At 35.6% G+C, this 62,830-nt stretch overlaps 2 protein-coding genes across 17 annotated transcripts; both read right to left on the reverse strand.

Moving 5' to 3' along the window:
* Positions 1–39,065: 39,065 nt before the first annotated feature.
* On the reverse strand, positions 39,066–52,004 carry LOC146937014 (kinetochore protein NUF2 homolog). 16 transcript variants are annotated; one of them, XR_015030825.1, is made up of 12 exons: positions 51,676–52,004; positions 50,789–50,956; positions 49,797–49,857; positions 49,143–49,535; positions 48,924–49,018; positions 48,208–48,483; positions 47,813–47,902; positions 46,744–46,930; positions 45,477–45,569; positions 45,165–45,338; positions 39,941–39,989; positions 39,160–39,549 (listed from the first exon to the last, which is right to left on the reverse strand). XR_015030825.1 is itself a non-coding variant. In XM_085751532.1 (8 exons), exons 6-8 carry the CDS (start codon positions 48,340–48,342, stop codon positions 46,904–46,906), a joined length of 252 nt encoding a protein of 83 aa, XP_085607658.1. In that variant the 5' UTR covers positions 48,343–48,483; positions 48,924–49,018; positions 49,143–49,535; positions 49,797–49,857; positions 50,789–50,956; positions 51,680–52,004; the 3' UTR covers positions 46,528–46,903. The 16 variants fall into 16 exon arrangements, 7 of the variants coding, with proteins under 7 accessions (XP_085607658.1, XP_085607659.1, XP_085607654.1 ...); XR_015030826.1 differs by having other exon boundaries at positions 49,128–49,535; XR_015030827.1 differs by lacking the exon at positions 51,676–52,004 and adding an exon at positions 51,183–51,263 and having other exon boundaries at positions 49,128–49,535.
* Positions 52,005–58,686: 6,682 nt separating this feature from the next.
* Positions 58,687–60,394, reverse strand: LOC146937015 (F-box/FBD/LRR-repeat protein At4g26340-like). The gene is made up of 3 exons (XM_085757754.1): positions 59,547–60,394; positions 59,182–59,331; positions 58,687–59,090 (listed from the first exon to the last, which is right to left on the reverse strand). The coding sequence occupies exons 1-3, from the start codon at positions 60,363–60,365 to the stop codon at positions 58,809–58,811; spliced, it is 1,251 nt and encodes a 416-aa protein (XP_085613880.1). The 5' UTR covers positions 60,366–60,394; the 3' UTR covers positions 58,687–58,808.
* Between the last annotated feature and the right edge of the window lie 2,436 nt (positions 60,395–62,830).

Genomic DNA, 62,830 nt, shown 5'->3' on the forward strand with positions numbered 1-62,830 from the left:
CAACAACATTTCACATCGGGTTGGAACCCGTTGTGAAAAGTTCTTTTCCACATCGGGCAGCCAATCACTGATGTGATATTCGATAATTTAAACTAAAGCGTACGATTTCACATCGGTCCTACTATTGTAACTGATGTCAAATAAGATTATTTCACATCAGGCAGAAGATTCACCGATGTGAATTTAAGTCCCATATTTAATCAAATTCATATTTCACATCGGTTGACCTTCCCAGCAATGTGAAAATAAGTGATAATATATTATTAATGTGCAAAAACTTGCTACAAAACCAAATCTGCAACAAATTATAACCCAAAGCAGATAAATATTTTTATGCTTTGTTATTTATAATTCAAACATACAATAAAAATGAAAAAAAAATACAACTCTATCTATAATATGTAAACTTACCAAATTATACCTTAACATTCATAAATGAAAATAGACAATAAAAATACATAACAGAACCATTTAAGCGAACATTTTTATCAAACAATGGAAAGTACACACTGCATTGATTTGTGGTTCTGTATGACAATCACAATTACAGTTAAATTACAATCACCATATATATCCTAAATAAAATAATAAAGAATTTCATAACTTTCTTATACTGAGGTCCCAATAAATACCTGGTAAGTTATTTCTCTTGTATGACACAGAACAATTACAAAAACTCGTCCTTCAAGAAGATTAATCTGCAAACAACAAGACCACGAAGGAGTTTTTAGCGAAGAAACTCTGTCTGAGCAATGGCACAAAGTCTTCATGTTCTCAGGAAACTTGAACCTCTTTTGCACCATAGAGGTCAGCTCACTAAGATATCCTTCTTTCTTCTAACTTGTACATCACAAAAACCCAAAATAAAACACGAATCAAAATCATCTATCCATATAAAACAATTTCTATTATCTTAAGAAAAAACTCAAAATGAAACAAATATAAAAGGGTTAATAGGTTTTTACCTCCCTGTAAATTATTTTTTTTGATTTACCCCCTGTAAAAAAAATTTGTTTTGATTTACCCCCCTAGTAGGCCAAACAAAAACCGATTTTTTTTTTTTACGTTTTTGTTTGGCCTATTAGGGGGGTAAATCAAAACAAATTTTTTTTACAGGGGGTAAATCAAAAAAAAAAATTTACAGGGGGGAAACCCGAAAAGAAATAGCCATTCAATGTCTAAGAAGGAATAACCATTGAAACGCTGGATCTGAGATGAGAAACGGTGGCGATGGGGTTTATGTCAGTGAGATAAGATGAGGGAAGAGATGAGTTAGGGATGGTGTGAGAGGGCAAATAAATCACGTTTGCTTTCATGGAAGAGGGAAAGTGAGATAAGATGAAGGAGAAGGGTTTGATACTAGGGTTTCTCTCTGAAGAGGGAAAGTGAAGAAGGAAAACGCGTACGAGTGTGAAAAGGAAAGGGAAAGTGAAAATTGTAAAAGTGAAATAGTTCATCCAAATTACAAACATGCCACCGCGTTTATTTTTCCCTACAGGTGTTATTTTCCACTGATGTGAAAAAGCTTCCATTACTAATTTTCCCCTCAGACATTTATTCCACCGTTGTGAATACCCCACTGTTTTACCTTCCACATCAGGTATTTTACCACTGATGTGAAAATCCTGTTGTGGAATGTATATTTTCTAGTAGTGTATAATACTTTATTTTTTATTTTTCTAGAATGAAGATGGAGATAAAAATGATTTTTTTTTGTTTTGAGTTTTTTTAAATAAAAAGATAATATGTTGAATAGACCATAATATATTTATTTTTTTACGACCAACATTATACTATTAGATAAAGTAAAGTATTAGTTCATCTAAAAAAAAAAGTAAAGTATCACAATGGTTTGATAGACTCTTAAGGAATTAAGAAATATGTGTTTAGGCGATTTCTTTGGCGATTTTAGTGCGACTTTTTACTGTTCCCTTTATACCTTTCCTTCCCACTAAGTTTCCTTATTCCACCGTCTCTCCTCCACACAAACATGACCACCGCCGTCAAAAACGACCAACCCTTTATCCTTTCATGGCCATGCCTTCAACTAGACTCACCTCCACCATCTCCTCATCCCACAAAAGCTATCCCTAAGCCTTCTCTCCAACAAAAAACCTTTGCGCAAGCTGTCAACAACATTTGCAATATTCCGGCGAGTCAGCTTCCCAAACCTTGTCAAAAGGGTGATCTTTTCTCTATTGAGATTCCTGATGAAGAATATGAAGCAGGATTGGCTGCATGCAAGCACAACCTTCATGGAAGGATCATTCTACCAAAAGGGTCGAAGCCTGTCAACGTAGATGACTTAAGAGTGAAGCTAGCCAGCATCTGGAAATCTATTGGTAGATGGGGAATTACCTCTATTACTAAAGGTTATTTTGAACTCTCTTTCTCATCTCTAGAAGATTTAAGGAGGGTCAGATCTGTTGGATCTTGGAATCTTCAGCCAGGTATTTTAAAATTATTTACCTGGACACCAGACTTTAGCCCTAGAACACAAAATCAGACTTATGTGCAAGTTTGGATGCGTATCTATGGCTTATCTCAAGAGTATTGGAGGAAAAATATCTTATTTGCTATTGCTAGTAGTGTTGGATCCCCCATTTGCACTGATAACATTTCTTGCAAACCCTTGATGGAAAGGTCATTTGGGCATTTTGCTAGGGTTTTGGTTGATTTGGATATCTCTGAAAATTTGAGATATGGTGTGATGGTAGAGAGAAAGGGTTACGCATTTCATGTTGATTTTGAATATGAGAACCTACCTGACTTTTGTTCCTACTGTAAGAACATAGGACACTATGTTGATAATTGCAGAAAGAGGAATGTTCATAACAAGGAAAATGAAGCTGACATACAACCTTCAAATAAGGTGAATGCGGTGCAAGTCAAATCTCGTGTTGATAGGGCGCAGGACAAAATCTACGTAGAGAAGAAAAAGATGCCTGAAGCTGTTATTGCTGAACCTTCACCTGAACAGGCTGCAGCAGAAAGGAACTTGGAAGATGTCAACCTGGAACATGAAATTAATGCAACTTTGCTGGCTAGGCATGAAGAACATGATGATGACAGAAACAGGGCACAAAGATCAGATGCTGAATCTGATGTAAATTCGAGTTCAAATGAATCTGAGTTTGTTGATGCAACTCAGAAACAAGATGAAAACTTGGAGGAAGAAACATTGCATGATGCTGGCAATATTACACCAACAAATATAGAGCAAGATGTTCATTTCTTAAAGCAGGCCTGGGCCAATCTTGCTGACCAAGAGGAGAGTGATAATGAAGAAAGTTCATCCTCTATCCCTGGGGAAAGTGCAGTTTCTAAAACGGGTGCAGCAGCTTCTAGCTTAACAAAGATTCAAAATGTGAACCAAGAGGCTGAAGGAGCAAACCCTAGCACTAATGATCAAGGTTTTCAGCTGGTTATTACAAGAGCAAAGAAGAAAGCTGAAAAAGCCAGGGGATCAAAACAAGGAACCTATACTACCAGATCAAAGGTTTGTACTCCCAAACCTTTCAGATGAAGTGTCTCTTCTGGAACTTGAGAGGTTTGGCCAATTCACCTACAAAATTGGCTCTTAAAAAACTCTTAGTAAAACACAAACCTGATATCTGTTTTCTGGCTGAGCCTTGGATTCATACTTCAAGACTATCTCAAAGATGGCTTAATACTTTAGGGCTTAAAGTTTTTGCTATTAATGATAGGCATAATCTACTTCCCAACCTTTGGTGTCTGTGTAAAACAAACTTATCACCAACTCTTTTAGACATAAATGATCAATCCATATCAATCAAACTTGATGTTGATGGTAAAGAATTTGGTATTTCTGCTGTATATGCCTCTACCTGTTATATCAAAAGAAGAAGTCTATGGTCAGCTATTTCTAACTTGCACTCTCAACATGATATTCCCTGGAGTTGCTTAGGAGATTTTAACACTATCCTAGGGGCTCATGAACAAAGAAGTCATTATTCTCCATCTAGATTGGCCATGGAAGAATTCCAACTGTGGTCTGATACCAACAATTTTATTCATCTAAACACTAGAGGAGCTTCATACACCTGGTCAAATGGTAGAAAGGGCAGATTCAACATACAAAGGAGACTTGATAGAGTAATGGTCAATCAAAACTGGATCCTCGCATCTTCAACTTCAAATGTTACCACTCTCACCAAACTTAGGTCAGATCACTTCCCTCTTCTATTTGAATTTCACAACCAAACCAACCATTTCAACTCATCATTCAAATTTATGAAAGTCTGGACTGAACACCCTGACTGCATCAACATCATCAGACAAACCTGGAACACCAACATTATAGGTTGCCCAATGTACGTGCTCACTCAGAAACTGAAAATGCTCAAAGACAAACTGAAAGAGTGGAATACCAATACTTTTGGTAATATTCAGCTTCAGATTAGTAATGCTAATCAACTTGTTGATGATATTCAAGCCAATATTGAAGCATCAGGCTACACTGATTCATTGTTGGAGCATGAAAAGCAGGCACAACTGAACCTTGAAAATGCCCTCAACATTGAAGAAATTTTCTGGAGAGAAAAATCAAAAGTTAAATGGCATTCTGAAGGTGACAGAAATACAACATACTTCCATAGAATAGCCAAAATCAAACAAGCCTCTAGTCTTATCACAACCATGAGAAATGGTGATGTCTTGCTAAATGAGCCAGATGAAGTCTCTGAACACATTGTTAATCATTTCACAAATCTTTTCACTCAAAACTCAAGCATTATCAATGATGGTATGGTAGAGGAAGTTATCCCTAGTTTGATCACTGATAGAATCAATAACATGCTTACTTTATTACCAAATCCTGATGAAATTCACTCAGCAATTTTTTCCCTAAACAATGATAGTGCCCCAGGCCCTGATGGCTTTGGAGCTCTATTTTTTCAAAAATATTGGGAAATAATCAAACATGATGTAATAAAGGCTGTTTTACAGTTTTTTAACACTGGTTGGTTAATGCCCAATTATAATTCAAATACTCTTGTGCTTATTCCTAAGACTAACAATGCAGATTCAGTGGATCAATACAGACCTATTGCAGTGGCAAATTTCAAATTCAAGATAATTTCAAAGATTCTTGCAGATAGGCTTGCTTCTATTATGCCAGCCATTACATCAGTTCAACAAAGAGGCTTCATTAAAGGGAGAAACATCAAAGATTGTATTTGCCTTGCCTCTGAAGCAACAAATGTTCTCCATAAGAAAAGTTTTGGTGGTAACATGGCTCTTAAAGTAGACATTGCAAAGGCTTTTGATACTTTGGATTGACATTTTCTTCTCAGAGTTCTTAAAGCTTATGGATTCAATGACACCTTCTGCAAATGGATTCATTCAATCTTAGCATCTGCCAAAATCTCCATATCAATCAATGGCAAGCTGCATGGTTTTTTATCTTGTTCAAGAGGAGTCAGACAAGGTGACCCCCTATCACCTCTTCTTTTTTGTCTTGCTGAGGAAGTATTGAGTAGAAGCATCACTAAGTTAGTTAGAGAAGGTAAGCTCAGTCTTCTGTTTGGTTCTAGAAATAACCCTGTTCCATCCCATATTCTCTATGCTGATGACATCATGTTATTCTGCAAAGCAACATCCTCTAACATCCAAACCCTAACTGACCTGTTCTATCAATATGCCCAAAATTCTGGCCAATTTGTCAACCCTCACAAATCTTTCATTTATGCTGGCTCCATCAATCATCATAGGCTTGTTAATATTGCAGCCTCCACTGGTTTCAATATAGGTACTCTTCCATTTACATATCTAGGTGTGCCTCTATTCAAAGGAAAGCCCAAAACAGTTTATCTCCAACCATATGCAGATAAAGTGAAAGTTAAACTATCATCTTGGAAAGCCTCTTTGCTCTCCATTGCTGGTAGAGTTCAGTTGGTTAAGAGTGTTGCTCAATCCATGCTGCTTCATTGCATTTCCATCTATTCCTGGCCAGTCAAATTAATTAAAGATGTGGAGAGATGGATGAGAAATTTCATCTGGAGTGGGGATGTTAATCAGAGAAAGCTTGTAACCGTTCCTTGGAAAAAAATGTGTTCCCCTTTGAAAGAGGGGGGCCTTGGTATTAGATCTCTCTCTAGTATAAATGAAGGTGCAAATCTCAAACTGTGTTGGGAGCTGCTCAACTCTCATCATCACTGGGCCATTTTCCTGAGAAGTAGAGTCTTAAAAAAACAAAAACCAATCTGCTATCATGTTTTCTCTTCAATATGGAGCAGCATCAAACACAAATTTCCTGATATATATGGGAACTCTTTTTGGAATCTTGGAAATGGGAAAGAGATCAACTTTTGGTTGGACAATTGGTGTGGAGAACCATTAGTGGATATGCTTCAGATTCCTCCTCACATACATAAATCCCTAACTTCCACAGTGGATATGTTTATCAATAATCATGAATGGTCCATCCCAGATTGTGATTCTCAGATTTTCCCTTCTCTGCACAGTATTTTAAACAAGGTAACCATTCCTTTGACTGAGAAGGAAGACAGTTTGATTTGGAAACTCACTCAAAATGGTGAACTCTCTTTCAAAGATGCATACCTTTTTCACTCTCCAACAACTCATAACATTTCCTGGGCAAAGCTTATCTGGAACCAGAACATTCCTCCCTCCAAAACCCTAATGCTATGGAGATGCTTGCAAAACAGGTTACCTACTGATGACAATCTATCAGCTAGAGGTTGTCAGTTTCCCTCTATGTGTAGTATGTGTAATAAGTCAGTGGAAACCTTGCATCATCTTTTTATTGAATGTTCTTTTGCTACAAACATCTGGAGCTGGCTGAGCTCAATCCTTAAGATCAACTGCAGTTTCTCTTCTATTCCAGAATTCATATATATGTGCAATAGAGGTTGGTCTCCTCTTTGCAAGCTAATCATCCTTGCAGCCACAACTTACTGTTTCAATCTTATTTGGTACTCCAGGAATCAAAGAAGATTTAATGATAAAACTCTGGATGTTAGAACTGTTATAAACTTGATTATTGCAGGCACCTCTTTATCTGGAAATTGCTCTTCTCTAAAGGCTAACTCTTCAATGACAGATTTTGTTATTCTTAGAGCCTTTTCAGTCAAAATGAATGTTGGCAATGCTCCAAAGATTAAGGAAGTCTTGTGGCAACCTCCTATAATGAACTGGCTAAAATGCAACATTGATGGGGCATCCAATGGAAATCCTGGGCCCTCTGCTTGTGGGGGAATCTTCAGAAACTCTTCTGCTGAATTTGTAGGGGCTTTTGCTTTTAACTTAGGTATATCAAACTCTCTCACTGCTGAACTTCAGGGAGCCATGTTAGCTATTGAAATTGCTTCTCAAAAAGGTTGGAATCACATTTGGTTAGAGACAGATTCCATGCTTGTTACTTTAGCTTTCAAATCTTCAAAGATTGTTCCATGGCATCTTAGAAATAGATGGGAAAATTGTCTAATCAAAGTTGCTTCCATGAACTTTTTTGTTACTCATGTTTACAGAGAAGGCAACCACTGTGCTGATATCTTGGCAAACATTGGTCTTGCTTTGCAAACTCATGCTTGGTGGGATCATGTTCCTAGCCAAATTGGTTCTGAGTACAATAGAAATAGACTAGGTCTATCTAATTATCGTTTTTGTTGATGTATTGAGGGTTTTGGTTTTGTCCCCCCTCTTCTTTTTGTTGTTAATATACTTCTATGGGGCTTGCTTCTTTGGCAAGTCTCCTTTATCTTAAAAAAAAAAAAAAAAAGTATCGCAATGGTTTAAATTAGCTTTTGATAAATATGCTTAAAATTTTATAAACTTTGAATGTACTTTATATTTTCATTTAAACCGTTGGATCAACTAATTTCATATTCTATAAAAGTAAATATTCAATGCCATTTAAATAATATTATTTAAGTGGTTAATGAGTTTCACTAAATGACGATCGTTTGAGAAATCAAACTTGATTTCTAAATGAAACAATTTTTAGTTAAAATATACCTATCTCACATTCGAATTTTTAATTATCAGTTCGCTTAATAAACATCTAAATGTTAACACAAAAAAAAAATGCTATAAATATAAAAGTTGACATGTGTCAATATCGATCATTCGTCTATTGTCATAGACATACAATTACATTTTATTTATCGATTTTCATAACTTTTTATATGTGATACACACACTTATTTTTATTTCAGTTACCCTTTTGTTTTATATGTCATACAAATACATTGACCATCATAAGTTATATATATATATATATATATATATATATATATATATATATATATATATATATATATATATATATATATATTATCTTTCAAAGAATCTTTTTTTCATTCAAAAAATAATAATTTTTATATATTAATTACTTAATATCAACAAAATCTTTTTGGTTAAAGAAGTTAGTTTTTTTTTTTTGGCTAATAGGAAGGTACCTTTTTGTTTAAAGAAATTATTAAACTTTGAGAATCCGATATTTTTTCCTTATAACTAGTTACAAACCCGTGCTTCGCACGGGTTGAATAACGTATCTTGTAAAAAATTGTTCCAAAGAAAAAATGAACAAATTAATGAATATTGCACAAACTCGGATATTCTAAATAAATCACTTTTGCGGTATTTTTAAAAAACTTTGTTATAAGGAGAAATGAGCAAATTAAGGGAAATAGTTGCATCTTTCTAAGAAATTGCTGTCGTTCATAAATGTGAAAATCAAACAAGCATATTACACAAATCTCAGCTATATGTACATTTCTAAAACATTTACCAGAGCATTATAAAAATTTGCTGTAGGAAAAGAGCATGTTCTATTTTGTTCAAGAGATTAGGAAAACAACATTATAATTAACATGATACTAATTGGAACCAATGAAGGAACCAACAATGTGCAGATTAACGTTACATGATAGTTAGGTTTATAAAAGAGACTGCAAAAGTCATAGACTAACCAAAAAGGGATTTTTGCCAATATTTACATCAGACAAAATGAAAAGAACAAATGACATCCCAAAGTCAAGATAGTTTACGATTACAGTCCAAAGCGATACGCCAAAATAGTAGAAGTTCAAATAGTTCAGCAGCAAAGATCTACTTTGGAACAACTCGAACGTGGAAGTTCTTCGATGACTTTTCGAGATCAAAGATGAGCTTACCACCTTCTTTCATCACATGTTCTCAGCAGAAATTGAACCACTGCCCACCCAAGTATTTTTCATAGCTTGCTTTTTCGGCGGTAATGAGGCGACACTTATACTTTCTCTTTGTCTGGTCATCAATAAGAGTGATTGTTTTGTACTTTTCTTTCAGAATTGTTCTTTAGTCTAATACATATTAACATGGATAAGATGTATGCGAATATAGTTACATATAATTTATAAAATGAAGGTAGCGTAACTGATTTTAAGCTAAAGAAAATGTACCATGACTTCTAATTTATCTTCCTATAAAGTTTAGATAAATGCATGCATGTGGATTATACGTACCCCGTTGGCCAATTAACATTGTTGAAACAAATGGAAATTAAGCATCACTCCCGCATGTGCATCTATAGCTAGCACCATTTGACAATGATGTCTTCGAACATATGGTGCAACTCTCATAATACCATCCAAACTGGTTATGATTGAATTTAGTTGTTTTCCAAATAGTGATGCAATATGTCTACTAACACAAATTATGCACATGAAATAAAGAATAATTCAATATGTATTTTTAATTTGTGCGTAAAAAAACTCAAAGCATGTTTGTGCATAAAAAAAAAGCAGACCTTGACTAAGTTTATAAATTTAGCAATTGGCCTAACTTAAGACAGATTGGAAAAATCGCTGTACGAAGTACATTGAGAAGAAGCCGAACTCTGACTTAAGTTCTGACTGAAGCTTTGACTCTGAGCTTGAGAAGTGTTAAGGTCACGACAACAATTCAAGAAACATGGTCAAAAAACAATCAAATCAGATTGTGAAATAATAAGTTACTCTAACACTGTATTGTGAAATCATAATGCAAACTTACTAAGTCTTAAACTTCTCAACAACCGGATGATGTAAGTTGATAAGCAGTCTCTGAAGGTGAGAAAAACACAAGAAGGGAGGTTGAATTGTGTTTTTAAAAATTCTTCGTTTCTCCTAAACAACTGAATACACTGATCAGAAGCTAAGTGAGACAGCTTCTGAAGTGATGATCAGAATCTAGATGCAGCGGAATAAAACAGAGAGAGAGAAGAAGAACGACACAAAGCAATTATACTGGTTCCTTCCACAATCCGGAAGTAGTCCAGTCCCCCTTGCACTTCCAAGGAGATTTCACTAAAAGTAATATCTGATTACAATTGCTCAAGCACACAAGCAAGAGACTTCCTTTGCTCAAGCACACAAGCTAGAGACTTCCTTTGCTCAAGAACACAATCAAGAGACTTCCTGCTCAAGCACAATTGCAAGAGACTTCCTAACTAAACAAAATTACACAGAAAATTGTTTAAGGTTGAACACTTGATATACAATCAGAGGTGCTCACAATACAAATCAGATACAGACTCAATGGACTTAAGAATTTCTAAGATATGACTTGAGACACAGAAATTCTAAGTGAATGCAGAACAATTTCAGCAGAGGTTTGGTACTTGTATAAATGTTGTGAGTCTTTCGTTCAGCGTTCTTGCATTACCAAAACTCTAAGTCTTCACTTCTTTATATAGAGGTGTGAAAGAGACGTTGTGAAATTGCCAGCGCCCAAAGAGTCGTTGCTGAAGCTTGATCTTTCACCTTTGATCTTTTGCCTGATTTGGTTGTTGTCCTATGAAGAACTAATTTGAAATCCATTCCTTATCCAAAGGAACATCTATGCAGGCGAAGCCGTATTCTGGAGCTGTTTTCTTGTCTTGTAGTGTGGACACAAAACAGAGTAGTGGAGAACGTGGTTGTACAACCCGTACAAATGTCAACGCTTTCGTCCAAATTGCAAGCACATGCCTTCAAACACCTTTGAAATTACCGTTGCAAAGTTCCACTAATCTTTTGTAGCATTTTCGAATCCAATAGACAGCTTTTGCAGTGATAATTCTTCAATTCTTGAATCTTTTGCAAATCCAGTTGATATTCAGCTTCTGGTGAAATAGCTTCTGATGAGGCAGCTTCTGATGATATGACTTCTGCAGCTTCTGATGATGCAGCTTCTGATGATATGACTTCTGGACTTCTTGTCTTCAGGAGCATTATTCTTACTTCAGAAGCGACTTAACTTCAGGAGCACGTTGCCTTCAGGAGCGTCCAAGCTTCAATTATGTTGTTTCCTTTGCTCTTTATTTGCTCATTCAGAACCAATGATGATGTAACTTTCTAATTAAGGTCCTGTACACTTGAACAAATATTAGCTAGTCCAATTTACAATTTTTAATACCTTGTTATCATCAAAACTCTTTAAGGTTCATTGTTAAACACATTTTGTTCCAACAATCTCCCCCTTTTTGATGATGACAAACAAAAGTATTTAAAATTGATCAATTGTTGTTAATCTAATTAACAAGTTGACTTTGGGGTTCTGAGGTTTGTAAGCTCAGAGTCTGAGGTTTGTAAGCTCAAACTCCCCCTGAGTCTGATAGTCTTTAAGGTGAGGTTTGTAAGCTCCCCCTAAGTTCTATCCAGGTTAATTAAATTCATTTTTCGCACAATAAAATTATCAGAGCTTTTAAGAAATTGAATCATTGAAAGAAATAATTAGGAGATAAGAAGAATGGTTCAATTAATTTTACTTGAATTTTGATATACCTTCTTTCGTTCATAGCTTATACCAATGAGGTAAAAAAAATGATAGAAGTTTTTCAAAAAATTCAAATGCACTTAATGGGGCTCAGAGCCTTTAAATACTTGTCACAAATACTCCCCCTTTTGTCATTATCAAAAGAAATAAGCATAAAAGACAAAAAGATTTTGAGAAAAAGAAACCTCAAACAAGAAGAGAGTATAAAAGGAAAATAACTAAGTCAATCAGAGCAATGTAAATGAACAAGAATATCCAGGCATAATACATAAATCAGAAGTAGCTAAGCATTCAGAACCATTAAGCATTCAGAAGCATAGAGAAATAAAACAAGATGGTTTCAGAAGCAGAGAGTAAGAATTTTAAAACAAATAACAAACAAAAGATAACACTAAGGTGTGCAACTAAGGGTTCAATTTTCTTCTGCAACTGTTCTTCAAGAAATTGTTGCCTTTGGAGAAGAACCTGTTCCCTTTCTCTAGCCTCTTGCTGCTGCTGTGCCATCTGTTTCTTCAGAAGCTTACACAACCTTGCTTCTCTGGTCAAGTAATCCATTTCTAAGAAGAAAGGCTGGTTTGCCAGGAGCAGTGTAGGATTTCTAACTCTGAGACTCTGATTTAGATTTTCCATAAGCCTTCTGACTGAAGCTTGCTTGACTCTGATGCACTTAGCCTTTATGTTTTCAATTAGCTCAGTTGCCCGGTTCTGAAGAGATGCCCAGGAGTCTTCATATGCGTTGGTGAGATCAATTGTCATCCTTTGATCCACCAGATTATGCATTTGAGAGAGAATAGAGAGTAGTTCAGCATTAATATACCCAGATTCCAGAGTGTTTGTGGGTGGTTGTTCAAGAATCTCAGGATCAGAAACACTAAGTTCAAGGTCTTGAACAGGGCTAGAAATTGGAATGGTGATGTGTTGAGTTGGGGTTGAGGTTGATGGTTGGTCAGAAACAATGTTTGCGGTAGAGGTTAGGTTTTGGTCATTGACTTGAGAGTTGTCAATATCCATGGGAGTTGGTTGGGGTTCAATTTCAGTTGGTGGTTGTTGTGGTGAAGTTGATGTTTGAGTGTTGAGTTGGGGGTCAATGGTAGCTGTTGGTGATTGTGGGGGTGTTGTGGGTTTATGTGGTTCAGGTGTGTGTTGATGGGGGTTTTCTGAAACAACATTTTCAGAAGCAGCTGCTTCTGGAGTTGTTTCAGAGGCCTTTTCTGAGGTAGACTCAACATTTTCTGGAGGAATCATGTTGAGAGGTTGAATGTTAAGGGGTTGAGGGTTAAGGCGAAAGATAGTATCAATGACTCTTTCTCTCTGCTCAGCCAGTTCAGCCAACTTCTCATTAATTATGTGACCAACTGGTTCATAAGTAGTTGACTGAGAGGGCTTTTTGTTGGTTTTGGTTGATGTTGACTGGCTTTTTACTGGTTTTTGAAAAAGTTGAGCTAAGGGTATATCATCATCAGAATCATCAGAATCTGATAATGATGTGGATGCGGAATCTGATGATATATTAATTACCTTCTCTGGTTCAGGATCAGAATCCTCTTTAGCAGACTCACTGGTCATCAGCATCAGTTGCTTGGCTTCTGAAACTACAGACTCTTGTAGCTCAGCAGCAATTTCCAAGATTTTTTCAGCTGCTGCCTTCTTCCCTTGTAACTCCTTTAACTCCAAATCAGAAGCAGCTTGAGCTGTCAAGGTGATATGAGGAAAATCCTTGGTCCTCCTCAAAGCTGGCTTCCTCTTCCTCTTTGGTATAGCTGGTTGTACAGGGGCAATACCAGAACTTAGGACTGCACAAGAGTTGTTGTCTTCAGCTACCTCTTCAATTGATGGCATTGCAGAACCACCAATCTTAAGCTTGACAGAAGCTGGTCTTGCCTTCTTAGCAGATTCTTCAACCTTCAGATACTCTTCTTTGGTCATTTTCCTCTTAACACTTCTGCTTTTTGCCAGAGGCACAGTACCACCATACATTTCCTCAGGTACCTCATCCAACCTGATGACCTCTTTAGTTGCCACATAGTGTTCCTTGATGTACCTCATCTGTACTTCAATAGGATCCTGTTTGCAGATGGGTGGAAAATCCCTCATAAGATCAGACACGACATGTGATTCACTTAGATCAGTCTTAAGTTTGGTGACCTTGCTGATCAGCTTCATATTCTTGAGAGTTTGAGCATTTATGAATGCTCCAATTTTTTTATCCAGCATCTGATCTCTGTAGCCTTGAGCTCTGCTTAAACTGTCCAAGACACCTCCTTGATAGAATATCTCTGATAAGAGTCTTCCATAAGGAACCCAGGGCCTTGGTTTATCCTGCAGCTGACTCTGTTTCAGACACTCTACCAAGTACTTGAACATGTATTTGGGCACATTCACCTTTTCCTTCTTGATGAGGTGCTGGAGAAAGACCTTCTGAGCCAAATTTGGTTTCTCATTATCACCACATGGAAACAAATCTTCATTCTGAATCTTCAGAAGCATCTTGGTTTCCATGTTTAATTCAGCATATTTCTTCTCCTTTTCAGAATTGTATATAACCAAGTTAGCTCTTTCCTTCCAAATGCGTTGTTCAGCAGCACTTGAAAGATAAATTCCAGAGTAATATCCAGACGCTTCAACCTTAAGAACAACTTCTATCTGCCATTGAGTAATTCTTACTGGAATACCGCAGATACTTGATCTGATTTCATCCTCAACAAACGGCGCAAGACCCATTTCTTCTCTTGTTTTCCCTTCTAATTCAGGATACATTAACACCATCTGACTTTCCTCAGCTAGGGATGCCGCTCTGTTGTAAAATTTTGCTCTTACCCAGAAGTGTCTAACCAGAGCTTCGTATGTTGGTCCATTCAACATTTTGAAGTAATGCATGAGTCCTTGCTCTTCAAAGTAGCTTCTGATTCAACACTTATGAAAACCCAGAGAATCAAAATCCACTGGATTCTCTATCTGAACTTGTAAATCCCATTCTTCCAATTTCATGCTTCTTCCTCTGTAGTCATATTCAGGGACCATTCGTGAAGTAGATACTGAATCTTCTCGTTGCGAACTTGATGATGCCATTTGATGATTGATGAAGATTTGAAGAAGATGAAGATTTTAGGATTCTAAGGTTGAGAGAATGCGCTTACTTTGCAAGAGGTTTGAGAGCAAATGTGTTTGTTGTGAGTGAGTAGTGTGTGAATTGTCAAAGTGTTAAAAGTAAAACGATTGCAATTCAAAAGAGACAAACAAACATAACATTAATGACAAAATTGGGGGCGCGTGAAAAGTACTTTCAAAGCTATTAAATCATCATTGCCCTTTTAGTTATACACCAACACATACATGCCACGTAAGAAGTTCACAGAGTAACTACCAAGTTAGTGGGCCAGAAGTTACTTTTTTAAAAAAATAACTCCCAACGTTTCCACTAATTCAACTATTCGAAAGTAATAAATCCAGCTTCTGGACTTCAGATGCTGACGTCATCATTAGAAGCGAGTTTTCCTCAGAACCTCAATAAAGAGCTTCTGATGGACTACTGCTTCTGAACTAACTTCAGAACCTAAAATCCTATTCAGGAGCAAGCAGACATCTAATCAGACACGTAGTGCATGTTCAAATTTTTCTTTATAAAATCAAATCTTTGAACAGTTAAAGGCTTAGTAAATATATCAGCCCATTGATTTTCAGTATCAATGAATTGTATATCTAAAATTCCTTTTTGAACATAATCTCTGATAAAATGGTGTTTGATTTCAATGTGCTTAGCTCTTGAATGCAAAATTGGATTTTTAGACAAACAAATAGCAGCAGTATTATCACAATAAATGGGAATAATGTTAGCAGTTATCTGATAATCTTCCAACTGATGTTTCATCCAAAGTAGTTGTGTACAACAACTTGCAGCTGAAATGTATTCTGCTTCTGCTGTAGACATAGCAATAGTTGTTTGTCTTTTGCTAGCCCAGGATATAAGATTATCACCCAGAAATTGACAGTTGCCACTGGTTGACTTTCTTTCAATCCTATCACCAGCATAATCAGCATCACAGAATCCAATTAGCTTATAATCTAAGGATTTCCTATAAAGGAGTCCAAGATTAGTTGTTCCCTTCAAATACCTGAAGATTCTCTTGACAACAGTCATATGAGATTCTCTAGGATCTGATTGGAATCTTGCACACAAGCATACACTGAATAAAATATCTGGCCTAGATGCAGTGAGGTATAACAAAGAACCAATCATACCTCTATACAGCTTCTGATCTACTTTAGCTCCTTCATCTTCTTTGCTTAAGGTGCACGTAGGGTGCATTGGAGTGTTCATCACTTTACAATCTTCAAGTTTGAACTTCTTCAGAAGCTCCTTTGTGTACTTTGATTGATGAACATAGACTCCATCTTTGCATTGATTGATTTGAATGCCAAGGAAGAACTTCAGCTCTCCCATCATGCTCATTTCAAATTCATCCTGCATTAACTCAGAAAATTCCTTGCAAAGAGATGCATTAGTAGAACCAAATATTATATCATCAACATATATTTGCACAACAACAATATCTTTCCCAAGGGTCCTTCTGAAGAGTGTAGTGTCAACCTGTCCTCTTTTAAAATCATTCTTGATTAAGAAATTACTTAGTCTATCATACCAAGCTCTGGGAGCTTGTTTCAAGCCATATAGTGATTTCTTCAGTTTAAAAACATGGTCAGGATATTTAATATCCTCAAATCCAGGAGGTTGCTTGACATACACTTCTTCTTCTATGACACCATTGAGAAATGCACTCTTGACATCCATCTGATATAATATTATGCCATGATTAACTGCATAGGAAAGAAGTAACCTGATTGCTTCCAATCTTGCAACTGGAAAAAACGTTTCAGTGTAATCAATGCCTTCTTGTTGACTATACCCTTGTGCAACAAGCCTGGCTTTGTTTCTTGTTACTTCACCTTGCTCATTCAGCTTGTTTCTAAATACCCATTTTGTTCCAATAATGTTCTTGTGCTGAGGTTTGGGTACCAGATCCCACACATCATTTCTTTGAAATTGATTCAACTTTTCTTGCATAGCTAGGATCCATCCATCATCTGACAATGCTTCATCAACTGTTGTAGGTTCAATCATTGAGATTAGTCCAATCATTGACTCTTCTTGTCTGAAATGTGATCTTGTTCTTCTTGGACTATCTTTGTTTCCAATGATTAGCTCCTCAGGATGTGAAGACTTGTGTTTGAATGTGTTTATGGGAGAATCTGCTTGATGTGAGCCATCTTGTGCTTCATCAGAAGCAGCTTCATCTTGCGCTTCTGATGTGGGTTCAGCTTCTGGACTCTCTTCAGACTCAGCTATCTGATCAGGTTCTGGAGTAGCTTCAGGAACCTGTATCTCTGCAAAACTTTCATCTTGCTTTGAAGTTTTATCTTCAAGCTCCTTGTCATCAAATTTAACGTGCATAGATTCTTCAACACAGAGTGTTTCTGAATTATACACTCTGTATGCCTTTGACCTTTCAGAGTAACCTAAAAAGATTCCTCTTTGGGCCTTGGCATCAAATTTCTTTAGGTAGAGCTTGTTGTTCAGAATGTAACATGTACATCCAAATTGATGAAAGTAAGAGATATTGGGTTTTCTTCCTTTAAAGAGTTCATATGATGTTTTCTCCAAAATAGGTCTAATATAGATCCTGTTTTGAACATAGCATGCTGTATTCACTGCTTCTGCCCAAAAATGTTTTGGTAAATTGTTTTCATGAATCATGGTCCTGGCCATTTCTTGTAAAGTTCTATTCTTTCTCTCTACAACCCCATTTTGTTGTGGTGTTCTAGAAGAAGAGAATTCATGGAAAATTCCATGTTTTTCACAAAAGGCTTCAAATGGCTCATTTTCAAATTCTCCACCATGATCACTTCTGACTTTCATAATTTTTGATTCTTTTTCAGATTGAATTTGAGTGCAGAAGCTACTGAATACATCACACGCAACATCTTTACTCTTTATGAATTTCACCCAAGTCCATCTGCTGTAATCATCAACAATGACTAATCCATATTTACTTCCATATAAGGATGCAGTACTCACTGGTCCAAATAAATCAATATGGAGTAATTCTAAAGGTCTTGAGGTTGAAACAATGTCTTTGGTTTTAAAAGATGATTTCACAATTTTCCCTCTCTGACATGCACCACAGAGTGCATCTGAATGATAGTCAATGTCTAGTAGCCCTTTAACAAGTTGTAACTTACTAAGCTTAGAGATTAACCTCCAGTTAGCATGTCCCAACCTTCTGTGCCACATCCATTTCTTATCATTCACTGATAGTAGGCAAATCACCTTCTGATCAGCCAGTTCAGAAAAATTGATTTTATAGACATTGTCAACTCTCTTTCCCTTGAACACAATGGATTTGTCTTCCTTGTTGATTATTGTACAGTTGGGTTTTTCAAAAAGCACATCATAACCATTATCACAAAATTGACTAATGCTCAAAAGGTTATGTTCAAGACCATCTACCAACCATACATTATTAATTGAGGTAGAGGAATTACCAATAGTTCCTGTACCTATGATCTTGCCTGACTGGTTGCCTCCAAATTTCACATTTCCTCCCTCTTTCATTGTTAGGCTGAGGAACATGGACTTGTCTCCTGTCATGTGTCTTGAGCAACCGCTGTCTAGGTACCATGATCTTTGCTTTGGCACTGCTCTTAGACATACCTGCATCATTGACATTTTTAGTTTTAGGTACCCATTGTTCTATGGGTCCTGGAAGGTTAGTACTTAAGGCTTTACTCTTCACTTCTTGTACCTTGTGCTGTGAGTTGGGTTGCTTCTGATTAACCATCACTTTAGGTTTTGGTACTTCAGAAGCAGTAACTGTCTTCTTCTGAAACTTAGACTTCAGAACCCCAGATTTTGGTTTCACCAGACTCTGAGGAATAGGTTCTGATCTTTTCAGGATCCTAACCTTTGAAGTCTTGGAATCAGATTTGATCATAGCCTTTGACTTAGAGTTCTTTGGCTTTGAAGTAATCTTAGCCTTAGAACTAGAAGCTTCAGGTTCTGATTGAACAACAGTTTCCAACTCAGCCCCTTCTGGTACAAAGAATGTTTTCAGACCTTCCTTGATGCATTCACAACAAGACTTTAGATTGGTTTTCTCAAGTTTCACTTCTGGAAAACCAATTCCTCTGCCAATGTTCTTGTAAATGCTATAAGTCATAGAAGCTACTCTGCTTCTGTCAATGCCAGATATAATGAAATCTTCAAGAGCAATTTCATGATTACTTAAAGGTTTTTCATTACACTTTTCCTGTAGCTTCTGACATAAGAACCTGAGCTGATCTTCATATGTTTTACACATGAAGTCAAAGCCCCTAAGTCCTTGTTCAGAAGCTTTCAGATCCAATAGAGTTGATTTTTGCTGTTGTACCAAATCAGCATATTTTTATTTTAAATCCTTCAACTCATTGGTTCTTACTTCAAAATGTGTAAGAAGTTCTTTAAGTGACTCAACAAGTTCATCTCTGGGAATTTTGGAATATACCTCGTTTTCATCTTCTGAGTCTGAATCTGATCCAGCTTCTGAAGTTGCTGTTGCTACCAACCCAACAACTACTTTTGCATCTTCATCAACTTCCTCTTTATCAGATCCAGATTCACTACCCAAATCATCCCAGGTTGCCATTAAACTTTGCTTAATCTGCTTCTTGAATTTGCTTGGTTTGAATGTGGACCTCTTTGTCTTGTCCTTTGACTTTTCTCTTTGAAGATCAGGGCATTCAGCAATGAAGTGTCCCGGCTTCTTACAGTTGAAGCATCCCTTCTGATCTTCTTTCCTTGAGCTTCTGGAGTTACCCCTTTTGGCGAGAAACTTTCTGTTCTTCTTGGCCAGATATTGAAGTCTGTTTGAGAGCATGGCCATTTCAGCAGCATCTGGTTCAGAATCTGAACTTGACTGTTCTTCCTCTTCAGATTCAACCACTTTGAGAGCTTTTGATGACTTGCCTTTGGATGGAAGAGCTATTGATTTACTCTTCTTAGTAGACTCATGTTCATTAAGACTTAACTCATGAACTTTGAGAGAACTAACAAGATCTTCGACACTTAAGGTGTTTAAATCTTTAGCTTCCTCAATGGCAGTCACCTTCGGTCTCCATCTGGCAGGTAAGCTTCTGAGAATCTTGCTTACATGATCAGAAGCAACATAGCTCTTCTTTAGAATCTGTAGCCCAGAAACTAAGGTTTGAAACCTTGAGTACATCTCCTCAATAGTTTCATCATCCTTCATCTTGAATAACTCATACTGATGTACAAGAAGAAGAGCCTTTGCTTCTTTGACCTTCTTGCTCCCTTCATAATTTGAACAGAGAGAAGCAAACATAGCTTTAGCAGTGGATTTGTCACTCATCTTCATGTACTCTGCTTTGGGTATGGCAGTGACAAGAGCTCCTCTGATAATATGATGCTTCTTGTAGAGTTTCCTCAGTTCTGGAGTATGTTTCTTTCTATCCACAGCAGCTCCTTCTTCATCAAGGACTAAATCACCAACACCATCTTCCAGAATATCCCACAATTCTTCATCTAGGCTCATGATGTAACTGTAAAAATTGGTCTTCCACCAAGAGAACTCTTCAACATCTCCATTGAACTTTGGAACTTTTCCAACACTGGTTTTCTTACTATCACTATAATCATGTGAGACATTTCTATAGCTAGTATCACCAGAACCAGTAGGAGGAGGAATAGACATGTTTTTCTCAGATCTTTGACTGTTGCACGGTTAAGTGTTACACAACAGACCAAGGCTCTAGATACCAATTGAAGGTGAGAAAAACACAAGAAGGGGGGTTGAATTGTGTTTTTAAAAATTCTTCGTTTCTCCTAAACAACTGAATACACTGATCAGAAGCTAAGTGAGACAGCTTCTGAAGTGATGATCAGAATCTAGATGCAGCGGAATAAAACAGAGAGAGCGAAGAAGAACGACACAAAGCAATTATACTGGTTCCTTCCACAATCCGGAAGTAGTCCAGTCCCCCTTGCACTTCCAAGGAGATTTCACTAAAAGTAATATCTGATTACAATTGCTCAAGCACACAAGCAAGAGACTTCCTTTGCTCAAGCACACAAGCTAGAGACTTCCTTTGCTCAAGAACACAATCAAGAGACTTCCTGCTCAAGCACAATTGCAAGAGACTTCCTAACTAAACAAAATTACACAGAAAATTGTTTAAGGTTGAACACTTGATATACAATCAGAGGTGCTCACAATACAAATCAGATACAGACTCAATGGACTTAAGAATTTCTAAGATATGACTTGAGACACAGAAATTCTAAGTGAATGGAGAACAATTTCAGCAGAGGTTTGGTACTTGTATAAATTTTGTGAGTCTTTCGTTCAGCGTTCTTGCATTACCAAAACTCTAAGTCTTCACTTCTTTATATAGAGGTGTGAAAGAGACGTTGTGAAATTGCCAGCGCCCAAAGAGTCGTTGTTGAAGCTTGATCTTTCACCTTTGATCTTTTGCCTGATTTGGTTGTTGTCCTATGAAGAACTAATTTGAAATCCATTCCTTATCCAAAGGAACATCTATGCAGGCGAAGCCGTATTCTGGAGCTGTTTTCTTGTCTTGTAGTGTGGACACAAAACAGAGTAGTGGAGAACGTGGTTGTACAACCCGTACAAATGTCAACGCTTTCGTCCAAATTGCAAGCACATGCCTTCAAACACCTTTGAAATGACCGTTGCAAAGTTCCACTAATCTTTTGTAGCATTTTCGAATCCAATAGACAGCTTTTGCAGTGATAATTCTTCAATTCTTGAATCTTTTGCAAATCCAGTTGATATTCAGCTTCTGGTGAAATAGCTTATGATGAGGCAGCTTCTGATGATGCAGCTTCTGATGATATGACTTCTGCAGCTTCTGATGATGCAGCTTCTGATGATATGACTTCTGGACTTCTTGTCTTCAGGAGCATTATTCTTACTTCAGAAGCGACTTAACTTCAGGAGCACGTTGCCTTCACGAGCGTCCAAGCTTCAATTATGTTGTTTCCTTTGCTCTTTATTTGCTCATTCAGAACCAATGATGATGTAACTTTCTAATTAAGGTCTTGTACACTTGAACAAATATTAGCTAGTCCAATTTACAATTTTTAATACCTTGTTATCATCAAAACTCTTTAAGGTTCATTGTTAAACACATTTTGTTCCAACAGTCTCGAACTTGACCAATTGTTGCATATATTTGGGTCGCCGTTGACTACAAAATGGAAGCAAAAAACTCAAGGTAAATAGATGGTTAATGGTAAAGCTACGAAGTATTTTTCTCATAGTGTTACATCAACCATATTCCCACTGCATAAGGAAATACATCTTTCAGGTCATTATCAAACTTATACAAAATCCTATCATCTGATGCTGACAAATTAGAAAATAATACCTTTTATCTTTCAACACAATGTTGTACACTGTTTCTTTCCAATCCCAATTGACATTGTCTTGACAATCTCACAAAGAAGCCCGATGATTTCTTAAAAAAATTACATCTATAAGAACATTATAATCAGAGAAAACACAGGAAAAAATCATGGCACAAAACTATACCATATAAAACGTCAGTTTTGAATTTTCCATCTTGAATTTCCTTAAATGACTTAAAGCGAAATTCATGAGTAAGAACGTTGGTTAACTTGTCATGCTTCTGCACCTTTGTACCAGAACCAAAAACAACCTTAAAGGGATTAAATGCAATGTCATTATCAAACACATGACAATTATACAAAGTATAAATCTTGTTTTCCTCGATCAAAGCCTTCCAATGCTCCAATTCTCTATATCGAGTTATTACATGAACTCGATCACCCTAAATCCGAGAAAGAAACCAAAAAATATAAATATATTAAAATGTACACTAATAAGTAACATTGATAAACCATAAAGGAAATTACAACAAATCTTAACTAACTCATCCAACATTTGCATCATAAATAATGAGCTTCATATGTTGATTCTCATTACTACCAGTCACAATCCAAGAATCCAGCACTCCAAATCTTATTTTCCAAATGTTCAAATCATTTTTGAGATTCTTAATGTAGTCATAATCCCTTGACATTGAAAGTCCTATATAGAAATACAATAATACATCATTTAATTTTATTTCCTTTGTTCATTCTGATATCGAAAGAAGCTAACATATTTCTATGTGATCAATTTTTGTATCATCAAATCAACTTTCATCTTAAATGCACAAATTTCTGTATCATCAACTTTCTGGACCTCAATGATATGACCAAAACAAATTTACACAATCAATTTTTGTACGGCTCAATGATATGGGAAAGAATAAACCAAATATAAAAACTGTTGCAGCTTTAGGATTACTCACAAAAAGTAAAATAACCCAAATGCATCAATTTTTTTCAACTACAGTACCAGAAGCTAAAATAACAATTGTGTCAAAACCTTACCATGAGCTAAAATTCAATCATCATAACCTCTATTATACTCCACATAACAAAGGAATATTTTTCTACAGCCATGCAACATAACAATTTCTGGTACATAATCCACTAACAAATGAAAAAAAAAACAAAAAAAAAACCTTTAAAATGCAGAATCGTGAAGAAAGGAAGAAAACCACCTACGATGAAGCAAAAACTAAAAGAGTGTCGAAAAATGAACCCCTCAAGCCATAAAAATCAATCAACTCAAGTCATGCATGGACTCAGAACATGAAAAAAAGGAAGAAAATGACCTCTTATGAAGAAGAAAGTGAAACAATGTTCCCAGCTGAACTTAGATACCATTTGGCCAAAGTTTTTTACGGTCTAAAACTTACTTCAAAACAAAGTTAAAATAAAGGCCTTTAAGAAAGAATCTAAAGTTGTTTGGTTTCTTTGTTTTTTTAGTTTTAAAGCTATTTTTAAGTTAAATGTTGTTTGGCAAAATATTGTACAAACTTTAATTTTTTTTTTATGGTGTCCGGGGTTCGAACCCCGGACTTGGCATATATTTATGCATTGTTCCTATCAATTGAGCTAAGCTCACGAGGACAAAACTTTGAATTTATTATGAATTAACATAATAAATAAAAAAATGTTTAAAATATTTTCTGAAGGCTAAAAATGTTAAAAAATAAAAGATATTTTTTTTTACAAATACTATATTTACTCAATAAAGTTTATTTTGTGTAACATGAATACAAATTTGTATCATCATATAAATGAATTGTTAAATTTTTGAATAGGAAAAACAATTTAAGGAGTCTGAAATAATAACATAAATAATATCAAAATAGTTGGTTTTTTCTATTTCAATTATACTTTATAACAATTTTTTTTTTGACATTACTCGATAACAAATTTTGTTATAAGAATACCATATTTTTGGTGTTTTTCAAAAATATGAGAATTTATATTATATGATATTATATTTGTTACATTGTTGGTGTCATTGAAACAAATATGTTTAGTTTTTTTAATAAGAAAAAGATATGAATAGTTTGTTACAATATAAAGATGCAATATATATATATATATATATATATATATATATATATATATATATATTATAAGTATAATTTTTTTAGGCATCTATACCTTTTTTTGAAGAAAAGATATCTACAATTTTACTTTTAATTAAAATAAAAAATTTATAAAAATAATCATACGCATTATGCAACGTCAAAAAAATTATACGCATTAGCGTAACAAAAAAACAGACTCACATAATGTATTACTCTAAACGCTAATGTGTGTGTGTATTAGCGAGGTTGAAGAAAGAAAATAAAAATATTTGGTTTCATTAAATGACAGCGTAAATAAAAATATTTGTGTGGTAGTGATGCTTAAACGATATTGAAATTAAATATATAAGTGATAAAAAGATAATGAAATTAAATGGAACCTCCTTAAAAAAAATTAAATGAAACGGTTCAAATAAAAATTAAATGGAAGATAAAAACATATTGAAATATAATATTAAAAAATAAAATAAAAGGTTTCCAATGTGAATTCAAGAGAGATGCTTGTGAAATAAATTGTCGAGAAGTAGTTTTTTGAAGTAGCATTCAACAAATTCTGGCCAAAGCTCCTTCCATTCAATTTTATGAATGAAAAAAAGTACCCTTTTTAGTAAGTACTTAATTGATATTGTATTTGACCTAACCTCTCCTTAAAAATGTAGAGAAGTTGAAAAAAAATGGGTCAAACGATATGTTGGAACAAAATGTGTTTAACAATGAACCTTAAAGAGTTTTGATGATAACAAGGTATTAAAAATTGTAAATTGGACTAGCTAATATTTGTTCAAGTGTACAGGACCATAATTATAAAGTTACATCATCATTGGTTCTGAATGAGCAAATAAAGAGCAAAGGAAACAACAAAAATTTGAAGCTTGGACGCTCCTGAAGGCAACTTGTTACTGAAGAGAAAAAGCGCTCCTGAAGTTAAGTCGCTTCTGAAGAAAGGATAGTGCTCCTGAAGTTAAGACGCTTCTGAAGTAAGAATAGTGCTCCTGAAGACAAGAAGTCTAGAAGTCATATCATCAGAAGCTGTATCATCAGAAGCTGCAGAAGTCATATCATCAGAAGCTGCATCATCAGAAGCTGCCTCATCAGAAGCCATTTCACCAGAAGCTGAATATCAACTGGATTTGCAAAGAATCAAGAATTGAAGAATTATCATTGCAAAAGCTGTCTATTGGATTCGAAAACACAAACAAAGGATTAGTGGAATTTTGCAACGGTCATTTCAAAGGTGTTTGAAGGCGTGTGCTTGCAATTTGGACGAAAGCGTTGACATTGTACTTTGTACGAATTGTACAACCACGTTCTCCACTACTCTGTTTTGTGTCCACGCTACAGGACAAGAAAACAGCTCCAGAATATGGCTTCGCCTGCATAGATGTTCCTTTGGATAAGGAATGGATTTCAAATTGGTTCTTCATAGGACAACAACCAAATCAGGCAAAAGATCATTGGTGAAAGATCAAGCTTCAACAACGACTCTTTGGTGTGATGGCAATTTCACAACGTCTCTTTCACACCTCAATATAAAGGAGTGAAGACCTAGAGAATTGGAAATGCAAGAACGCTGAACGAAAGACTCACAAGATTTTTACAAGTACCAAACCTCTGCTGAAATTGTTCTGCATTCACTTAGAATTTCTGTGTCTCAAAGTCATATCTTAGAAATTCTTAAGTCCATTGAGTCTGTATCTGATTTGAATTGTGAGCACCTCTGATTGTATATTAAGTGTTCAACCTTAAACAATTTTCTGTGTAATTTTGTTTAGTTAGGAAGTCTCTTGCAATTGTGCTTGAGCAGGAAGTCTCTTGATTGTGTTTTTGAGCAAAGGAAGTCTCTTGCTTGTGTGCTTGAGCAAAGGAAGTCTCTTGCTTGTGTGCTTGAGCATTTGTAATCAGATATTACTCATAGTGAAATCTCCTTGGAAGTGCCAGGGGGACTGGACTACTTCCGGTTTGTGGAAGGAACCAGTATAATTGCTTTGTGTCGTTCTTCTTCTCTCTCTCTGTTTTATTCCGCTGCATTTAGATTCTGATCATCACTTCAGAAGCTGTCTCACTTAGCTTCTGATCTGTGTATTCAGTTGTTTAGAGAAACGAAGAATTTTTCAAAACACAATTCAACCCCCCTTCTTGTGTTTTTCTCACCTTCAATTGGTATCTAGAGCCTTGGTCTGTTGTGTAACACTTAACCGTGCAACAGTCAAAGATCTGAGAAAAACATGACTACTCCTCCTCCTAATGGTTCTGGTGATACTAGCTATAAAAATGTCTCACATGATTATAGTGATAGTAAGAAAACCAGTGTTGGAAAAGTTCCAAAGTTCAATGGAGATGCTGAAGAGTTCTCTTGGTGGAAGACCAATTTTTACAGTTACATCATGAGCCTAGATGAAGAATTATGGGATATTCTGGAAGATGGTGTTGGTGATTTAGTCCTTGATGAAGAAGGAGCTGCTGTGGATAGAAAGAAACATACTCCAGAACTGAGGAAACTCTACAAGAAGCATCATATTATCAGAGGAGCTCTTGTCACTGCCATACCCAAAGCAGAGTACATGAAGATGAGTGACAAATCCACTGCTAAAGCTATGTTTGCTTCTCTCTGTTCAAATTATGAAGGGAGCAAGAAGGTCAAAGAAGCAAAGGCTCTTCTGCTTGTACATCAGTATGAGCTATTCAAGATGAAGGATGATGAAACTATTGAGGAGATGTACTCAAGGTTTCAAACCTTAGTTTCTGGGCTACAGATTCTAAAGAAGAGCTATGTTGCTTCTGATCATGTAAGCAAGATTCTCAGAAGCTTACCTGCCAGATGGAGACCCAAGGTGACTGCCATTGAGGAAGCTAAAGATTTAAACACTTTAAGTGTCGAAGATCTTGTTAGTTCTCTCAAAGTTCATGAGTTAAGTCTTAATGAACATGAGTCTACTAAGAAGAGCAAATCAATAGCTCTTCCATCCAAAGGCAAGTCATCAAAAGCTCTCAAAGTGGTTGAATCTGAAGAGGAAGAACAGTCAAGTTCAGATTCTGAACCAGATGCTGCTGAAATGGCCATGCTCTCAAACAGACTTCAATATCTGGCCAAGAAGAACAGAAAGTTTCTCGCCAAAAGGGGTAACTCCAGAAGCTCAAGGAAAGAAGATCAGAAGGGATGCTTCAACTGTAAGAAGCCGGGTCACTTCATTTCTGAATGCCCTGATCTTCAAAGAGAAAAGTCAAAGGACAAGTCAAAGAGGTCTACATTCAAACCAAGCAAATTCAAGAAGCAGATTAAGCAGAGTTTAATGGCAACCTGGGATGATTTGGGTAGTGAATCTGGACCTGATAAAGAGGAAGCTGATGAAGATGCAAAGGTAGCTGTTAGGTTGGTAGCAACAGCAACTTCAGAAGCTGGATCAGATTCAGACTTAGAAGATGAAAACGAGGTATATTCCAAAATTCCCAGAGATGAACTTGTTGAGTCACTTAAAGAACTTTTTACACATTTTGAAGTAAGAACCAATGAGTTGAAGGATTTAAAAGAAAAATATGCTGATTTGGTACAACAGCAAAAATCAACTCTATTGGATCTGAAAGCTTCTGAACAAGGACTTAGGGGCTTTGACTTCATGTGTAAAACATATGAAGATCAGCTCAGGTTCTTATGTCAGAAGCTACAAGAAAAGTGTAATGAAAAACCTTTAAGTAATCATGAAATTGCTCTTGAAGATTTCATTATATCTGGCATTGACAGAAGCAGAGTAGCTTCTATGATTTATAGCATTTACAAGAACAATGGCAGAGGAATTGGTTTTCCAGAGGTAAAACTGGAGAAAACCAATCTAAAGTCTTGTTGTGAATGCATCAAGGAAGGTCAAAAAACATTCTTTGTACCAGAAGGGGCTGAGTTGGAAACTGTTGTTCAATCAGAACCTGAAGCTTCTAGTTCTAAGGCTAAGATTACTTCAAAGCCAAAGAACTCTAAGTCAAAGGCTATGATCAAATCTGATTCCAAGACTTCAAAGGTTAGGATCCTGAAAAGATCAGAACCTATTCCTCAGAGTCTGGTGAAACCAAAATCTGGGGTTCTGAAGTCTAAGTTTCAGAAGAAGACAGTTACTGCTTCTGAAGTACCAAAACCTAAGGTGATGGTTAATCAGAAGCAACCCAACTCACAGCACAAGGTACAAGAAGTGAAGAGTAAAGCCTTAAGTACTAACCTTCCAGGACCCATAGAACAATGGGTACCTAAATCTAAAAATGTCAATGATGCAGGTATGTCTAAGAGCAGTGCCAAAGCAAAGATCATGGTACCTAGACAGCGGTTGCTCAAGACACATGACAGGAGACAAGTCCATGTTCCTCAGCCTAACAATGAAAGAGGGAGGAAATGTGAAATTTGGAGGCAACCAGTCAGGCAAGATCATAGGTACAGGAACTATTGGTAATTCCTCTACCTCAATTAATAATGTATGGTTGGTAGATGGTCTTGAACATAACCTTTTGAGCATTAGTCAATTTTGTGATAATGGTTATGATGTGCTTTTTGAAAAACCCAACTGTACAGTAATCAACAAGGAAGACAAATCCATTGTGTTCAAAGGAAAGAGAGTTGACAATGTCTATAAAATCAATTTTTCTGAACTGGCTGATCAGAAGGTGTTTTGCCTACTATCAGTGAATGATAAGAAATGGATGTGGCACAGAAGGTTGGGACATGCTAACTGGAGGTTAATCTCTAAGCTTAGTAAGTTACAACTTGTGAAAGGGCTACCAGACATTGACTATCATTCAGATGCACTATGTGGTGCATGTCAGAGAGGGAAAATTGTGAAATCATCTTTTAAAACCAAAGACATTGTTTCAACCTCAAGACCTTTAGAATTACTCCATATTGATTTATTTGGACCGGTGAGTACTGCATCCTTATATGGAAGTAGATATGGATTAGTCATTGTTGATGATTACAGCAGATGGACTTGGGTGAAATTCATAAAGAGTAAAGATGTTGCGTGTGATGTATTCAGTAGCTTCTGCACTCAAATTCAATCTGAAAAAGAATAAAAAATCTTGAAAATCAGAAGTGATCATGGTGGAGAATTTGAAAATGAGCCATTTGAAGCTTTTTGTGAAAAACATGGAATTTTCCATGAATTCTCTTCTCCTAGAACACCACAACAAAATGGGGTTGTAGAGAGAAAGAATAGAACTTTACAAGAAATGGCCAGAACCATGATTCATGAAAACAATTTACCAAAACATTTTTGGGCAGAAGCAGTGAATACAGCATGCTATGTTCAAAACAGGATCTATATTAGACCTATTTTGGAGAAAACAGCATATGAACTCTTTAAAGGAAGAAAACCCAATATCTCTTACTTTCATCAATTTGGATGTACATGTTACATTCTGAATAACAAGCTCTACCTAAAGAAATTTGATGCCAAGGCCCAAAGAGGAATCTTTTTAGGTTACTCTGAAAGGTCAAAGGCATACAGAGTGTATAATTCAGAAACACTCTGTGTTGAAGAATCTATGCACGTTAAATTTGATGACAAGGAGCTTGAAGATAAAACTTCAAAGCAAGGTGAAAGTTTTGCAGAGATACAGGTTCCTGAAGCTACTCCAGAACCTGATCAGATAGCTGAGTCTGAAGATAGTCCAAAAGCTGAACCCACATCAGAAGCGCAAGATGAAACTGCTTCTGATGAAGCACAAGATGGCTCACATCAAGAAGATCCTCCCAGAAACACATTCAAACACAAGTCTTCCCATCCTGAGGAGCTAATCATTGGAAACAAAGATAGTCCAAGAAGAACAAGATCACATTTCAGACAAGAAGAGTCAATGATTGGACTAATCTCAATGATTGAACCTACAACAGTTGATGAAGCACTTTTAGATGATGGATGGATCCTCGCTATGCAAGAAGAGTTGAATCAATTTCAAAGAAATGATGTGTGGGATCTGGTACCCAAACCTCAGCACAAGAACATTATTGGAACAAAATGGGTATTCAGAAATAAGCTGAATGAGCAAGGTGAAGTAACAAGAAACAAAGCCAGGCTTGTTGCACAAGGGTATAGTCAACAAGAAGGCATTGATTACACTGAAACGTTTGCTCCAGTTGCAAGATTGGAAGCAATCAGGTTACTTCTTTCCTATGCAGTTAATCATGGCATAATATTATATCAAATGGATGTCAAGAGTGCATTTCTCAATGGTGTCATAGAAGAAGAAGTGTATGTCAAGCAACCTCCTGGATTTGAGGATATTAAATATCCTGACCATGTTTTTAAACTGAAGAAATCAGTATATGGCTTGAAACAAGCTCCCAGAGCTTGGTATGATAGACTAAGTAATTTCTTAATCAAAAATGATTTTAAAAGAGGACAGGTTGATACTACACTCTTCAGAAGGACCCTTGGGAAAGATATTCTTGTTGTGCAAATATATGTTGATGATATAATATTTGGTTCTACTAATGCATCTCTTTGCAAGGAATTTTCTGAGTTAATGCAGGATGAATTTGAAATGAGCATGATGGGAGAGCTGAAGTTCTTCCTTGGTATTCAAATCAATCAATGCAAAGATGGAGTCTATGTTCATCAATCAAAGTACACAAAGGAGCTTCTGAAGAAGTTCAAACTTGAAGATTGTAAAGTGATGAACACTCCAATGCATCCTACGTGCAACTTAAGCAAAGAAGATGAAGGAGCTAAAGTAGATCAGAAGCTGTATAGAGGTATGATTGGTTCTTTGTTATACCTCACTGCATCTAGGCCAGATATTTTATTCAGTGTATGCTTGTGTGCAAGATTCCAATCAGATCCTAGAGAATCTCATATGACTGCTGTCAAGAGAATCTTCAGGTATTTGAAAGGAACAACTAATCTTGGACTCCTTTATAGGAAATCCTTAGATTATAAGCTAATTGGATTCTGTGACGCTGATTATGCTGGTGATAGGATTGAAAGAAAGTCAACCAGTGGCAATTGTCAATTTCTGGGTGATAATCTTATATCCTGGGCTAGCAAAAGACAAACAACTATTGCTATGTCTACAGCAGAAGCAGAATACATTTCAGCTGCAAGTTGTTGTACACAATTACTTTGGATGAAACATCAGTTGGAAGATTATCAGATAACTGCTAACAGTATTCCCATTTTTTGTGATAATACTGCTGCTATTTGTTTGTCTAAAAATCCAATTTTGCATTCAAGAGCTAAGCACATTGAAATCAAACACCATTTTATCAGAGATTATGTTCAAAAAGGAATTTTAGATATACAATTCATTGATACTGAAAATCAATGGGCTGATATATTTACTAAGCCTTTAACTGTTGAAAGATTTGATTTTATAAAGAAATATTTGAACATGCACTCTGTATCTGATTAAATGCTTGCTTGCTCCTGAATAGGGTTTTAGGTTCTGAAGTTAGTCAGAAGGTAGTCCATCAGAAGCTCTTTATTGAGGTTCTGAGGAAAACTCGCTTCTGATGATGACGTCAGCATCTGAAGTCCAGAAGCTGGATTTGTTGCTTCTGAATAGTTGAATTAGTGGAAACGTTGGAAGTTACCTTTTAAAAAGTAACTTCTGGCCCACTAACTTGGTAGTTACTCTGTGAACTTCTTACGTGGCCTGTATGTGTTGGTGTATAACTAAAAAGGGCAATGATGATTTAATAGCTTTGAAAGTACTTTTCACGCGCCCCCAATTTTGTCATTAATGTTATGTTTGTTTGTCTCTTTTGAATTGCAATCGTTTTACTTTTAACACTTTGACAATTCATACACTACTCACTCACAACAAACACATTTGCTCTCAAACCTCTTGCGAAGTAAGCGCATTCTCTCAACCTTAGAACCCTAAAATCTTCATCTTCTTCAAATCTTCGTCAATCTTCAAATGGCATCATCAAGCTCAAAAGTTTCAGAATCTACATCAAACATGCAAAGAGTACCAGAATCTGAGTCCATCTACAAAGAGAAGACTATGGATATTCCATGGGAATCCTTAATAGTTCAAGTTGAATCGCCAGTAGACTTCACTTCACTCAAGAAGTACGAAGTGGACATGGAAGGTTATGTAGAAACTCAGAAACTGTCCGGATACTTCAAAATGCTAAATGGACCAACATATGCGAACTTGGTCAAAGATTTCTGGTTAAGGGCTGAAATCGTCAATGGAAAGCCTGTGAAGGTAGCAGGTAAACAAGCTGGGTCGAAGAAAGGAAAGAAGGAGATTGAGTTGAATCCCACTTCCTTCAGTAGCCTTGAGATAAGGTCTGAAGTGATGGGTATTCCCGTAGTCATCACAGAGGAGATAGTTGCTAAAGCTTGTAGAATGGATGCAGAAGGAAGGTTTCAAGAAATAGTTAAGAAGGATGATGTCCTACTGCAAAACTACTACAACACTCTTCTGGGTGGTAACAAAGATGCTAAGCCGTCTGAAATGGAGATTCACAACAGAATGTTGGTGAAATTCAGCAACGATTGCTTCTTTCAAAGAGCAGGTGGGTCTGATCAACCCAACAACCAACAGAAGCTAGCAATCTATTTCATGACTAATCTGGAAAAGATAAACTTCCCAAGATATGTATTGGATCATCTCTGCTGGGCTATTAATGAAGGCACAGTCAAAGGAAGGAAACAAGTGTCCTATGGAATATTGCTCTCTGAGATCTTTTATCAAGGGAAAGTGCTGGATTTATTGAGAAGAACAAGGGATGCTTCTGATAAATGCTTCGAAGTTTCTACTGCAGAGAAGACTATCAGTAGCAAGACATTGCACTCTATGCACTTATTCAAGACAGCTCCTAAAGATGAGAAGTGGTTGGAGATGACCACAGAAGAATCTGAGATTATCTGGGACTTTCCTTCCATAATTAAGGAAAGTAATCCTGAACACTTAGCTAGATTAATAGCTGAGTACGTCTTGGAGGAAGATGCGAGTTCTTAGGAGGAAGCTGTTCTTGCTAAAGGGAAAGGCAAGAAGGCCAAGGCAGTTGCTGTGTCAGAAGCTGCCGTTTCTGATGCACCTAAAGGGAAGAGAGCTAGAACTAGCTCAGAATCTGATGCAGCTCCTACTAAAGGAAAGAGGGCCAGAACCTGTACTGAGTCAGAAGCTGCTATTGCTAAATCTGATAAGCAAAAATTTGCTGAGCCTGAAGCTAAACCTGTTTCTATCAAGGATAAAGGAAAGATGCAGAAGGTTGGTGCTGCTTCTATTCCTCAGAAAAGAAGAAAAGGTAAGGCAGATTTGGTAATCACCCAAGAGCAGCTGGAGGAAGCTCTTGAAGAAATGGAGAAAGAAGAGGCTGATCCCAAGCTGAAGAAGAAGAAGGCTCCCCTTCAACTTGTGAGTCCTATGGTTGAGATGACTCCAAGAATGAAAAGAATGGCAGATGAACGTGCTTCTGATCTTTTATCAGACAAAAAGGATCAAAAAGCACAATACATTCAACAAAGAGATGAAAAGCTCAAGGCTTTGGGTTTGGAAGATTGTGATAGGTTCTACAAAGAAAAATTGGCCGAAGTAAGGGCCATTGCTGGTAAGCCTACTGAAGACTACGAGGAAGAAGGAATGATGATTTTTGTGGAAGATGCTCCAGAAGATGGAACTTCAGAAGTAGTTCCTCAAGCTGCTGGTCCACAGAAGATCACTTTTGAAGCTGGCCCTGCAGCTCAGGTAATCCAGATTCCAGTCACCACTATCCCCATCTCACCCTCTTCACCATCAGTAACTGAACCAATAGAAGACACTTCTGTCTTAGACAATCTTATTCTACACTATTCAGGTGACTTACCCAATGACAAATCCTCAGAAAAGGCCTCTGAAACAACTCCAGAAGCAGCTGCTACTGAAAATGTTGTTTCAGAAAACCCCCATCAACACACACCTGAACCACATAAAACCACAACACCCCCACAATCACCAACAGCTACCATTGATCCCCAACTCAACAATCAAACAACAACTTCACCACAACAACCACCAACTGAAACTGACCTTCACCATTTACCTGAACACTCCCCAGAACCAACTCCCATGGATGTTGACAACTCTCAAGTCAATATCCAAGCCTCAACCTCTACCACACACATTGTTTCTGACCAGCCTTCATCTTCAAACACACAAACACACGTTACCATTCCAATTCCTAACCCTGTTCAAGACCTGGAAATCAGTGATTCTGATCTTGAAACCCTTGAACAACCACCCACAAACATCCTGGAATCTGGATATATTAATGCTGAACTTCTCTCAATCCTGAGTCAAATGCACAATCTGGTGGATTAAAGAAGGTCAATTGATCTCACAAGTGCATATGAAGACTCCTGGGCATCTCTTCAGAACAGGGCAGCTGAGCTTATTGAAGATATCAAGGCTAAATGCATCAGAGTCAAGCAAGCCTCAGTCAGAAGGCTAATGGAGCATTTGAATCAGTGTCTCAGAGTAAGAAGTTCTACACTGCTTCTGGAAAACGAGTCTTTCTTCTCAGAAAAGGACTACTTGACCAGAGAAGCAAGGTTGTGTAAGCTTCTGAAGAAACAGATGGCACAGCAGCAACAAGAGGCTAAGGAAAGGGAACAGGCTCTTCTCCAGAGGCAACAACAGCTTGAAGAACTGTTGCAGAAGAAAATTGAGGAAATGGAGAAGATGAAGGAACAACAACAAACCAACCCTTAGTTGCACACCCTTGTGTTTTTCTTTTTGTTTGTTTTTAAAATTCTTAGTCCTTGCTTCTGAAAACATCTTGTTTTATATCTCTACGCTTCTGAATGCTTACTGATTCTGACTGTTTAGCTGCTTCTGATAATTTAGATATTCATGTTCATATATTTTGATCTGATTTATTTAGTTAATTTCCTATTATACTCTCTCATGTTTGAGTTTTTCTCATATCTTTTTGTCTTTTATGCTTACTTTTATTTCAATTTTTTTTGATAATGACAAAAGGGGGAGTATATGTGACAAGTATTTAAAGGCTCTGAGCCCCATTAATGGCATTTGAAATTTTTTGAAAAACTTCTATCATTTTTTTTACCTTATTGGTATAAGCTATGAACGAACGAAGGAGTATCAAAATTCAAGTAAAATTAATTGAACCACTCTTCTTATCTATAAGTTAATTCTTTCAATGATTCAATTTTTTTTAAGCTCTGATAATATTATTGTGCGAAAAATGAATTTAATTAACCTGGATAGAACTTAGGGGGAGCTTACAAACCTCACCTTAAAGACTATCAGACTCAGGGGGAGTTTGAGCTTACAAACCTCAGATTCTGAGCTTACAAACCTCAGAACCCCAAAGTCAACTTGTTAATTAGATTAACAACAATTGATCAATTTTAAATACTTTTGTTTGTCATCATCAAAAAGGGGGAGATTGTTGGAACAAAATGTGTTTAACAATGAACCTTAAAGAGTTTTGATGATAACAAGGTATTAAAAATTGTAAATTGGACTAGCTAATATTTGTTCAAGTGTACAGGACCATAATTATAAAGTTACATCATCATTGGTTCTGAATGAGCAAATAAAGAGCAAAGGAAACAACAAAAATTTGAAGCTTGGACGCTCCTGAAGGCAACTTGTTACTGAAGAGAAAAAGCGCTCCTGAAGTTAAGTCGCTTCTGAAGAAAGGATAGTGCTCCTGAAGTTAAGACGCTTCTGAAGTAAGAATAGTGCTCCTGAAGACAAGAAGTCCAGAAGTCATATCATCAGAAGCTGTATCATCAGAAGCTGCAGAAGTCATATCATCAGAAGCTGCATCATCAGAAGCTGCCTCATCAGAAGCCATTTCACCAGAAGCTGAATATCAACTGGATTTGCAAAGAATCAAGAATTGAAGAATTATCATTGCAAAAGCTGTCTATTGGATTCGAAAACACAAACAAAGGATTAGTGGAATTTTGCAACGGTCATTTCAAAGGTGTTTGAAGGCGTGTGCTTGCAATTTGGACGAAAGCGTTGACATTGTACTTTGTACGAATTGTACAACCACGTTCTCCACTACTCTGTTTTGTGTCCACGCTACAGGACAAGAAAACAGCTCCAGAATACGGCTTCGCCTGCATAGATGTTCCTTTGGATAAGGAATGGATTTCAAATTGGTTCTTCATAGGACAACAACCAAATCAGGCAAAAGATCATTGGTGAAAGATCAAGCTTCAACAACGACTCTTTGGTGTGCTGGCAATTTCACAACGTCTCTTTCACACCTCTATATAAAGGAGTGAAGACCTAGAGAATTGGAAATGCAAGAACGCTGAACGAAAGACTCACAAGATTTTTACAAGTACCAAACCTCTGCTGAAATTGTTCTGCATTCACTTAGAATTTCTGTGTCTCAAAGTCATATCTTAGAAATTCTTAAGTCCATTGAGTCTGTATCTGATTTGAATTGTGAGCACCTCTGATTGTATATCAAGTGTTCAACCTTAAACAATTTTCTGTGTAATTTTGTTTAGTTAGGAAGTCTCTTGCAATTGTGCTTGAGCAGGAAGTCTCTTGATTGTGTTCTTGAGCAAAGGAAGTCTCTTGCTTGTGTGCTTGAGCAAAGGAAGTCTCTTGCTTGTGTGCTTGAGCATTTGTAATCAGATATTACTCATAGTGAAATCTCCTTGGAAGTGCAAGGGGGACTGGACTACTTCCGGTTTGTGGAAGGAACCAGTATAATTGCTTTGTGTCGTTCTTCTTCTCTCTCTCTGTTTTATTCCGCTGCATTTAGATTCTGATCATCACTTCAGAAGCTGTCTCACTTAGCTTCTGATCTGTGTATTCAGTTGTTTAGAGAAACGGAGAATTTTTCAAAACACAATTCAACCCCCCTTCTTGTGTTTTTCTCACCTTCACGATATCTTAATCTCCCACAACGGCAGTGTAGAAGCAACTGAATTTGGGAGAAAATTGGAAAATAGTTAAAAATAAAAAAATTGGAAAATAATTAGAAGTTTTTAAAATATAAAAATTGGAAAATAGTTAAAAAAAATCGGTGAGGTAGTACTTAACCAAGCAACACTAAAAAAAATTATATGCATTAGCGCAACAAAAAAAGAGACAGACGGACATAAAATATTACTCTAAACGTTAATGTGTGCGTGTATATATTCAAGAGGTTGAAGAACGGAAATAAAAATATTTGGTATCATTAAATGACTGCGTGAATAAAAATATTTGTGAGGTTGTGATAATTAAACAATATTGAAATTAAATATATAAGTGATAAAAAGATAATAAAATTCCTTTGAAAAAAAGATAATAAAATTAAATGGAACCTCCTTAAAAAATTAAATGGAACGGTTAAAAAAAAAGTTAAATGGGAGAAAAAAAAATATTGAAACATAATAATAAAAAATAAAAGAAAAGGTTCCTAGCGTGAAATAGTGCTTGTGAAATAAATTGTCGAGACGTAGTTTTTTAAAATAACATTCAACAGCTTTTGATCAAAGCTTATTCCATTCAATTTTATGCATTCAAAAAAAGTATTTGTTTTTAGTAAGTACTTAATTGATATTGTGTTTGGCCTAACTTCTCCTTAAAAATGTAGAGAAGTTGGAAAAAAGCCGGGTCAAACGATACATTAATCTTTTTTTTTTTTGGTGGTGGTCGGGATTCAAACTCCGAACCTTTGCATATATTATGCATTGTCCATACCAACTGAGCTAAGCTCATGAGGACAAACGATACATTAATCTCCTACAACGACAATGTAGAAGCAACTGAATTTAGGATTATTTTTATTCTTATAAAATAAATATAAAATATAAAACATAATAATTTAAATTAAAATAATAGAAACTAGTTACAAACCCGTGCTTCGCACGGGTTGAATTACGTATCTTGTAAAAAGTTTGTTCTAAAGGAAAATATTATTATTCCAAAACATGGAAAATGTATTTACTTGGTATCCTTCCTTAGTATGATAGCAATTCCAATCCACATGGTCTTATTATGATAGCAACTCCATAAGGTGTGAGAAGCTAGAAACTATCTACAATCTTCCACGTGACTACCATGTCACATGAATGAGTATGTTCAATAACAACAAATAATTCAATTTGCCAAACACTTTCTAGTGAGCTAATAATGGACAAAGTAAACTCTCTTTTGAAATATTGAATAACCAAAAGCATGGATAAAGAGAACTCATAACTTCCATGAACAATTCATAAGTTCATGTGAACCCCTCTGTGAAAAAGTATCAATCCACAAAGGTTCTTCAACTCCTTCTTCCAAAGAAAATAAGCTTACGAAATCCTTTCACCATTTTTGAAGAGTTCTCCTCATCATTTATCCATTTCTTCCTGTTGTGGATTGATTCTTGCATTGCTTGGTTACTCGGCGGAGGAGTAGAGATTTGAATCTCTAAGGGTGTGTTTGGGAAGAGGGTTTAGGAGGGGAAGGGAGGGGAGGGCTTACATTCCTTTTTTAATTTAAAGACATTATAAAATGATTTTTAAAAAATTGAATTAACAACATGATAAATGATCATATATTAATGGACAATGACAACTATAAATATCCAACTTATAGTTAAATGTGAACTTTATAAAACCTGTCTACGATTATGTTATTTTCATATATTAATAGGCACACATGAAAAATGGTCATATATGGGCTCTCATAGTTGAATGTAACTTGTCTCTAGTAATAAATGATAAATGAAACTTAGAGCTTCCCTTTGACATTCCAACAATGACCTTTTACATTGTTCGTAATTTAAAAAATAAAAATGAGCCCTCCCCTCCCTTCCCCTCCTAAACCCTCTTCCCAAACACACCCTAAGACTTTAGGTGAGGTAACATTACTTTCTTCTATTTCCTGATTAACCTTAGAATTCACAGCAGTATATATTAATGGTTTAGGTAATGCAGCTGTAGAAGTTGTGATCATGTTAGTATTATTTCGAAGCTGGTTATTATCACCACGAAGTGAAGTTGTCATTGAAATATTATACAAAATATACATGCCAGAATACAATTTCCAAAAGATTAGAATATGAGTGAAAATGCAAACTTCATATTCATAAAAAAAAAAAAATATAACATTTACATGAGATTGGAGCATTTTCTTTTGACATTGTTTTCAACCTTCTTGTTTTCTTAACTTGAAGAACATTTTTTCTAAGAAGTCTAGCCTTTGTTGCTTTATTTTTTCTCACCCCATCTTCAAAAATCAAGTGTTCCTTTGACTTCTGATGATCCATCTTAAACCAAACTTTGTCAAGAATTTTGATTCCAAAATCTTTCCAAGCCATTTTAATATCTGCAAAGATACCAAAACCACAACCACTCATTGTTGAGCAACAATTGACTATAATTAATGAAAAAGCAAGCAACAACAATATAGTGACACCTAAATTTTGATTAAAACTACTTATAGTTGAACAAATAGGACTCCAAGGAAAGCAAGAAATCAGATATGATGCACAAAAATCAAACGAAAAAGCAAGTCCCTGTTGCGATAATTGATAACTAATTATTTATGTTAATACTTGCCTTGGTTATTCTTGAACCCGTCACAAATTCCTTGTGTGGGTAGAAGTTACATTCAACTAAACATTATTCATTCTAATTGTGTCATCACAAATCAAAGGCAAAATCACTTCTCATATTGTTCAGTAGGTAGATAGATACCAAAGAAGGTGGGATCATACCTAAGGTATCATATAAAGGAACGCAACAAAGTCCATGAGCATTGCAGGCCTGAAATTATCTTAAAATATGTAAGAACATGTTGAGTTAAAAGGATAATAGAAGCTAGCTTAGCAACACTGAAATTGATCACCACTATTGGTGACAAAGGATGTCCAAGAGAGAACAATCACATTCAAAACAACATTTCATATTCCCTCCAAACAAAGGTTAGTTTCAAGGTGGCTGCCTAGCACTTCGACCTTATTTCATCTTCAATTGATCCACCAAGGTTGAAAACACTCATATTTCAGTATGATTTCTGCAAAATAGTGCAGAAAATTTTTGCATGCTAGAGGAGACAAAATGTGAGAGTTTAGGATCTTAAAATTATAAGTTATCTAGCATCATGGCCTACGGTTTTGTTAACTAATCATCCATATACTTGTATAATGACCTAAACCACTTGTCACTTTTGAAGTGACTCATTTTTTAGACTTATTATCAGAGCATAAACCAATTAAAATTTGAGGTGCTAATCCTTATAATTGCTTCCAAAATCTGAAATCAACTTTACAATCCATCAAGAACCACTTGCCATACTTCTAATTCTCGTATATATTGATCAATTCTCAAATAAGCATTCAAAGCATATTATAACCAAACCTATTGTGTCATACAGCAACCACCAGAGTCATATTTATGCAGGCATATATCAACTGTGTGTACAATTATAGGACATAACAAATTTTAGAGAATAGAGATACATTTGAACTTATACTCTTTGAAAAATGAAAGCATGAATTATATCACAGGTGAACCGTCATAATATTCCTAAGGCATTAGACGCCCCCTAGAAAGGATCAGACGCCCTCCAGAAGGGCTGCCAAGGCCCAGGCGCGTCCTCCTAAGGATGCCGCCCTCCCTAGCTTCCAGAAGCTTCCAGAAACCGCCCAAAATACATAAATACCCCTGTTGCTTGGGAGCCAAGCAACCGAAACCCAAGCCCATAGCAGGCTATAAATATCACTCTTGAGAGCACTCTCGAGGCATCTAATCATCAGTCCAAACCCTAGAATCCTAGTATTCCTTACCGTACTTTTCTGCAAGTACAGTTGGCGCCGTCTGTGGGAAAAGGTAAAACTAACCTTGACCACGTTCCTAAATTACAAATGGTGATTTAGAAACCCTGAACCTAAATCCTTCTCGGCGACCTCGAAAAGAATAGCCGGCGAAGAACAAACCATCATCGGCCTCAAGATTTCTCAAGCATGGCGGTCGTAGAAAGAAACCTTTCATGGTGATATGCTAGGGACCCCATCACATCTCAGAATCGTTTTATAATCAGGTTCTAATGTTTATGGTTCAATCGCCACATAACAATTACTCTATATCAACCGTTTTCTCCTTTGTTAATCTTGTTCATTGTATGTATATCATGACCGCTTCTCTTCTCTGCGATAACATTAGTTTCAAACAACTTTTACTATAATTGCTATGAATAAGTTCCAGCGGTGCAATAAAACAACCACGAGATTTCGATAAAATTGGCGGCGGTGTATATATCATGTACTATTGTTCGATTAATCATGCAAAATTTGCTGAGCACTACTTTTGAAAAGGTACTTCCTCTCACTTTATAATTGTTCTATCTTCATCGGTGATTTGGGCTTTGCAACTCTTATTCGGAAATTTATTAATACAGCACGTTAGTGTCTCATAGTTATTTTATAAAATCATGATTCATGAAGTATACATGTCAATTTCACTCTAATATTTAATCATGACAATGGGATTTAAAGTTTGGTAATATGTTCCCTGGTGTCAAATTTCTATGTAATTGGCTACTAAAGTTTAAAGCGCTGTTAGTTGTATTTTCTCTCTTCCACTTCAAAGAATATATGGGAACTGAATTGATATATACCTTTGTCACATATTGTCAACTTTAATTGGGCGTAATTTCGATTATAAGAAGTGCATAAACCTTGGAATGATGACACCACAACTTGTCACATTAGCGTATAATTCTATATTCTTTCAATATTCGATCAGTCTCCAATTACTTTACGAGGTTTAGAATGAGAAGTCAATTTTTTTTTTATATAGCAAGAGATCAATAACAATCTATTTTTCTTAACATTTGAATGTTCTCTAACAAGCTTTATCAGTGTATAGAAACGTCAATTCCTAAGAACCAGGTACTCGTCGAAACACTCCAAAAGGACGCAACAACGTCCCTCCAGACTCAAGAGAAAATTAACAATCAGGTTTCATCTTCATGATCTTTACGCATAGAACAACTGTATATCTGAGATAGTCTAAAGCAATATTTCATATCTATTATGATGGGCGAGTGAGTTTTCAAAAAAAGAAAAAAAAAAAAAAAAGATAATGAGGGAGTTAGCTCCAATTTAACTAGATGATTAAGTCACAACCTAATATGAGAGAAAAGATAACAACAAATAAAAAAAAAAATAGGTAGAAGAAATATGGCGAATATTTACACTTTTAGATTTGGAGAAAATTTTATGTTCAATATATTTCCACCTTTTGATTCGAAGAAAATTTCTTGCCCAATAAATTTTGAGAGAATATGTTTTACAAACTTAATTTTGAAAGGCTCTTTATCGATTTTGTTTATTTGCAATTATTTGTTGGTGCATATACATCATATGCGGACAATAAGTCTCATAGACAAATTAGCTTGTTTCACTTGGCATTAATTTTCGTTGGGCGACTTAGTTACAATGTAATAAGGAGAAAAAAATGAGCAAGACACAAGACATAGGACCAGGTTATTAAAAGAAAGATTACTCTAGGTACCCTGCGGCAAAGTAAAGTGTAGTATTGTTCAAAGGTCACATGTGAGGGTTTCTGGCGAGGAAAGCCTTGGTATTTAAGAGGTCCAAGTGACCCACCTCTCTTTCCTGGGAACCCCTTCCATGTACCATTTACTTTACGAACTGAACTAAATTGTTTAGTAAAAAAATAGATAAAGACTAATAGCACCAGACCCACGTAGAATAATGAAGATAAGCAGAAGGCTTAGTTCCAACTTTATGTGAGGAAACAAAGACATGAAAAATAAAGTACCAAGTAAATTAGAATTCAAGTTAGAAGAGAAGGAGTATAATAAAAGAACGAAGTAGGCGAGCTAGTAAGGAAGTAGCGGGAAAACTTAATTTCCAATCTAATAGAAGAGAAAGAAGGTTTAAAAACAAAAGATGATCAAATAAGAAGGTTAGCAAGAGAATGAAGAGGAAAAGGAAGAGGAGTACAAAGTATAGGCAAGCTAAATAAAAGAAGACAAAGAACAGTTAGTTCCTGTTGAATACAATTGCATATGATTAAAGACTCCTTTATTCATGATACTAATTACTTTGGAAGCGTGGAAGAATTGTTTTATTTCAGATAAATCAGGGATGGGAGACTAACAAGCCCGCCAAGGGCTAGATGAACGAAAAGAAGAGCTCGCCAATTAACACGCCAAAATGAAATGTAGAATGAAATGATCCCACCATCAAGAGCTTGAAGATGAAACACGGAGTTATTCTAACCTTTCTCGAACTATGAGATTTGTTTTGCAGGTTTCTAACAAGGCACCCTACTTTCTAAAAAATACTTTCCAAATTTCTGTTCGTTATTTTGTTCAGGTGCTACATCCACGGGAATCTACGAATCAGCTAGGCGCCCGAAACGTCAACCCTGAAAGGGCTCTGGCGGGGTTCGACTGAGAATTACATCAACCCTGTAACGGCTCTGATGCTCGCCCAAAACGTCAACCCTGAACTCGCCAGAAGAAAATATTGATCCCAAGGATCTGGTCCCATGGACCTGCGAGCCCCTAAAAGCGCCAACCCTTTCAGGGCTCTGGCGAGGGTCGATAACTCGCCAGAAGAAAATATTGATCCCAAGGATCTGGTCCCATGGACCTGCGAGCCCCTAAAAGCGCCAACCCTTTCAGGGCTCTGGCGAGGGTCGATAACTCGCCAGAAGAAAATATTGATCCCAAGGATCTGGTCCCATGGACCTGCAAGCGCCCTAAAACGTCAACCTTGATAAAGGCTCTGGCGGGGAGGAAAAATCTACAAATCAACTCCATGAGAAAATGGAAAAATAAAGTCTCAAAATCGCCAAACGAATGAAGGTCAACCGATCCGACCAAAGTCGCCGGAATATCAACGCCAAATGTTGAGAAACTGAGCTGACACAGTCACCGGAGCATATAAGAAAATAAGAACGACAATTCAAATCATTGGAGATCGCCAAAGCATCAAAGGTAATAAAATCGTCTATGTAAATCTTCAAAACGAATTCAGCAAATAAAACCGACGCAAATTTAATGAGGAATCACCATAAAAGTCAACTCGTCACGACGATACAAACCACTTCGCCTTGTTCCAAGACTCGTGCTTGGGGGGCTATAGCACATGGACCAAGTATGATCTGCAAACGAACAATACACGCACCCTTAAGGACTACTAAAGCTCCTTAAGGTCGCCCTAAGGGAGCGCTTCAAACACAGATCACATACGTACCCTCGGGGGCTCCAGTCTATTCCAGGGTCGCCCTAGGGAAATTCTCAAAAAAGTACAAATCTAAAATTTTAAAGAAAGCCAATCACTTCGCCTTGTTCCAAGACTCGTGCTTGGGGGTTGTGAACCATCAAAACCCTCCTACAGACTTAATGACGTCAGAGGGTCTGATCTCGTGTTGTCATCACTCCGCCTTGTCCCAAGACTCGTGCTTGGGGGGCTGTGAACCGTCATAATATTCCTAAGGCATTAGACGCCCCCTAGAAAGGATCAGACGCCCTCCAGAAGGGCTGCCAAGGCCCAGGCGCGTCCTCCTAAGGATGCCGCCCTCCCTAGCTTCCAGAAGCTTCCAGAAACCGCCCAAAATACATAAATACCCCTGTTGCTTGGGAGCCAAGCAACCGAAACCCAAGCCCATAGCAGGCTATAAATATCACTCTTGAGAGCACTCTCGAGACATCTAATCATCAGTCCAAACCCTAGAATCCTAGTATTCCTTACCGTACTTTTCTGCAAGTACAACAGGTATGTTACAATCATAATTTGCACTTTTATATTATCTAGTACTAATCATAATTAAGCATGCTCAACTGTTTTGCATACAAACAAAACATCATCAATTTTATCACAATCATAATTAAGCATGCTCAATAATCAAACCCTTTAAGAAAAAACAAATGCCAAATGTGTAAATGTGTAAATAATAGTAAACCTCGTGTGTAAATGTTCTGACAGGTATGCCAAATGCCCTAGCCAATCCAAAATCTGCAAGCCTTACTGAATTAGTACGGCGAACTATCAACAAATTCTGTGGTTTCAAGTCTCAATGAAGAACTCTACGTCAATGACAATAAGCAACTCCACAGAGCATTTGATAAAGGAACATCTGCAAAAGGATTAAAGAATTCAAACTCCAAATTAACTGGCCAAGTTCACAAAAATTAGCAGCTCTATTTTTAGCAGCTCACACAAAAATTCGCATAACTTTTTAAAAAAAATATTACAGCAAGTAAAACTTATCTACCTTGCCAACACCAATACGCATAGTTAAAGGCCTAGCACGTTTATAACTACTATCAAATACTATTCCATCGGCGAATCTAGCTGTATAGTGAATCTGCAACGTATAATAATAACAAAATATAACTCATTAATTAACTAATTAAATTTTTGCATTATAGAAAATGAGTAAAAGAGTAATAAACAACTTACATCAATAAGCTCTCCTAAAGGAAACACCATAAAAAAATAAATAGTATCGACAACAACGAAATTATATTTGGACTGGTAAATAGTATCTAAAAAATAGATATTGTACATGAATTATCTGTCCTAAATAATTAAAAGAAAACGAAAAGTTCCAGTCAAATCAATCGTTGGGTCAAACACCTATTGCTCCACATTAGAGATCTACTCCTAAGAGTTAGCCTAACACTACAACAAAACCAAAATGTAGCAAGAAATAAAAGAGCACAGCCAAAGCAGAAGTTACACTATACTGAGCAAATTAATAAATATTGCACAAACATTATAAATCTTTATCAAAATATTTATGAAAGCTTTACCAAGTCTTGATTCATGAAAAGAGGACATATTTTGTTCATGAGACCAGGAAAACATCATAATAATTAAGATGAAACTAATTGGAACCAATGAAGGAACCAATGATGTCTGGATTATGATTACATATTAGCCAAAATGCACGACTAAATTGGGAATGAATTCTCTCATGTGTTATTTACACATGAGAGGGTAAAGTGTGGTCTATCACCATTCATCAAGAGAGAGAAGCACATGAGAAAAAGGAATTTGAATGGTGATAGATCACACTTTAATCTCTCGGAGGAATGATTCCCCACTCAAATGACATTTTAACTTAACTGTAAATGAACTATTGTGTCAAACATGTACATCCACATGATTATGAACCTCTAATATTGTTAGACGAAGGTTAGGCTTTGTTGAAAACAACAGAATTTGTCAAATTAGAATTGCAAAATTTGCAGCCAAAATGCAGAAACAGGATGATTACCATGATATCAAGTATCAAAATGAGAAAATAAGCAGGATTATAATTTGGGAGAAAAAGTTATGCTTGCTTCCATAAATAAAATGAACTCAATGTCATAATCATAATCTAACTATTGACTATATGTGATCCTCATACATCAATCTGCATATTTGTAAGCATATTCAGTAACCATAGTTCTAAATTGCGATTACGGCCTAGTGACATTGCGGACAATTATATCACGGCAAAATACATCCAATACGGCTAAAATCACAATTACCGTGCAGTTTTAGAGACCTCTAAAATTTTTGTATTATACAGCAATATGAACCTAACTGTTGATAATCTTTTTACTCTAGAATAATCTTTTTACTCTATGAATAAGTTTCCGGCATACAGGACAAACTTTGCTCTTAGGGGTGGCGCTTTGATTCGCCAAATTAGAGTTGCTCTCCTCTTCCATAATCCTGCACAAAGGTACTCTAATTAGAATCTCATATAATTCCAATTTTAACGCATGTTTGAATTGACATCGAGTTTAGTAAAATCACTGGGACACTATCATTTCACTGAAGCTCCAAATTGTGCCAAAATCAGAGTCTCGCGTATGATTTTATCAAACTCACAGTAAATTCAAACATAGATTTAGTGTATACCTTTGTGCACAGTCATAGCAAGTGGCACAAGGAACAAAGAAACAGTTGCATTGTTCATCATAACAAATTATACATAATTTTTCATCATATAACTCCTTTGACACATCTGAATTTGTTTCTTCCTTTTCATGAAAAATCTACTAACTACCCATTAACCAATTAACTAACCTCTTAAATAACTACTTAACTAACAATAACAGACCTATCAAGCAGCCATTATGTTGTGACTTTGGTGTAATGCAACTATGAGCTATTCTTTTATGTTGGGTTGTGTAAACAATTATGCATTTTGAGATGCTACTTGTGCAGCCACAATTTTTTAATACAATAAAATTATGTAATATGAAGGACATAAATTATGTTGGATGATTTTTCTCTGTTACTAATATTGTCAGTAGCTTCTTGTTTTGCTAAGCGCAGGTGTTATGTTACAGCAAGCTTGCTAGGCTAAATATGTTTTAAGTTAATGTTAGCATGTGCACCGGTCACTACCCAAGAGAAGGTTGTGAGTCGCGAGAGTTTTCCACTGTGGTAACCACATAGAGGTAAGGGCAGTCCAATAAAACACATTTACAATATTCACACAGGAAGATGGGTTGGAAAAATGCAATGTGCATTACATTTCGAAGCTAAGAATGTAATAAGTTAGATTTTGTGAACAGAATAGACTAATAGCCAACATGAAAATGATACCTGTACTTTATCAGGCGATTGAGCAATTTTTGAAAGTAGATTTCCATGCTCTTGAACATTTTGTACCAGTTTATATTCAGCACCAGAAATCTGAGGTAACAAAAGGAAAATCGAGTTAGAAGTAAGAATTGTCATCAAGTAAAATAATTTATCACCAAGTACCAACACATGAATTAATATATATTATAAACTGATCAGATTAAGCTGCACTCTGCAATATATGTGCACGTTACATAACTGACAGGGTTAAATGTCCTAATCCACCATTAATTATTCACATAAACATCTATGTCTTTAATGAAATTTCTTCCATATACTACTCAAAAACCCCAACATCAAGAAGTAAAGATTATGCAACTCATTATGTTAAACTTTCACTATCAGTTAAAGCATACCTTATCATCCATTTCCACAGTCCTCTCCTTCAATTTCTTTATAGTACTTCTCAATGACATCTGTTTATTGTTCAGGTTCGCAATAGTTTGACGTAACTCTTTAACTTTTGCATCCACCTCCTGAACAGAAGGCATTTCCCTTTCAAGAATTGTACAATATCAACTCCAGGTTTTTTGTTGATCAATCATTCTAGAAAGTCTTCCTCAGAGTTGTACAGACCAGAATGGTAAAAGCATCGTTTCAAGAATTGATCCATTTTATCTGCACAATTTGCCCTACAATTCAAAAGAAATCATTAGTATAGGGGAAAAGTAAGAAAGAAGGTTTTACATCATGCTGCCACAATAACATGACAAATGTGCATTGATACCGATGAGTCTTACTAACGACTTAAAAAAGGTGAAAGAATTTTGTTAAATATTTGTCAATTACCTATTGATTTTTCGTGAAATGACATTATGACACACAAATTTAATATCAAATTTCAACATCAATTTGGATGGTTAGCCGACTTCAAATATGCAATTAATCATGTTCAGTGGATGGTAAATGAATATTACAATTTGGTGTCAAATTGCGTCAAAATGACAACTCTTATTTTCAAACCTGAAATCTTTTTAACCTCTACTATAATGAATAGTTAGTTACATGACCTTTTTAGCAACTTTTGTACAAATACTTTCATTCCAAAGAGAATTACTACTATAACACTTACCTCTTGTCGATTCTGCATGTTAAAGTCTGGCTAATCATGTTCCTTAACTCTTAATCAGCCATTTTGGTCCGAGCATATCCAAACGGAATAAAATTCTGCATAAACATTACAACTATAGAGCCTTAGATATATTGTTCCAAACATTTAAATCATCTACAGAAACTCATTTAAATGATGTTCAAGCTGATGAATTAAACCGAATACTATCACAATTCAGACATCGGGTAACCAATCTTCATAGAAAAGAGCAAAGAGTGCTGGAAAATTCTTCTTTTGGCAAGGTCTCTAGATGCTCCAACAACAGTTATACTAAGGTTGGATCCTGCGGATTCAGAGTGTGACAACGAAAACAATCCATTGCAGCCACCATTGCAGCCATTTCCTCAATGACTATCATTCTCTTTGTGGTAGCACCTTGCTGAGACAACCTATGTGAACCAATAGCCATCGTAACTGACAAAACTGTTGGCATTGCAATAGGAATCCCTCCAATGAGAAGCACCAATAGATTGTCAATTCCACTCCTATACTTGCGGCGCTGAATAGGATACATGACAACAATCGCGATGATCATTCCCAAAGCAATTGAGCAAATGCAGAAGTTACCGATGGCTGTCAACACATGATCAAAGCCATGGACATAAAATTGCAGTTCAATACTAAAAGTGCAACAAAAATAAGCAAAAGCAAAATCATGTTAAAGAAACATTAGAATCACATTTCGTCGTTGATCCAACTTTTTGATATATTAGGCAAAATACACTTATGTACTAATTTTTTGTCGTTAATTCAACCTTTTTTAGTAGTGATCAGCATATATTAATGAATAAATTTTGCAACATTATTGAAGTCAGAAGAGTAAGAGTTAAGTACCTTTTGGAAATGACCAATTTGGTTAGTGATGTCGACCGAATGAGCGGCCTTACCAAAGAAGCTGTCAAGATTATAAATATAATTTTGGTTTTGGTGTTTAATTCTCCAATTTGTACAGTTTTACTAAAGAACATGTACGGGTACATAAACAGGGCAGAAACTTTTACTCAACTTACAACATGAATTTTTCATACTTTACTCAATGAAATTCAACGATTCTTGAGCCTATTCTGTAGGTATTTTTGTCTACTTTACAAAGGTTCAAGTTTCACTCTCAAATGATCTATTTATAAAAATCTATGATCAATTTACTAACAGGGTAGCCAAGCTGCAAATTGCAGAATTTTCAATCTATTCTTTCTTTAACTTACTCAATTGATTCTACATCTACTTTCTTAATCTAAGACATTATTATTACTATGATACAATGGTATAACAGTGTTATTCGCAAATAATATTAACATTAACATCCTTGCCAAATTCAATCAAATGCATTTTTACACAAATTTCCAGCACTTTCCCACAGATTATACTTTGAGCAATTCTTGTCATTTCAGTCCAACAGAAAACATATAGAAACATAGAAAATCAAGTAATAACAATAAAAAATCAATGCTTTCATTTGGGGGAATTTCTAATCATGCAAAACAACCTAATTTTTTTATGTTATCTCACTCAATTTCACAAAATCAATTAAAAGATCTACCCTGGCAATTGTTTGAATTTGAGAAATAATTATGATGAAACTAAGAATAAAGCTGAATTTTAGGAAAATTGTAATGACAGATATGATAAGCTATAATTGGGAAAATAAGGATCCAGTCCTTGGTCTTAGTAATAAATCATTTCATACCCAAAAGAAAGCAAATAACAACTCCAAACATAAACATATCATTGAGTCTAAAATTTAATTCCAAAAGGGGTATCTGAGATTAAAGCAACAAATGCATATCAAGCATGTTAGTAAAACAAAAGATGATTCTAAGATTTACCCATGTAATGCTCTAATTTTCTGTACACCATCTGATAGAGCAGAAATTGTGGTCTCACTTCCCATAGTGTACCGCAATTTCGACTTGTCTGCAAATATCTCCACAATTTGTCCTCCAAATCATTCTAATCCCTAATCCACACTTGTAAAATTACCCAGGCAAAAATTCCTGCAAACAAACACATGAATCAATATAAATTGAATTCAAATTTCAAAAATATTAATTGGCTAAACCATAAAGAATCTAGATCAAGCATCCGGTTTGTTCTTATTGTCGAGGAAAGGTCCTTGACATCATAAGCAATATCTCAAACCAGAATCAACCAAGAACAAACGAAAATCTCAGGATCAAACCTTCAAATAATAAGAACAAAGCAGAAAACAATAATAGGTACATGTACAATTTTGCAGGTTCTTTAACACCCTTAGTCGAATAACACTCGAGATTGGACGATCCAAATTTCATTGCGAAAAAATTGAGCATGAAATTTAGACCATCTAATTTCGATTCAACGACCACCGATGTGATGACCGTATAAAAAGTGGTATTGCCAACTCTCAAAAACAGCAAAAATGAATAAAACAATCTCAATTAAAAGTATACAAAAGTAATAAATAGTTTCTAAAGTACATGAAATTGGTCATTTTAGTCAACTAAAGCTATTAATTTGCTCTAAAAATCAATTTAAACTCAAATAAAACATAACCTTAATGAAATTCAACAACAATTAAACACCACAAGTGAGATAGATATAAGTATATGAATTCAAAATTTAAAATCCAACAGTGAAACACAAAATTAGGGCACAAAACTTGTGTGTTGCAACACCAAACCAAACAATTAATAAAAACCCAAAATCATAAGCTAAATTTTCCAATTTATTGTACCTACACTTCAGTTCCAACACTCATCCCCTGCTTCAATCTTTCCTACTTCTCCTTGCTGCCATGGATACACATGCTGCCACCATCAAAACCTAACCTTTCAAAAATTTCCCAAAAGAGAGAAGGAGAGGGAGGCTCGGCTATGGCAGAGGGAAAGTGTCAATTAAGCTGGTTGATTGTATGCAATAGGTCCAAGGATCAAGAATAAGCACTTGCATGTTAGTTTAGTTGGGGAAAAGATGAAGAAATGGTGGGTTATTAGAAAGGGAAAAGGGTGGCCGAGAGAGAGAAAGAATGAGGAGAGTGGAAGTTCTGTTCATCTGTTGTGTTCTAGGAGAAGAAATGAAGAAAAAAAAATATATATATACCCATAAACTTACTAATTAGTAAATTACGAAAATACCCCTCCTGAGGGTAAAATTGGAAATTCACCGGACATGTATTTTTATATTAGTTTATAGAATACACAATAATGAGGTGGCACTCAACCACCCTCAATAATTAGAAGATTACCAAAATGCCCTTCATAAGGGCAAAATGGTAAAATTAGTAGGATTAATATTTAATAGATAGTAAATAGAAGTAATTTTTTTTGGTACAATATATTTTTTTTTTGTTGAAAGATTTGGTACAATGTATTTGGACGGCTTATGTGTAAATATGTTGATTTATGCATATTTATATTCATCTATAAATATGTGTATGTTTGTGTACATAGACACTTGTGTATCCAAATTTGAACAATGAATGAGAGAAATACAAGGGCTATTATATGTCTTTTGTGTCGACATATGAGAAGAAGGCATGGCACTGATTGTGAATTCGGTCTATATTTTACGGCCAACAGGTATGCTGACTTTCAGAGTGTCATGCATTCAGATTTTGGGGTTAAGTCGCCTGATGATAATCATTTAATAGAACCATTTCAAAGACAAGTTGTTGCCGATTCCCTTCCCACATAAGGAGAAGCTTGGTGAATTAACCCAGATCGGGGTTTTCTTGTCCACCAATTGGAGCTGGGTGCCCAACTAAACACCTCTTTGAATGAAATAGATATTGCCGGAAGACTTTTAGCATTTTGCATTGATAATGCAAATCCAAATAATGCACCTTCCTCCATGCCCTCTTGCACACAAATTCCAGACTTAAACTTGGATATTTGGGTAAGATATTTCGTTATTATTAATCGCAAAATATTTTGTTTTTGACACTTTTAAGTGATCACTCCTCTCTTTATACCATGAATTTTTACTGTGAATTATTATTTTAGAATATTGAAATTCCAAGATCTATCATTCTTTTCAAATTTTAATTTAAATTCAATCAACCTTAATTAGAGTACTGGAGATATGAGTGACATGGACATCATAGAACAAGACATGCAAGGTATTCCATGTACTCGCGAAAAAGGACAATCGAGGTATATTGTGATTCATTTTTTTAGTCAGTTATTAAAATATATACATGTGTTTGTTACTATATATTTATTTAATGTTCTATTTACTCCTAATACACATTTTATATAAATTTTTTGTACACAGTAATGCATCCAAAGGAATGGTGGCTGATGAAAAGGGAAAAGAAATTCTTAATGAACAAGGGACCACTATTGATGAGGATGAAGAAACTGTGGCCTAATTGTGCTAATTCGGCGTATCAGAGGGGTCTTTCGGATCATGTTCCTTTAATGGTATTTGTGGATGAGGAAAATTAGGGGCAAAAACATCTTCGTATGTTGAAATGTTGGGGTGATTTTCAAGGTTATAGCCAATTTGTGACTGTTAAGTGGAGTTCGTTTCAGATTAATGGATGGGGCGGTTTTCTGCTTAAAGAGAAGTTGTGCTTGATTAAAGGTAGCTTGCAAGAGTGGCATCAACATCACTCTCGAAATGTCGAAGGTGGAATGAAAGCGGTGAAGGATATAATTTCTTCTCTTGGTGTTGTTGGAAGAGGAGGAGGAGGAGAAGCTTCATGAGCTCTCGGTCAATCGATATTCATTGGCGAGAGTTCATTCCAATATCTATTAGCAGAAGGCTCGTATGAGTTGGTTAAAAGAAGGTGATGCGAATACCAAATTTTTTCATGGAATTATGTAGAGTACGAAACACTTTAATTCTATTATTTCGGTGCATGTTGAGGGAGTCCAAGTGGAAGGAGTCCAAAACATTAGAGCTGCAATTTTTTCACATTTTTCTAACCATTTCAAGAGGCCTCTAGTAGATAGGCCAGGCGTCGAGGAGCTGAATTTTATGATGATTTCGCATGCTCAAGCCGGTAATTTAATTCATCCTTTCACTTTAGAGGAGGTAAAATGTGCAGTCTGGAATTGTGACAGTTTCGAGAATCCGGATCTGGATGACATCAGTTTCGGTTTCCTTAAAGATTTTTGGCATAGGGTTAAGGATGATTTTATGCGTTTTATTTCCAAGTTTCATCATAATTCGAAACTTTCTAAAGGAATCAATTCGAATTTTATTTCTCTCATTCCTAAAGTTGAAAGCCCTCAACGGTTGAATGATTGTAAACCTATCTCGTTAGTGGGGTGTACGTATAAGGTGTTGGCTGAAGTATTAGCGAATAGACTTCGAATGGTTATTGGTGATGTGATGTCCGATGCTCAATCAACTTTTATTAAGGGCCGACGGATTTAGATGGCATCCTGATTGCAAATGAGATGGTTGATGAAGCGAAGAAATTGAAAAAGGAACTGCTTCTTTTTAAAGTTGTTTTTGAAAAGGGGTATGCCTCAGTTGATTGGCATTATTTAGAGGTTGTTATGATTAAGATGAATTTTCCTACGTTATGGAGGAAGTGTATTCTAGAGTGTGTTAGTTCAGCAACAACATCGGTGTTGGTTAATGGCTGCCCTACTGATGAGTTTCCTTTGGAGAGGGGATTAAGACAAGGTGACCCTCTCTCTTTGTTCCTCTTTTTGCTCCCGGCTGAGGGGTTGAATGTGATGATGAAGTTGGTGGTTGAGGTTGGTTTGTTCTGTGGGGATAACATGCAGTCGATGAGAGCTGTGTTGATTTTGATTGAAGAAATATCAGGCTTAAAAGTAAATTTTCTCAAAGGCATGGTAACAAAATTTTCACAATTATCCTGAGGAGAAATATTTTTGTAGGTTAAATTTTAATGTCATACGCACTTTTTCTTATTTCAATTATCCTTTTGTGTTATATGTCATACAAATACATTGACCATCATAATTTATATATATTATCTTTCAAAGAATATTTTTTCATTCAAAAAATAATAATTTTTATATATTAATTACTTAATATCAACAAAAGCTTTTTGGGTAAAGAAGGTAGTTTTTTTTTTTTCTTTTTGCTAATAGGAAGGTAACTTTTTAATTTAAAGAAATTATTAAATTTTGAGAATATGATATTTTTTCCCTTCATATAAAGTATTTTTTTTTTGGTACAATGTATTTGGATGGCTTATGTGTAAATATGTTGATTTATGCCTATTTATACTCATCTATAAATATGTGTATGTTTGTGTGCATAGACACTTGCGTATCCAAATTTAAACAATGGATCAGAGAAATACAAGGGCTGGTATATGTCTTTTGTGTCGACATATAAGAAGAAGGCATGGCCTTGATTGTGAATTCGGTCGATATTTTTCGACCAATAGATAAGCTGACTTTCAGAGTGTCATTCAGATTTTGGGGTTAGGTTGCCTGATGAGAATCATGCGATCAAAAGAATCGATTCAAATACAAGTTGTTGTCGATTCCCTTCTCACATAAGGAGAAGCTTGGTGCATTAACCCAGGTCGGAGTTTTCTTGGACACCAGTTGGAGCTGGGTGCCCAATTAAACATCTCTTTAAATGAAATAGCTAGATATGGGTAAATTTACATTCTAGAAGGCATGGAAGAAGGTGCATTGTTTGAATTTGCATTATCAATGCGAAAAGCTAAAAGTCTTCTTGCAATATATATTTCATTCAAAGCGATGAATGCGAAAAGCTAAAAGTCTTCTTGCAATATATATTTCATTCAAAGCGGTGTTTAATTGGGCACCCAACTCCAATTGGTGTATAAGAAAACCCCGATCTGAGTTAATTCGCCAAGCTTCTCCTTCTGTGAGAAGGGAATCGACAACATCTTTCCTTTGAATTGGTTCTATTGATCACATGATTCTCATCAGGCGACTTAACCCCAAAATCTAAATGACACCCTGAAAGTTATCTTGTCTATTGGTTGATAAATATTGACTGAATTCACAATCAGCGACATGCCTTCTTCTTTTTAGTCGACACAAAAGACATATATTAGCCCTTGTATTTCTATGATCCATTGTTTAAATTTGGATACACAAGTGTCTATGCACACAAACATTCACATATTTATATATGACTATAATTATGCATAAATCAACATATTTGCATATAAGCCGTCCAAATACTTGTACCAAAAAAAAAAAAAATTTATATGAAGGGAAAAATATCGGATTCTCAAAATTTATTAATTTCTTTAAACTAAAAAGTTAACTTCCTGTTAGCAAAAAAAAAAAAAAAAACTACCTTCTTTACCCAAAATGCTTTTGTTGATATTAAGTAATTAATATTTACCACCAACAAGATTACTGAAGAAAAAAGGTTTACTACCTCCGTCCTTAAATATAAGACCCTTTTGAGAAAAAAAAAACTGGTCTCTTTTTATAAGACCGAGTTTATTATAGAGGTTCTTTAACAAAAACATTGAAGTTAAACCATAAAGAACTTGATCATAAACTACATGCAAATAAAATTAAAAGAGAGAAAGAGAGTGGAGGGACATTGCATTTTTTGTTCTGGTTCACTGTCAATCTGATTGTCTAGTCTAGTCCACTCATCTAGAGTGATTTTTCCTTCTAATATTAGAAGTACTTAATCCACTGAGATAATTTATACCCTAGATTTCCTGCCTCATTACCAAAGAAGGAATTCCTTGCATCAAACTAGAGGACTTTCTAGCCTTAAACTTAAGGATTTCATAGAGTGTTTAATGTCTCTCAGGACCCCTTTTATTGAATAAAGGTTGTTGTCACTACAAAGCGTTGTACATACAAAAGTTACTTTCTAGGATCATTACTCTCTAAGAGAGGATAATAAAATAAAATCCTCTACTACCACAACTACTTGATTGATTTACATCATGATATAGTTACTTTCATATGAGAAGATATTACAATGTATTTCCAAATCATGTTCTCATATTTTTCTTATCCATAAAATCATAGCCTTTTTCATTTTAACTGTGGTGTTATGAATACCTACATTGGTATTTCTTTCTTCTTTAGATTCTTCGACAGAAAGACATACCTATAGATAATTTCAACATTGTTGGGTAGAAAGACGTTGGATAAAGAGACAAAACAAGGTACAAGGAGTTGTAGAATAGATTGCACGACTTTTTACGTTTTGACCATTGTCTTCATTTGTTTGAACTTGATTTCTTTTTGGGAAATGTTAACCAGTGCCCCCGGGGCACTGGATAAGGAGTCAAATATAGTAAATATTGCATTGGAATTTGTGCTGTCAACTTCTTAAAAGTATGAAAAGTGTTATTTTCACTTTAAAACTTTCATTTTTAGTTTTCTTAACCAGTGGCCCGGGGGCACCGGTTAACAAGACCCTTTCTTTTTTTATGAAGGGTTTTTTGAGAGAATCACTTCATTGTATTGATAGTCAAACAGGGCCAAGACCTAATCTTCATTTTTTTTCTTTATAGAGGATTGGTCTGTCCATATGATTGCATTGATATATTCTTGTATCAATCACTCAAAAGATAGCTTGATTAGACGATTGACTTCTAATGCTGACCATACACAGGTTCGTCGTAGGTTAGTCATATCCAATCAATGGCTTGATACCTTTCGCACAAATTAGACATGAAAAAAATTGTTAAGTAATGGACGCATGGTCACTATCCACAACATCTGGTAAAATTGGACAGACATTTTAGGGTTTTTTTAGAGTCAATGACTAAATTGAAATGTTCATATTTTTATGGACTAAATTGAGAGTGCTACAAAATCAGAGGCCATGTTGGTTGCCACCCATACCCATAACGGAATACGTCATAATCATTAATAAAATTTAGTTTGGACGATGACATAACGACAAACTTAAGATTTTTTTTTATAGAATCGGATGTAAATTGAAATACGCATATTGTCAAGGACCAAATTGAAGGAGCCCCGACAAAATCAGAGTCTATTTTGATGGTTTACACTTTCAATTGATAAATCGTTTGGAAAACTAAAAGAATGGGAACAGGAATATAATATGGCTGCTCTTACTAACAGCAATGGCACCATATATAAAATACTTAGTGAAAATCTTCTCCTATTATTTGATATCTTTGTTTTTATTTGAAAATTAACGAATGATACAAGATTCATCTTGTTATATAGCATTTTGTTGCAGGACTTATTTTGTAATAACTTCTATGATGATTAAAAATTAATCAGTCATTCCCTAAAGGCATTCTTCCCTAAAATGATGATCAGATATATGTAACATATATTTCCGGGAACTTGAAGATTTTGACTAGCAAAGGTACATGATTAAGAATTTTATTTTATTTTTGCAAGTTGAAGAACAATAAAAGAGAGAAAATAAATTATATATGTAACCTAAACTTGGAGTCTGCTGTAAATTTAATAGTCTTAAGGTTATTGGTATTCAAAGTAATATCTAAATTAGTTTCCAAATGCTCTAGTTCAATAAAGTAATTACTTCCAAGCTGTATATGTTTCCAAAAGTTGACTGAGAAATACATAGGAGCAAGAGTATGATCATGTTGTCATGTAAAGTGCATTAATTTTTTATTTTTTTTTAAAAATCTTAGTACATAAAATGACATAAAATGTACAAATTCTATAAGTTTTTTTATTTAAAAATAAATTCTATCTCACCTGGTTTTATTTGTGTACATTGTACACTCTGAGTAGCATGACTGCTATATAATAAATCTAGGTAAGCATATAAGCAAAGAAATGTTTGAACCAATATGTAGAAATGAAATGAAATTTGTGTATTTCTAACCATCAAATCTGACCATTCCATATGTAGAAATGTAGAACCAATATAACAAGTAGACCTCCGGCTCCGTTGCTCACATATCATAGCCGTACGTTGTCAATCAGATAAAAGTTTACATGTCGAAGAGCCCCTTGGGAGCGAAGATAAGTACATTAACATTTGCTGCTTTGCATTTAAATCTATTAAGCGACTACACTTAACTGTCATGGTCTGCAGTACTTTTGAATTCTGTAAAATGTATTTTGCAAATTGGAGCTCAAGTTCCTTGCCTTTATAACCCGTAAGGCAGCATGTTCTAAGCTGCGATGAAAGACATTTCGGAACAATTGGTGGATCGTTCCATCTTTTGTCATATAACTCTTCTCGATATATGCAATCCTGTCAACCATTAACATAATCATTTGTAGTTGAAAACTTAAAATATATCAGAGTAATGCATTAAAATGTAGAAGAAAAAAATCAACAAAACCTGTAAGATAAAATTTTGAAGTTTGTGACAACGATCAAGCATTTGTAGCAACCAATCCCACATATTTGGAAAGTATATAGAACTAAATATAAGCTCCATGTATGTGAGATTATGAAATATGGGAAGATTGGTGCATCGTATCCACGTCGTCTGCATGAATTACAAGAAACAACACTAGAAATTTACATCATAATAATTTGTACCAAATAAAAAAAATGTACATAGTAAAGGGTTAAATATGTATATAGTCTATAAATTTTTCAATTTTTCAACTAAACTTTTAAAATTCATAAGTCTATAGAGACTAAAAATCTATTAAGTCCAGAATGAAACCAAAATTAAATTAGAAGTGTGATATATCATACCAGGTCCACACGTAGACTCTGCACATTACAAACCAAAGTAATTGGAAAAATATGATCTTCAAAAACCCTTGCTTTGATTAAATTAGCTAGGGTTCTTAACTTTTTCTTTGGAACAAGTGGATCTGGTGGAACTACACGTAAATCTTTTGTTTGCAATTCTTCTAGTATAGGACAACCGGATAGAAAATTCACAAGATATTCATGACGTTGGGAAAACACCGTCTTCAAATGAAGAATTTTAAGATTCGGAAAATCTACTTGATGAGAAAGATCTTTCACTGTTATCCTTTTCAACTTAAGAACCTTAAGTGTGATACATCTAAGAATACTATGGGGTAATTTGATGTCAATGCTTATACTGAGATTTTCAATCCCTCGTTGCATTGCAAAGTTAACAAATCGATTAACATCGTATTGGTTGCATGCAGGAGAAGAGTTGCATTTGAAACGAAATGAAAGGATTGGTAGCGTGATGTTTCGTGAGATCATTGCTGTCTTGACTGACTCTCGAAAAGAGACAACATCTCTGAAGGTTTCGAAATCGAAATCGAGAGTGGGGACTAAGAGCCATATTGACTTCCATCTCTTTGAGAGAATACATGTGGCGGCAGCGTGTTTGGTTGGAAGAAAGGAGAGAATGTGACACAAAACTGAGTTTGGTAAAGTGCTAATTCTATCTGCGAGGAGAGTGAGGACGAAAAGCCATAGTGACTTCCATCTCTTTGAGAGGATACTTGTGGCAGCGGCATCTTTGGTTGGTAGAAAAGAGAGAATGTGACACAAAATTGAGTCATGTAAGGTGCTAATTCTATCTGCCATTGAAATTGAGATCAATCATATCCTAAAATTCACTAAAATTAGCGTTTAAAAAGCAAAGAGTATAGGTTTTTTTTTAATAAAGCTTATCAATATCTTTTATTTTCTTCTCTCTCACTTGAAATTTTAAAATGACTCTTTCAAACCTCAATTGTTCCTCACCTTCCAAATATCAGTTGCTATTTGCTCTCCATTATTTCCGCTATTTTGTTACTGAATCTGTATTGGTGGCAACTTAGTTACCCATGACATAAAGATGTGTTAGGTTACCCATGTAATGTGTCACCATTCATATTCATCCAAGTGTCCCATACTAACAATGTTATTTAAATAAAATAAAATTACAATACAAGTAAATTAAATTCTGTAATTGCAAATACAACCTCAAGAAATTTATGTCTTTTTTTGCGTTGCACTTTTTTTTGTCAAGATTGTTGCGTTGCGCTCTATTAATTGCAATTTATTTTTCTAAATTTTTTCAAAAATCAAGGCACCAAAGAGGAGAGTTAGGAATGATGAGAAGATACAAGTACTTTTGGAGTTGATGAAGAATATGAATGTTATGCTTCCTTTTGTTGTTGCTCTTGAACATAATTTTATCTACACTAGGTCTATGGACAAATTTCATTTTAAACAACGTGAAATTCAAAAGATTGAAGAAGCACGAGTGATGGTAAACTACACCTTAGCTTCGACAAAGAATAATAGTCCGGGGTGGTGGAAGAAAAGAGTCGAGACTAAGAGAAAAAAATAAAAGAGAAGAGGATATGAGAAAACAGGGAAGTATATAGAAAGTATCCACCAAAGGCCTAAGTGAAGAGGTGAGTCAAAGTAAAGTTGAATATGATGATGTGTCAGTAATGACTCCTAAGAGAGAGAGAGAAAATTCCTAGAATGGAAGTAAAGCCATGCAATGGATAAAGAAGCTTTCCAAGAAAAACAAAAAGAAAAAAAAAGTTGAGGAACCAGGGGCAAACAAAAAAAGGAGAATGGTCAAACACCGAAAACATTGGTTAAGGAAAATGTACAACACAACCTTGAAAAATGCAAGAGTCTCAATGAGAAAGTTGCCACAAGTGAGCATCTAGAAAAAGAAATTTTTTGAGAGCTCATTGAAGCCTTAGAGAGGTTTAAAGTCAACATGACCATAAGAGAAATGTTCAAGCAAAGCCCTTGCTACATCCAATTAATTTCTTCTGGAAATCCTTAAACTTTAGAAAAAACCATCTGTTGAAGGGTTTATTGCTCTAACAAAAAATCGTTGTGTTGTTTATGAATTGCAGGTTCCAAAAAAAAAAAAAATTAACCATGATGTTTTAATGTACCTTCAAGGTAGGAGACATCTATGTGGGAAACCCTTATGTGATTTGGGGGTGCCAGCAACCTTATGCCATTTTCAACTTTCGAGAAAATTGAATGATTGAATCTAAAGTCATGCTTCATGGATGTTGTTGGTGCTACAACAAAAACTCTAGGTATGGTTAGAGACATGATTACAAACATTGAAGGATTTAAATTTAGGATCGTTGTTATAGTCGTAAAGGACAACAAAGATCAAGAATGTCCCCAAATACTGGAAAGATCATTCATGGAAACCGCTAAATATTTGATCGACTTGAAGAACGGACAGATAAGGAAGATGAGGAACAAGAAGACATACTGCCTGAAGGTTTGGGGCTCCAAATCTCACGCACTGAATGGGAGACAACCTATATATTTATTTTCAGTTATTTATTTTACATAGTCATTCCATCTAACAAATTCTTTACTTTTATTATTTAATTTCTAACTGGCAACTAGGCTCATTACATGAATTTCATAACTTTTCCTTTTCTAGATAATGTGTATAAGTTGCTAGGAAACCTAGGATGGATTGATATGTTGAGACCTATGAGAGGTTATGAAAACTTCACCTATGAGTTTTTAAGTTCAATTGTTTTTACAAAGGATAATTTGAATTTTGAAAATCCTGATCATAGAGTTTCTTTCCGGCTTATGAACATTGATTATGAGATGTCTCTTCAGCACTTTTGTGATAAAATGGGTTTCGCAAATGCGGGGTTTATCCATGACTCTTGGGATCAAGATCTAAAGCCGGCTGACTATCAACCCGCTATCTTTTGGAAACGTATAACCGGTCTTAGGCAATTTAGCACACGTTCCAATAAGGATAGTAACATTCACAACCCTGTGCTTAGGTAGAGAGTTACGGCTTGCACCATTTGGGGTAGGACTGAGTTGGGAAACACTAGGACGGATGAGCTTTTCATGTTGTGAGTTATGCTTTATAGCCACCCTGTGAACACTTGTTTCTACTTGCTTGATTATATTTCCTATGTAGGTAATAGGTATGACGGTAAGGGAGAGATAGTAGTAGGTGGTATCATCACATACATAGCTAGGCAATTTGGAGTAGGTGAGGAGGATGGGATAAAACCAATTGAGGGCAACAATAGGCTTAACATAGA

Source organism: Medicago sativa, chromosome 3 (assembly GCF_051527215.1).
Source record: "Medicago sativa cultivar Bolivia chromosome 3, Bolivia_mono, whole genome shotgun sequence".
Lineage (NCBI taxonomy): Eukaryota > Viridiplantae > Streptophyta > Magnoliopsida > Fabales > Fabaceae > Medicago > Medicago sativa.

Coding starts and splice junctions, on each gene's coding strand:
- LOC146937014 (XM_085751532.1), bottom strand. CDS start 48,342: ATGCCTTCTGTTCAGGAGGTGGATGCAAAAGTTAAAGAGTTACGTCAA. Junction 47,903..48,207: donor CTGTGGAAATGGATGATAAG/GTATGCTTTAAC, acceptor TTGTTACCTCAG/ATTTCTGGTGCTGAATATAA. Junction 46,931..47,812: donor AATCGCCTGATAAAGTACAG/GTATCATTTTCA, acceptor ACCTTTGTGCAG/GATTATGGAAGAGGAGAGCA.
- LOC146937015 (XM_085757754.1), bottom strand. CDS start 60,365: ATGGCAGATAGAATTAGCACCTTACATGACTCAATTTTGTGTCACATT. Junction 59,332..59,546: donor AGAGTCTACGTGTGGACCTG/GTATGATATATC, acceptor TAATTCATGCAG/ACGACGTGGATACGATGCAC. Junction 59,091..59,181: donor TTCAAAATTTTATCTTACAG/GTTTTGTTGATT, acceptor AATGGTTGACAG/GATTGCATATATCGAGAAGA.